We start from the raw sequence: 72,089 nt of genomic DNA, 5'->3' as shown, positions 1-72,089 counted from the left end.
ACATGTGAGAGTGGTAGCTTTGGATACTAGGGACCAGGTGTGACTACTGCCTCAGCACCCCCTATAGCTACACCCCGGTATTGCTTTATTGAGGTGGTTGCGATCCATCATATCCAGCTCTGGTCTCTGGGGTCAATGACGTGATCTTTGAGGGTCCCAGAATCTTTGAGCTTCAGATCTGCTTTGTACCTATTGCTGCCATCAAAGAGTAGAAAGGACTGGAGTGTTGCAATGGGTTAAGCTGCACAGTCTGTAACTTCCCAGGGGGAAGGGGGAGTCGTTGAGCAACCAAAGTTATTACAGCATCTTCCCCCAGAGGACGCCGGTCCCATAGCTGCTCATACATAAACTGTTTACACTGAACCTAAACAAACTGGACTGTTATTCTGCCCCCTGTACATGATAAATCACAAACCACAGCCGGTTACCACAACAAACTGCAGATACACAGGAAGGAAGCAGGCGGCCACACTCTGTATGACATACACGGACTATGGGTATCTGCTACAACTGTCTCATATCTGCTGCCCTATAGGGTCACCCTGCCCATAGAAGGGTTAAATTGTCCAGATTGATTATTGGTCATTTGGTCTGAATGTGCCCAAATCATACCAGAGGTGGCTCCGAACATTACTGTTTGTCTAAGTGACTCATTTATAGTTGCTATCCGTCCCAAATTTTCCCGGATTGTCCCAATTTTATACAAATAGAGTCGTGAAAATTTGTCAAAATACTGGCATGATTCGCACCCATAAAAAACTTTACATCACATTTTGGTGCATATTTTTGACAGAACAGGTAGGAGGTGTTAACTTAGACTAGATGGTCGAACAGCATTAGTGACTGTGATAAATCTGGTGTAGTATAACACCGCATAGACAGTATCATCCAATACCGGATTACAATGCCCAACTCATCTGACTTCTGGCTCATTTTGACCTTGATGCCTTTGCACACAGTGTACGTGTTAGGATACGGCAGTGCTTGTGTTCATATAGGGTGGGAGCTAGAAGAGAGGGAAGAAATTGAGGTGTCTAATCTGAAGTGTGAATTACGAGGTCTGGCAGGGGCATAGGCAGGATTTTCTTGAAGTAGGTTCCCAGGGGGTTACGATATGACAGGAAAAGGGGGAGCCATATTGTGGAGAGGGTTCACGTCCATTTAATGCCTCCCTAGTGGCCCTACAAAGTATAATGCTCTCCTCAGGAACCTCACAGAGTATATTATCTCCTAAGCACCCACACACTAATGCCCCAAGGTCCTGCACTGGACAATGTCCATAGGTCCCACACAGTATAACGCCCACAGGCAGGGGCGTAACTACCATAGAGGCAGCGGAGGCGGCTGCCACAGGGCCCAGGCCATTAGGGGGCCCGGTGACAGCCGCTACCGCTGCATTTTTTTTTTTTTTTTTTTAATTGGCCATTACGGGCCCTATTTACTTGCCGATCCTGGACATAATACTGTGTGCAGGGGCCAATATGGGGACATTATACTGTGTGCAGGGGCCAATATGGGGACATAATACTGTGTGCAGGGGCCACTATGGGGGATAATACTGTTTGCAGGGGCGACTATGGGGGATAATACTGTATGCAGGGGCCACTATGGGACATAATACTGTGTGCAGGGGCCACTATGGGGGATAATACTGTTTGCAGGGGCGACTATGGGGGATAATACTGTATGCAGGGGCCACTATGGGACATAATACTGTGTGCAGGGGCCACTATGGGGGATAATACTGTTTGCAGGGGCGACTATGGGACATAATACTGTGTGCAGGGGCCACTAATGGACATAATACTGTGTGCAGGGCTTACTAAGGGGCATAATAGAGTGTGGAGGAGGGGGGTCGGTCTAGGTCGTCGGTGTCGGTTGGGGGGTCATGTCAAAAGTTTGCCACGGGGCCCCGCCATTCCTAGTTACACCACTGCCCACAGGTCCCACACAGTATAATGCCCCCCAAGTCACACACTGTATAATGTCCCCATGTACCATACTGTACAATACCACCAAGTCCTACATTGTATAATGTCCCCAGGTTCGACACTGTATAATTCCCCCAGATCCCACACAGTATAATCCCCATAGATCCCACACTGTGCAATGCCCTAGTGCCCCCAGGTCCAACACTGTATAATGTCCCCAGGTCCCACACTGTATAATGTCCCAAAGTCCAACACAGTATAATGTCCCCAGGTCCCAGACTGTATAATGTCCCCAGGTCCCAGACTGTATAATGTCCCCAGGTCCCAGACTGTATAATGTCCCCAGGTCCCAGACTGTATAATGTCCCCAGGTCCCAGACTGTATAATGTCCCCAGGTCCCAGACTGTATAATGTCCCCAGGTCCCACACTGCATAATGTCCCCAGGTCCCACACTGTATAATGTCCCCAGGTCCCACACTGTATAATGTCCCCAGGTCCCACACTGTATAATGTCCCCAGGTCCCACACTGTATAATGTCCCCAGGTCCCATACTGTATAATGTCACAAAGTCCAACACTGTATAATGTCCCCAGGTCCCACACTGTATAATGTTCTGATTCTGATTTCCTGACGTCTGGGGTAAATTTGGGTCTAGTCAGAATTAAATGGGTTATCCAAGCTTTATAAAATCACCGGATGGCATCTGAGATCACTTTTGCCCTCCACCCGCCTCTCTCTGTGCTGTCCTCCTTTATAGGACGGACAGTAGACGTTGAATATTCAGAAACGATGTATATTTGGACAACCCATATTCCATGGCAAGCAACACCCAGAGAATCCACGCCCTGCCAAAGCCAAGGTGTCCCTAGAAAAAACTAGAAGAGATGGGGTCTAAAAATTGTTGGTGCCCAAATGGTCCTCCTGCCCCTTATGAGAAGTATTATAAATAATAGGGGAGGGGGCTATTGGGGCCCCGGAGTTCTGAAATGACAACTTTGATACTGACACCTGCAGGATGGGAAAGGCTACTGCACTTAAGGAAAACCAAAAAACAGCTTAAAATCCAATATTTTGTTTAGTATTTTCATGAATGGTTCTATTATGTTTCGGAGAACTGTCCCCCTGTCTGACCCACGATCCGTATTTTGTGGGGTGACGTTCCATTGTGTTTTGCGATCTGGTAAACAGAGAAAATAACAGACTGAACATTCCGGCAGCGCCATGATGTCATCTCACATTTACAATGAGACAAGGGGGTATTGTATCGAGCTTCTCCTATGGGTCACAACGTAGAAAAATGAACGTCTCAGAAATACCGTACGCAACAAACGGGCCGGACGGAAGATTTCTAAAAGAATCGGCAAGAAACCTCCTTAACCCATTATGGAAAAACCAGAATCCTTCAGATTCCAAAACCTATACAGTAGACACCTGTGATCGTTCCCTTGTTATATTGGACATCCTGGTTCATAAAAGCTAGTGAGGTCATCATGACCGTGTGATGATGTCACTATTTGTCAAGTCATTGTCTGGGCTTCAGAAACGTAGAAATATCAGTCAGCCCATTCACGACTTAGTATAGGGGACGACTACAGTATAACAGCCTCTGCAAGGAAAGGAGTAACCCTTTAGCTGCTGGGTTTTAAATGCCTGTAATGATGATCCTAGACTTAAAGGGAGTGTGTCACCTGACCCCAACATATCAACCGAGCACTGCAGATGGATAGGTTAGGGTGACATGAACGAAACAGTGTTTTCCCTTTGCAAATCACTTCCTCCGTTGCTGAGATATGGCTGTTTTCGTCAATAATTTTGGAGCAACAAGGGAGCTGCCATTGCTAAAGAGCTCATTTGCATATTGCCAAAAACAGAGCTATCTCGGCCACAGAAGCAGCGATTCGCAAAGGGAAAACACCATTTCATTCATGTGACACTAACCTATCTATGGGCAAGTTGATATACTGAGCTTTAGTAGTGACACATCCCCTTTAAGAGGGAATACAAGTATCTACAGAAAGATACAAGTGAGGAGATCTGGCTGGACCACTAGTAAATGGGAGCCCTGTCCATCACCGACCCCGCCCACATTCATTCTGCATACCTCCCAACTTTCAAAGGACAGAAAGAGGGACAAAATGTTATGGGCGCCACTACAAATTTAGCTCCACCCACTTCTACATTGACTCCGCCCATTCTCATCCATTTTTCTATGTGCCCCCACAAAGTATAATTTTCCTACAGTCACCCTAACATTATATGCCCGCACATTTTAACGTTCCCTTCCAATTGCCCCACAGTATTAAGTCCCTCTCTACGTGCCCTTGTTTAAACTGGTGGAAACTAGAGGGGGACATTAAACTGGGGCAGCTGGAGGGGGACATTAAACACTGGGGGTTGTTGAAGGCGGGACATTAAACTGGGCGCAACTAGAGGCAGACATGTCCCCCTTCAGCTCCCCCCCCCTCATGGTTTAATGTCCTCCTTCAGTTGCCCCCTGTTTAATGTCCATTTGATCTCCCCTCCATCTGTCCCCAGTCTAATGTTCCCCTTCATCTGCCACCAATTTAATAATTCTCCATCTGCCCCCAGTTTAATGTCCCCCTTCATCTGCCACGTTTAATTGCCCCCTTCATCTGCCACCGGCTTAATGTCCCCCCTTCTTCTGTCCCCAGTTTAATTGCTCTTTCATCTGCCTTCAGTTTGATTCCCCCCTACATCTGCCCCCAGTTCCCCCCACCTTGTTCATACTTTTTGTCTCTTCTCTCCTCTTTACCTTCCACCAGTCTCTTTTTCCTCTTCCTGTGTAATACCGCACTATCGTGTAGTATCCATTATAGCCCCGCCCACACAAGATCACAAGGGTGATGTCATCAAAGGTCCTTTAGCCCACTAGGATTTAGCGTCTACCATTTAGTCTTTAGCTTACCCCGATATAAGAGCCGGTGGATCGAAAAGTCTGTTAACAGCAAAACATTTCAAGGGCATGGTGGGAAAAACTGTAAGCTATCCGGGATGGCGGGACAGCAGTGAAAGGCCGAGATTGTCCCGCCAGATCCGGTACGGTTGGGAGCTATGATTGGGAGCAGGAGAAAGTTCTTACTGATTTCACCCCTTTAAGTGGTGGTCACCCATGCTAGGCAACATGACTCCATGGAACACTCTTATTTTGACATTGGAGAACGATTTGCAACGTTTTAAATAAATTGTTGCAACTTGCCGTTTTTGCGCCACCTGTGACATTTTGTCCATACAAAGGGGCGTGGTAAGGACATGCAGAGGGCGGGGCCAGATTTATTATTGCAAATGCCAGAAAAATGGCGTAAATGATGCTGGAAATCTCCGTCACCTATGACTTGGCGCAGATCCCACTCCCTCCCAGTGGAATGAGCCTTATATAGGAGAAGGTGTGAACGAGGCGCACCCTCCGCCCATGTTAAAATCCCCATTTTCATAGATCTCCCCCTGTGTGTTACTCCTGGGCCTTGATGACATAAGATATACTGCGACATCTGAATTGATGCATAGCGTTCCGAGGACACGTTCTTCATCTGTTCTCCGGGGACTCATTAGCTGGATAATTATATGTCATCTCCTGTCAAAGCAGAGATGAAGGAGGATCGTCCATTGTCTGCTGCCACCACCCAAAATACTAGATTAATCCTCATCCTACAATATCTGGTCCTTATTCCCGTGCTACAGGTTTCTAAATTTATATCAAAATTTACATAGAAAGTCACACATGTCAAACGTGTTGTCACAACCCCGCCCCTATTCATTAGAATCACTGAAATAGCTCAGGTTGTCCCACAGCTTGGACCCGTGTCATGAAGAATCTAACAGCAAGTATCCATTTTCCCTGCAGCAACCCCAGAGGTGAATTGAAGTATTACACAGCTCTGACTTAAATCAATGGACTAATGTACAAAGCATGTCCAGTCCTCCAGTGTGAGGACACAGTTTTACCAAAATTCAGTAAATACCGGCACATACCGTATATGTTCACCAATATTATTAGTACTAGTGCTCGAGAGTCAATACTGGTGGATATACTGGATATATGGTCACAGTTAGTGCTCGATAAGTGGAGTCAGCACTGGTGGATATACTGGATATATGGTCACAGTTATTTATCCCTATGACACAATTATATTGTCGTAATATGAGATTTTTATTTGGTACAAAATTACACTGTTTAGTAATATTTATAAATACTCTATGACGTTATTATGTAGGTTTTGTATGGGACTGCTATTTGTCTCATGGTAGCACCATTACATGGTACAGTTCTTTATACTATATGATAAAATTATGAAGACGTTGTATGGTAGCATTATGAAGGCACAATATGGTAGTATTAAGAAGGCCCTGTATAGTAGTGTTGTGAAGACACTGTATAGTGGGAAGGCATTGTATGGTGGTGTTATAAAGGCATTATATGATGGTATTATGAAGGCCCTGTATGTCAGTATTATGAAGACACTGTATGGCGCTATTATAAAGGCATTGTATGTTGGTATTATGAAAACATCGTATGGCGGTATTATGAAGGCACTGTATGGCGGTATTATGAAGACACTGTATGGTGGTATTATGAAGACACTGTATGGCGGTATTATGAAGACACTGTATGGCGGTATTATGAAAACATTGCATGACAGTATTATGAAGGCACTGCATGGCGGTTTTATGTTGACACTGTATAGCGGTATTATGAAAATATTGCATGACAGTATTATGAAAGCACTGTATGGCGGTATTATGAAGACACTGTATGGCGGTAATATGAAGACACTGTATGACGGTATTATGAAAACATTGCATGACAGTATTATGAAGGCACTGCATGGCGATTTTATGTTGACACTGTATAGCGGTATTATGAAGACACTGTATGACGGTATTATGAAAATATTGCATGACAGTATTATGAAAGCACTGTATGGCGGTATTATGAAAACATTGCATGACAGTATTATGAAGGCACTGCATGGCGGTTTTATATTGACACTGTATAGCTGTATTATGAAGACACTGTATGACGGTATTATGAAAACATTGCATGACAGTATCATGAGGCACTGTATGGCGGTATTATGAAGGCACTGTATGGTGGTATTATGAAGACACGGTATGATGGTATTATGAAAACATTGTATGACAATTGTATTATGAAAGCACTGTATGGTGGTATTTTTAGGGTACGTTTTAGATTTTGAAAGGAGGATCCAGGCAGCCACACGTTTTGTACAGAGGACTCCACGGACCTTGTTTTGCCCCTGTTCCCATTTATGGCCTCCCTGAGGCAGTCTGTCGTTTTGTGGATATTTTAGTGACAAAAGAGTTTTTTTTCTATAATTGTTTATAGAAATAGTATTTGATTATAACAGGGAATGATATTGTAACCTCACTCCTGTTACCCGATATGACAGTCATATAATGTTAGTCATCTACTCAGTAGGGAAGCCGTTCACATAAGGAGTCCCTATAGACACTGGTGCAGATGCCAGACCGCTCACTGAAGAACATCAAGTTTTGATTAAAAAAAGTGCTTGTCCGGAATTTATTTACATTCATAAATAGAATGTCAGGACTACAGTTAAGACTGACACATATTAGGAAAGAGGGGAAAAACTGCAAGGGGATCTTTTAACCAAATGTCAGCATGTGATAGTCCCCCTTGGTGCTGTAATGGCAGCCATTGGTGTTTGTCCCCAATCATGTATTAATCTCGTAGGTTACCCTTAAATGGTCAGACCAAACCCTTCAGATCTGCTGTCATAGATATAGGTCTATTGTTAGGAGTGAAGCTACCACCCTGTCCGAAACACAAGGTCCTGACATGGGTCAGCAATAGGATTTGTATGCGCCTATGTATGAAAAGACAAGGGGTGCAGTAGGTACAAATTTGCCTATGGGTATGGTCTGGGTCGGATTCATTTTAAAGATTTGGTTTGGGGTCCGATTTAAATTTAGAAGTCTGGTCAGGATTCTAAATTAATTTTAGAGATCTGATGTAGGCCTGAATTAATTTAGAAGTGTGGTCGGTGGTCTAAATTAAATTATAGTGGTCTACTCCGGGGGTCTGAATTAATTTTAGGGATCTAGTACGGGATCTAAATTGATTTTAATGATTTAGTTTGAGTTCTAAATTAAATTTTTAGAAGTCCGGTTTGGAGTCTGGATTAATTTAGAAGTGTGGTCTGGGGTCTAAGTTTATTTTAGTATCATCTGGGGTCTGAATTAAATTAAGAGATCTAGTCTGTAGTCTAAATTGAGTTTAGGGCTCTAGTGTCCATCCATGCATTCATTTTAGGGATCTAGTGTAGGTCTGAATGAGTTTGATTTGTTTTGAGATCTGTTCCAGGATCTGAATTCATTTTAAAGGGATCCTATCATTCAGACATTTTTTCTAAGTACCACGTCGGAATAGCCTTAAGAAAGGCTATTCGTCTACTACCTTTCATTGTCTTCTCCGTGCCGCCGCTCGCCTACAATCCCGGTTCTTGTCAGTATGTAAACTAGCTCTCTCGCAGCACTGGGGGCGGGCCCCAGCACTCAGACAGCACTGGGGGTGGCCCCAATGCTGCAAGAGAACTCTCTCCAGCACCGCCTCCATCTTCATCAGGAACAGCCTCTTCATTCTCTTCTTCCGGTGGTGTCTTCTTATTTCTAGGCCTCGAGCAGACTGTGCTTGCCCACAGGCCCCGAGAAAATGGCCGCTTACAATACTAAGCAAGCGGCCATTTTCTCGTGGCCTATGGGCATGCGCAGTCTGCTCTGCCCAAGGCCGGAGCCCTTAGAAGTTCCAAGCCACTGCCGGAACAAGAGGCTGAAGATGATGCTGCTGAAGAAGAGAAGGCGGCGCTGGAGAGAGTTCTCTCGCAGCAATGGGGACGCCCCCAGTGCTGCGAGAGAGCTAATTTACATACCGACAAGAACCGGGATTGTAGGCGAACGGCGGCATGGAGAAGACAACAAAAGGTAGGAGAAGAATAGCCTTTCCGACGTGGTACTTAGAAAAAATGTCATCTGAATGATAGGATCTCTTTAAGGATCCAGTTTGGGAGTCTAAGTTGATTTTAATGATCTAGTTTGGGGTTTCAATTCATTTTTGGAGTTGGGTTTGGGGTCTAAATGAATATTTTTTGAGTCTTGATTAATTTAGAAGTGTAGTCTGGGGTATAAATTGATGTTAGTGATCTCATTTGGAATCTGAATTAATTTTCGAGATCTAGTCTGGGCTCTAAATTGAGTTTAGGGATCTGGTCCAGGCCTAAATAGGTCTAGTCTGGGGTCTAGATTACATTGAAGAGATCTGTTGTAGGGTCCGAATGAATTTTAAGGATCTGCTTTGGGGTCTAAATGAATTTCAACCATGGTTTCTGGGATCTGAATTAATCTTAGGGAACCAGTTTGGGATGTAAATTGCTTTTAGCGATCTACATTGGGGTCTCAATTAATTTTAGAAGTCAGGTCTGGGGTCTAAATTCATTTTTAGAAATTTGGTCTACAGTCATTTAGAAGTGTAGTCTGGGGTATAGATTGAGTTTAAGGATCAGGTCCAGATTTGAATTCATTTTAGAGGTCTGGTCTGGGGTCTGATCCAGTTCTGGTCTGGGGTCTGAATTTATTATAGGGATCTGGTTTGGGGTCTGAATTCATTTTCGAAGTCATATCTGGGGTCTAAATAATTTTTTTTTAGGATTTTCATGAATGAATGAATGAATTAGGGGTATAGTTTTGTGTCTGAACAATGTGGGCTTGTGTTTTTAAGAGTCGGGGGTCTTAATTCATTTTGGGTTTGCTTTGAATTTATTTTGGTCCTTGTCTACATTTTCCATTAGGGTTGAGCCGATCTTGAGATTTTAGGATCGTTTTTAAAATCCGATTTTCGATCATTTTCAAGCCGATCCCGATTGTGAAATTTGCTCGATCACCGATCATGATCTGATCCTTCCCAATCCCCATCGCTCAACCCCATTTTCCATCGAACCTATAGCGGTAAATCTTAATGTACGCGACATCTTTACAGCTCGGATCTTCACCAGATCACAGACCCCAATAGTTAGATCTTTAGTAAGATTAGTCATGCTCTCCTCAGACTCCATATTGCCCCCTATAGACCGCCAAAAGCAATTACATATTGGCTTTTCAGGGAACCTAAATGTCTGCCAGCGACGGTGCGACTACTTCTTTAAGTGATGATTTTTAGTCTTGCTGGCGGACTGTCACTTCCTAGCTCAGCCTTTTAGGATTTGTTGTTTACAACCCCTTTAATTACTATTTTCTTCATTACTTCTTCTGCAGACGGTTTTGCTCAATAACAGTTCCCAGAATTGCCTTCTACAAATATGTTCCTTGTTAAAGTCTGACATCCCTAATGAGCCGGCGGACTGATGGGACACGCTCGTCCAGCTGCCATAATATGCAAAATGTTGTCCCCGTGCCACCCTGAATATTTAGTAGGCCGATCGGGATTAGACAGACGGATTGGTATGAATTTAACTACAATTTTACCATATAAAACTTTCTGTATTTCTATTACCTTAAAGGGGTACTCCACATTGCAAGTCTTGCTCCTGAGGACTCCCACTTGCAAAGGATATGGACGGACCCTCACGAGCAAAGTGACCGAAACTGTAGTAAACACATTGTCCAGACTAAATATACAAGACATTATGTAGGGCCAATCCAAACATAGCAACAAGGGCGTGGCCATTGCTCCAAAAAAGGTAAAAGGCAACGCCTTCATTGCTCCAAAGAACTCATTTACATATTGGGAGTCAAGGGAAACTCACTGCCCATGAATAAGACTCTGTCAATTGGAGGGTCTAATTGCAGGTCACATGACTCCGCTGAGGACCAGAAGGGAGCAAATACCTCGCAAATACAGAATACAGATCACCTTCACCAACATTTACATCATGAATTTTTTTAAAATCTTCCAAAGCCATGTCCGCCTTCACTTAGTATTTCATGGGAAGGCTGAAAGGGGGATATGACTTTGGGAAGGGTGACCATGTATCCTCCTGCGGGACCCTTAGGGACTTGATTTCTCCTCTAAGTCTCATAGCATAGATGCTTTACCTGATGTCTCCTCTTACCTGTCTCAGATACCATTGAAGTCATGAGACCCCCATTCCCCTGATAGATAGGGACGTCAAAGGTAGGACCACCAAAGATCAGACATTTATGATCTATCCAATGGATCCAACATGATTTAAGTTATTACTTTGAACACCTTTAGGATGGAAAGAGTCTATGGGGTGTGTCTATCTCTGAATGAGTCTAAGGTGGCGTTTCTATCCCCAAATGAGTCTATGGGGCGAGTCTAAGGTGGCGTTTCTATCCCCGAATGAGTCTATGGGGCGAGTCTAAGGTGGCGTTTCTATCCCCGAAAGAGTCTATGGGGTGTGATTATCTCTTAATGAGTCTATGGGTGTGTCTAAGGTGGTGTTTCTATCCCCGAATGAGTCTATGGGGTGTGTCTGAGGTGGCATTTCTATCCCCGAATTAGCCTATGGGGTGAGTCTAAGGTGGTTTTCTATCCCCGAATGAGTCTATGGGATGTGCTTATCTCTGAATGAGTCTATGGGGTGTCTAAGATGGCGTTTCTATCCCCGAATGAGTCTATGGGGTGTGTCTAACGTAGCGTTTCTATCTCCGAATGAGTCTATGGGATGTGTCTAAGGTGGTTTTTCTATCCCCGAATGAGTCTATGGGATGTGCTTATTCCCGAATGAGTCTATGGGGTGTGTCTAAGGTGGAGTTTCTATCCCCGAATGAGTCTATGGGTGTGTCTAAGGTGGCATTTCTATCCCCGAATGAGTCTATGGGGTGTGTCTAAGGTGTTTTTTTTTTATCTCCGAATGAGTCTATGGGGCGAGTCTAAGGTGGCATTTCTATCCCCGAATGAGTCTATGGGGTGTGTCTATCTCTGAATGAGTCTAAGGTGGCGTTTCTATCCCCAAATGAGTCTATGGGGTGTGTCTAAGGTGTTTTTTCTATCCCCGAATGAGTCTATGGGGTGTGCTTATCTCTGAATGAGTCTATGGGTGTGTCTAAGGTGGCGTTTCTATCTCTGAATGAATCTATGGGGTGAGTCTAAGGTGGCGTTTCTATCCCCAAATGAGTCTATGGGGTGTGCTTATCCCCGAATGAATCTATGGGGTGTGTCTAAGGTGGCGTTTCTATCCCCGAATAAGTCTATGGGGTGTGCTTATCTCTGAATGATTCTATGGGTGTGTCTAAGGTGGCGTTTCTATCCCCGAGTCTATGGGGCGAGTCTAAGGTGGCGTTTCTATCCCCGAATGAGTCTATGGAGCGAGTCTAAGGTGGCGTTTCTATCCCCGAATGAGTCTATGTGGTGTGCTTATCTCTGATTCAGCCTATGGGGTGTGTCTATCTCTGAGGTTGAGTTTAAGACTTTGATCAATGACGATCCCTTTTGCTCAGCAGGTCCTATCAGAGCCCAGCTATGGGCATTCATCGGAAACAGCTAACTTCCATACGTGAACCTCTAATACATACCGTCATATGGAGCAATATATATTTATTACATAATTCTCCATGATTTATACAAAAACCATATTTGGTGACAGATGTAGGTTAATCCTCCGTGGCGTTTCCTCCATCGGATACAGAACATACCCCCCTCCGCCTACGCCCCATATACTATACTTATAGTGCCCGATATCAAAGCCTTTCGGCTATGTCTCGCTAGGCCCGAGTTGTCACAGCAACGTCATACTTGTCACTTCAAAGGTGGATATTATGGAGGAGCTAGAAAGGGACTTGAGTTAATTAGTAGCGGGGACGAGTATTTGCTAATGTGACTGGCGGCGGCTGACAGGGGAAGCCGTGTTTGAAGTGAGGTTCAGGTAAGACTTGTACTGTACACAGAGGGGAATCCTGGGCCTCCCTGACGTCTATTGACCCCACAGGGACACTTATGGCTAGTTTCCGCACATTTCAGAATGATCCCTTTAAATTCTAGAGTGTATTAAAGGTACAAACTCCAGCTAGAGAAGCACAGATTATTGAACCTACTTATATACCGCCATCATGTTCACATCGCTATACAGATATTATCAACATTGTCCCATATAGGGCACACAACTTAAATCCGCCATCAGTATCTTTAGAGAATATTTGTATAGTATTTGATCTATACTTACAAAGTACAATAATCTGCAGTCACATACTAAAGGATGTTATGCCTAATGCAAGGCCCAAGGGGGTGGAGCAAAGAGCCACTCTCTGTGTCATGCCCCGCCCCTGAGGGACTATGCTAAGGAAATATTGTTCCTGCTCTTATTATACAGTAATACACAAATTGTCATCAGGGTTGGCAGCAAAGTAGAGGGTCTGGGAAGAAGGGAAAATGGGCAATATTTGTGTATAACATGGTAGTATTATGTTGGTACTCTATGGCAGTATTATTTGTGCATAGTATTAGGTTGGTACTGTCTAGGAGTGTTATTTGTGTATTGCATGGCAGTATTTTATAGGTTCTATATGACAGTATTATTTGCGTTTAGTATTATGTTGGTACCCTATGGTAATATTTTATGGGTACTGTATGACAATACTATTTGTGTGTAGTATTATATTGGTACTATATGGGAGTAGCATTTGTGCATTGCATGGCACTATTATGTGGGTAATGGATGACAATAATATTTGTGCATGGTATTATGTTGATTCAGTATGAGTATTATTTGAGCATTGCATGGCAGTGTTTTATTGGTACCATACAGCACTATTCCTTGTGCATAGATTTATGTTGTATAGGAGTATTATTTATTCATTGCATGACAGTATTGTATAGGTACTATATGACAGTATTATTTGTGCATAGTATAATGTTGGTATTATATGGGAGTATTATTTGTGTACTGCATGGCAATATTTTACAGGTACTGTATTTCTACATGTTACTATGTTGGTACTGTTTGGGAGTATTATTTGTGCATAGCATGTCAGTAAGTGGATACTGTCAGACAGTATAATTTGTACATGTTATGCTGATGCTGTATGGTACTATTATTTGTGTATTACTTACTATTATGTTGATACTATATGATAGTATAAGTTGTTCATTGTAGGGTAGTAGTATTATGTGGGTAGCATATGTCAGTATTACAGTATTATTTGTGCAGTGTATCATAAAGGTACTGTATTGAAGCATTATTTGTGCACGCTATGTAAGTATTATGTGGTTGCTATATAGAAGCGCCTAGAACCAGGTAGTTTGAAAGTGATGTAGGTAAGTATTATTTGTGCATTCTATGGTAGTATTATTTGAGTATTGTATGTACTCACTGCTGCCTCCTAGGGTGTCAGGATCACTGGGTAAGTGTCCACTTTTAAGGTCTTGTCCAAGAAGCAGTCTCCAAACTGACTACACAACCTTATCTTATATCTCAATCCTCAGGTTTTACAGCCAATGTGTCAAACTGTATATCAGGTGAATGCTCCTTACTGCCCTTTAACCCCATCAGTACCACAACCAGTGGCGTAACTACCGTGGTAGCAGCAGTAGCAGCTGCCACAGGGCCCGGGCCATTAGGGGGCCCGGTGACAGCCGCTACCGCTGCGGTTTTTTTTCAATAGGCAGTTACGGGCCCCATTCACTTGCCGATCCTGGCTGGGCCGGGATCGGCAAGTGACACCGCGGGCCCCACAAGGGCTATCATTATACTCGGGGGTCTTTGCAGACCCCCGAGTATAATGATCGGCGGACCGGAGAGGTAAGGGAACATAAAAAACTGTTACTTACCTCTCTGCGATCCTGCCAGGCCTCCGTCCTACTGCTGTCTGACGTCTCTGACGTCACATGAACCCGGCATGCTTCCCGGGTCATGTGACGTCCGACGTCATTAACGAAGGACGCGAGAGGAGGACAGCACAGCACAGGAGCCGGGGAACAGGTAAGAAGCAACAGTGTTTTGTTTTTTTTATGTTTTTATTTCCCGGGTCTCCGATTATTATACTCTGGGGTCTGAAAAGACCCCAGAGTATAATAATTGTTTATGGGTGTCCACAGAGGAACATAATACTGTGTACAGGGGACACTATTGGGGTTAATACTGTGTGTGCAGGGGACACTATTGGGGTTAATACTGTGTGCAGGGGCAAGTAAGGGACATAATAGAGTGCGGAGGAGGGGGTCGGTCGAGGTCTTCGGCGTCAGTTGGGATGGGGGGGGGGCCCCATGTCAAAAGTTCGCCACTGGGCCCCGCCATTCCTAGTTACGCCACTGACCACAACCATAGCTCTATGGTATCAGGGGATACTAATCCATATTCAGGATATCTACAGGTCTGGTCCTGGCACACATCATACCGTATCAGCGCACTTGTGAGGAGTCTGTGTTTGGATAAGAAGGTGTAATAAGATCTGATCCTGGAAATCTGAAGGATGATATGGAATTCTAGTAATTCCCTGAGGAGTAGGAGTCTGTACACACTCCTGCATAGCACAGGCTCCACATACAGCCGAAATCTACCAAACCTGTTCAAGATTCTAAGAGAAAAAATGTCATCTTAAAGGGTTATACACACCATAGCTTACGTATAGAAACAGTATAGAAACAGCTCGCTGTAAGTACACTACACACAGCCTGTATTATACAGTACTCCACAGCTATATATAATAGGTTTTATAGCTGAACTCTTCCAGCATTCCCTGCTTGTTCAGTATCTACACAAAGATTATTGAGGTGGTCAACACAGGATAAGTAATGTAATGTATGTACACAGTGACTGTACCAGCAGAATAGTGAGCGCAGCTCTGGAGTATAATACAGGATAAGTAATGTAATGTATGTACACAGTGACTGCACCAGCAGAATAGTGAGCGCAGCTCTGGAGTATAATACAGGATAAGTAATGTAATGTATGTACACAGTGACTGCACCAGCAGAATAGTGACTGCAGCTCTGGAGTATAATACAGGATGTAACTCAGGATCAGTACAGGATAAGTAATGTAATGTATGTACACAGTGACTGTACCAGCAGAATAGTGACTGCAGCTCTGGAGTATAATACAGGATGTAACTCAGGATCAGTACAGGATAAGTAATGTAATGTATGTACACAGTGACTGCACCAGCAGAATAGTGAGCGCAGCTCTGGAGTATAATACAGGATGTAACTCAGGATCAGTACAGGATAAGTAATGTAATATATGTACACAGTGACTGTACCAGCAGAATAGTGAGTGCAGCTCTGGAGTATAATACAGGATGTAACTCAGGATCAGTACAGGATAAGTAATGTAATGTATGTACACAGTGACTACACCAGCAGAATAGTGAGCGCAGCTCTGGAGTATAATACAGGATAAGTAATGTAATGTATGTACACAGTGACTGTACCAGCAGAATAGTGAGCGCAGCTCTGGAGTATAATACAGGATAAGTAATGTAATGTATGTACACAGTGACTGTACCAGCAGAATAGTGAGTGCAGCTCTGGAGTATAATACAGGATGTAACTCAGGATCAGTACAGGATAAGTAATGTAATGTATGTACACAGTGACTGCACCAGCAGAATAGTGAGCGCAGCTCTGGAGTATAATACAGGATAAGTAATGTAATGTATGTACACAGTGACTGTACCAGCAGAATAGTGAGCGCAGCTCTGGAGTATAATACAGGATAAGTAATGTAATGTATGTACACAGTGACTGTACCAGCAGAATAGTGAGTGCAGCTCTGGAATATAATACAGGATGTAACTCAGGATCAGTACAGGATAAGAAATGTAATGTATGTACACAGTGACTGCACCAGCAGAATAGTGAGCGCAGCTCTGGAATATAATACAGGATGTAACTCAGGATAAGTAATGTAATGTATGTACACAGTGACTGCACCAGCAGAATAGTGAGTGCAGCTCTGGAATATAATACAGGATGTAACTCAGGATCAGTACAGGATCAGTAATGTAATGTATGTACACAGTGACTGTACCAGCAGAATAGTGAGCGCAGCTCTGGAGTATAATACAGGATAAGTAATGTAATGTATGTACACAGTGACTGTACCAGCAGAATAGTGAGCGCAGCTCTGGAGTATAATACAGGATAAGTAATGTAATGTATGTACACAGTGACTGCACCAGCAGAATAGTGAGCGCAGCTCTGGAATATAATACAGGATGTAACTCAGGATCAGTACAGGATAAGAAATGTAATGTATGTACACAGTGACTGCACCAGCAGAATAGTGAGTGCAGCTCTGGAATATAATACAGGATGTAACTCAGGATCAGTACAGGATCAGTAATGTAATGTATGTACACAGTGACTGTACCAGCAGAATAGTGAGCGCAGCTCTGGAGTATAATACAGGATGTAACACAGGATCCAGGGCCACTATGGGATATAATACTGTGTTCAGGGGCCACTATGGGGCATAATACTGTGTACAGGGGCCACTATGGGGCATAATACTGTGTGCAGGGGCCACTATGGGGCATAATACTGTGTGCAGGGGCCACTATGGGGCATAATACTGTGTGCAGGGGCCACTATGGGGCATAATACTGTGTACAGGGGCCACTATGGGGGATAATACTGTGTGAAGGGCCACTATGGGGATAATACTGTGTGCAGGGTCCACTATGGGGCATAATACTGTGTGCAGGGGCCACTATGGGGCATAATACTGTGTGCAGAGGCCACTATGGGACATAATACTGTGTGCAGAGGCCACTATGGGGCATAATAGAGCGCGCAGGAATGCGTAGGAGGGGGTCGGTCGAGGTCTTCGGCGTCGGTGTTGGTTGGGGGGGGGGGGCATGTCAAAAGTTCGCCACGGGGCCCCACCATTCCTAGTTACGCCACTGGTACACAGTGACTGTACTAGTAAAATTATAATACAATTGTCTGAAGTCCTAAATCAATGTACCTCAGCTGTAACTCAGCTTTTCTAAGAAAGTGGTCATGTTTTCCTAATCCTGACTGACTCCCAGACACCCCCTGCCCTGCACCTGCGAGTGAAGGATTACAGGGGAGGCTTGATCCCATTATAACTGCTATAAATACTAAAGATATGAGATGAAAGAGTTATCATCAGTGGTCATAGCCATCCATGTAGCACCACAACTCCAGGTATGTCCAGCCCAACACTTGGGAGATTTGATTCCTCCTTGACCACTAAACTGTCTAGAAACACCCCTAAGGAAACTTGATTATGTCTTAAAGGGAAAGTGTCACCTTAAAATAACCTGTTTTTCCAACAGTCACCTCACTTACATCACAAGTAGGATTACAATAGAAGATAACACCTCTATAGATAACACCACGGATCCATCATTACATCTCATCTCCTCCCAACACAGAATGTCTAGAAAACTTTCCCATGGACCTCAATTAGTCGGCTCCGGTCTATTGCTGCCTATGGCCATGACTATGCTGTAAAGCGTATCACTAATTGCTGCAACAATAATGCAACATGTGGAATCCCAGATGCAATGGGTTAACCCTGATACTAAATCATATAATATATGATATCATCTGTCTATAAGAATATCGGGGGGGGGGGGGGGGGGGGTAAGATCGTGATCATGGAGAGATCTGCAATGGATGAGATATACTTAGCCGTGGATGACATTTTACCCTATGTGATGAGTGTTATGACAGGTGGGGTATAAGCTATCTGGGACTTGTAGTCCACCATCCTCACCCGCAGTAGTATTGGGGTCCCCCTCTCCCACTTACCGGTTCAGCAGGGTCAGGCAATGTCTTCAAGACTGTCTAGCACCCTGGGGAAACCGTGCAGGAAACTATATAGCGGACATCTGGTCCAAGAATTCCTAGAAGAGCCCCCCTCCCCAAGTGACAATCCCCGTCTCTGGCTAGAAGATGCAGATTTCCTAGAAAACTAAACTTTCAATTTTGGGTGGAGTTCCCCCAAAATAACAACAATATAAAGTATTATGTAACGGCAATAACAGGACCACAGCTGCCCCAGAACATCTTCAGATCAAATCAGCTGATCACCAAATCGATGACTGTGCAAAGATGTTCTGCAGCAGCTGTGAGCACACAGAGTAACAAACACGCAATGATGTAGAGGGTGACATGAACACAACAAGTGTCTTGGGGCAGCTGCTGCCGCGCTTGGATGTAACACAAGTATCAAGGAAATGGAGGAGAATAACAATAAGCTGCTGAGGCGGACAGAGTGCGAGGGGGGTACAGTACCTGGTACAGTACCTTGTGCGGTAGCGGCGGGTCCAGGCTGAGCCTCCAGGGCTGTCAGATTGGGATAAGCAGAGAGGCTGAATGTTCAGCCAGAAGGAGATCACAAACAGGGTGTGTTTATGAGAAGTGAGACACAAGAGGAGGCGGGAGAAGGCAGCGGCGGATCACAGAGCACCAGATACAGCGTAACACAATCCACAACTTCCTCACAACACCGCTACATACAGCCGTATACAACTAACACACAGCATCACAACACCGCTACATACAGCCATATACAACTAACACACAGCATCACAACACCGCTACATACAGCCGTATACAACTAACACACAGCACACCAGATACAGCGTAACACAATCCACAACTTCCTCACAACACCGCTACATACAGCCGTATACAACTAACACACAGCACACCAGATACAGCGTAACACAATCCACAACTTCCTCACAACACCGCTACATACAGCCGTATACAACTAACACACAGCATCACAACACCGCTACATACAGCTGTATACTGTATACAACTGACACACAGCACACCAGATACAGCGTAACACAATCCACAACTTCCTCAAAGCATCACAACACTTTTACATACAGCTGTATACTGTATACAACTTACACACAACATCACAACACCGCTACATACAGCCGTATACTGTATACAACTAACACACAGCATCACAACACCGCTACATACAGCCGTATACTGTATACAACTAACACACAGCATCACAACACCGCTATATACAGCCGTATACTGTATACAACTAACACACAGCATCACAAGATACAGCGTAACACAATCCACAACTTACTCACAACACCGCTACATATAGCCGTATACTGTATACAAGTACACAAAGTATATCAGATACAGCATAACACAATCCACAAGTTTCTCACAGCATCACTGGGACATTGAGCAGCACACTGTACACAAGTAGCATAGTTTATCACACCACTGCCAGTATTATGCCCTGTGCGCAGGGGCTACTAGGGGGCATAATAATGTGTTCTGGGGCCACTATGGGGGATAATACTGTGTTCTGGAGCCACTAGGGGGCATAATACTGTGTGCAGGGGCCACTATGGAGCGTAATAGTGTGTGCAGGGGCCACTATGGGGTATAATACTGTGTGCAGGGGTCACTACGGGACTAATACTATGTGCAGGAGCCACTATGGGGGGATAAAACTGTGTGCAGTGGCCACTATGGGGTATAAAACTGTGTGCAGGGGTCACTATGGGGCATAATACTGTGTGCAGGGGCCACTATGGGGATAATACTGTGTTCTGGAGCCACTAGGGGGCATAATACTGTGTGCAGGGGCCACTATGGGGGATAATACTGATGTGGGGGCTACTATGGGACATAATACTGTGTGCAGGGGCCACTATGGGGTATAATACTGCGTGCAGGGGCCACTAAGGGGCATAATACTGTGTGCAGGGGTCACTATGGGCCTAATACTATGTGCAGGAGCCACTATGGGGGGATAAAACTGTGTGCAGTGGCCACTATGGGATATAAAACTGTGTGCAGGGGTCACTATGGGGCATAATACTATGTGCAGGGGCCACTATGGGGCATAATACTGTGTGCAGGGGCCACTATGGGGCATAATACTATGTGCAGGAACCACTATGGGGCATAATACTGTGTGCAGGGGCCACTATGGGGCATAATACTATGTGCAGGAACCACTATGGGGCATAATACTGTGCGCAGGGGCCACTATGGGGCATAATACTGTGTGCAGGAGCCACTATGGGGCATAATACTGTGTGCAGGGGCCACTATGGGGCATAATACTATGTGCAGGAGCCACTATGGGGCATAATACTGTGTGCAGGGGCCACTATGGGGTATAATACTGTGTGCAGGGGTCACTATGGGACATTATACTGTGTGCAGGGGCCACTATGGGGCATAATACTGTGTGCAGGGGTCACTATGGGGCATAATACTATGTGCAGGGGCCACTATGGGGCATAATACTGTGTGCAGGGGACACTATGGGGCATAATACTGTGTGCAGGGGCCACTATGGGGCATAATACTGTGTGCAGGGGCCACTATGGGGCATAATACTGTGTGCAGGGGCCACTATGGAGCATAATACTGTGTGCAGGGGCCACTATGGGGCATAATACTATGTGCAGGGGCCACTATGGGGCATAATACTGTGTGCAGGGGCCACTATGGGGCATAATAGTGTGTGCAGGGGACACTATGGGGTATAATACTGTGTGCAGGGTACACTATGGGGCATAATACTATGTGCAGGGGACACTATGGGGTATAATACTGTGTGCAGGGGCCACTATGGGGCATAATACTATGTGCAGGAGCTACTATGGGACATAATACTGTGTGCAGGGGCCACTATGGGGTTTAATACTGTGTGCAGGGGCATAATGGAGATTGCAGGAATGCGGGGGGGGGGGGGGGGGGTGTTAAGTCGGTGTCTTCGGCGGGTGTCGATGGGTGGGGGGCTATGTCATCCGTTCGCCACGGGGCCCCTCCGTTCCTAGTTACGCCACTGCAACTGCCACATTATAATACAGGGTAGCACAATATAAAACTCCTGAACTGTAACACACCATAGCCAGATACAATGTAATATGATTCACAACTTCCTGACACCACAAATCAGATATATACAGCTGTAACACATCACTTAGGTACAATGTAACACAATACAAATGTTTCCAACTGTGACAGATGACAGTAAGCAACAATGTAACAAAATACACAATGTAACAAGATGCGAGATTATTGGCAGCACATTGTCATTTGTATAGAGTGAATAAAACTGAATGGGAGAGGATAGCGCTATATACGGTATACAACCAGGCCTTGTGTAACAATCCACAACGTCCTTACGTCAGTGTACTGTACACAACCACACAGCATCACATCACAGCCTATTCCCTAACTACAGGACATGACAACACTACCATATACAACCAAACATTGCACGATCTCCAAATGCAACAACCCCTCCGTCCATGTCCATTCCCATTGACTGTAATGTAAACAATATGGCGGACCTATCATCCATGATGTTTCTTCACTTCGGTATCCTCTTTCTCCCATCAAAGGGGAATGTGCTCTAGCGCCACCTATTGAAAGACCAATGTCCGGTTTCCTGAGACAAGGCAGCCCAGAATAGGCTACTAGGTTTCAGGAAACCCTGATATTTTGAGTGTCCCGGCCCTTTAAGTCCAGGTTTCCTTCTATACACTGCCTTGATCATACACCTTCGGGGTTCCTCTTTTTCTCTCGCCTCTCGTGTTATGGACTCTCCATAGAGTTACTATGGAAATGCGTCTTTGAACTTCCTTTTTACTGGAGAGATAAAAAGAGAAGACCCGACGTGTTACCGAATGGAGATACGGCAGGCGATGACAATGGCGGCACCTTCTGTATCTGACTCATTTACATAGCATTATAAATGGGGACATGTCGGAGCCCATCTTTTCCAATGTATTGCGGCAGATGAAAGCACGTTACATTGTTTGGCCTAAACTGACCGCAGTAAAATCCGAAACCAGTCGTTCGCAAATCGCTGCAATGAAAACAAGTCGTTTGGGGCCACTGGGTTCCACCATAGACATCCTGTACCGGAGTCAGACCCATGTCCTCTCCTGACATGATTCTTTTGCAAAAAGTCCCCTTTGAAATAACAGTTTTGCAACGTCTCTTCTTAGATCTCTGCATTGGCCTGTTCCTCTGTTATTGCTCCTGGAAATGTATAAATAAATTGGCTGTTACCGGTTGGGAAATATTCTTGTAATCTCCGATGCTGCTAGTATGAGACTGTGTAGGGAAAAAAAACTCCCAAACCCTTTGACACAGAGCCAGTTGTCAAAAAGTTCATTCATGTTCAGGAGGAATAACAGAGGAACAGCAAAACACACTGGGAAGGGAATTTATCAACCCAAAGTTTTCTGGTGTAGATGGTTGTTAAAGGGATCCTATGATTGGATACCTTTTTTTCTGAGTAACACGTAGGAATAGCCTTAAGAAAGGCTATTCTTCTCCTACCTTTAGATGTCTTCTGCACGCCGCCGTTTGGTAGAAATCCTGGTTTTCTTCGGTATGCAAATGAGTTCTCTCGCAGCACTGGGGGCGGTCCTCAGCGCTCAAACAGCACTGGGGGTGTTCCCAATGCTGCAAGAAAACTCTCCAGCGATGCCTCTATCTTCTTCTAGAACGGCCTCTCCCTGTGTCTTCTTCCGTCCTGGGTTTCAATCTTCTAGGTCTAGTGCATGCCCAGGCCACAAGAAAATGACCGCTTACACCAGTTTACTGTGTAAGCGGCCATTTTCTTGTTGGCTTGCCCCATGTGATCGCTTCTTAAGGCTATTCCTACATGTTAATCAATGATGGGATCCCTTTAAAGTGACAGATTTGTTAGAAATGAGAGAAACCAGTTCGGATTCGAACCAGGTTTCCAAAAATTTTGGGCTCGAAAACTAGAGATGAGCGAGTATTATTCGAAACTCCCGTTTCGAATAGCACGCACCCATAGGAATGAATGGAAGCAACTGGCACACAGGGGGTTTAGTGGCCGGCCACCAGCAAAGTCTGCGTGCCGGCCGCTTCCCTTTCATAACTAAAGACGCATCTTTTCAGACAAGCCTATCACAATTCCTAATGCACAAAATTGTCTGAACACTGTATAAGCAATGCCGCCCCTGCTACCTCTTGTGTCACCCCCTCTACCTCATAGACTGTAAGCTCTTTTGAGCAGGGCCCTCAGTCCCATTGTGTGAAATGACGTTCTTTGTTATGTATGTCTGTATCTGAAACCTATAAATTGTACAGCGCTGCGGAATATGTTGGCACTATATAAATAAAATGTATTATTATTATTATTATTATTATTCCTATGGGTGTGTGCTATTCGAAATGAGAGTTTCGAATAGTACTCTCTCATCTCTAGTTTCGAGCCCAAAATTTTTGGAAACCTGGTTCGAATCCGAAACCTGATTCGCTCATCTCTACTTGAAATCAGACGTAAAATTTTGGGGTTTTGTAACCTGTGAACTGGATGTGAAATTGATATACTCTGGGGTCTCTTAGGTCACATAGTATAAACAATGGAGGTCAAGGGAAAGAGTGGCCTCCTGGTGAAGTCTTGCACATCAGGGTCACTGCTGAAGCCTGTGATTGGGTCTCAGCCAGGGGCATAACTTGGGGGTGCAGTGGCACTGGGGCCCAGGAGCATAAGGGGGCCCATAAGCACTGGCATCAGTATTGAGATTGCAGCTTCCATCTGGCCCATAAGCCAAGGAGACCCACAGATTACCCCGACCACACTAAGGTGGAGTAAACTCCTTAGCACCCGTAACCAGCACTATAGGAATAAGGTAGGGGGCCCCGGACAAAAGATAGCACCGGGGCCCACTAGACTTTAGTTACGCCAGTCATATGGGGCGAACCAACAGTGGCAGATACCACTCAGATCGCAGCAGGATTCTGAAAAAGTCACCTGCTTAATCTTCCTGGAGATGCCGCGGCTGACTTAGTCGCGGAGTCTTCGGCCCGAGACCACCCACCGACTAGGCCCATAAATCTACCGCTAAACAGCTGCGGAAAGCCACGATGGAATACCAATGCTCTGCATTCTGCCACAGATAGTCGGCGGCCGGAAGAAGCCTTTCATACGCAAGAATTTGACACTGAATTTGAGGCGGAATCTGCAAATTTTGGCACAAATTATGACAGAATTCTGACGTGTCAAAAGAGGAAGAAGCTCCGGACTGAGGCTGCAGCGACGGGTCCACTTTATGCAGAACTGATGCATTTCGGATGACCGGTAATAGAGTTAATACCGCTGATATTCTCTTCAGTTTGGAGGCCTTCACTTTCCTAAAACTTTTGCTTGGAGTTCCCCTTTGAAGATGTATTAGCAGATTCTTCCTCACGTACAGGGCTTTGAACGCGGCCGCCTCTCCGCACAGCTTTAGGACATTCGCTGGATTTGACAGCGCCAGCTCTTCCTGTGTGGCTCGAAACCTCATTTTCCAGTCACTGCTGCTTTTTGGAATACTCCGTTAGTTTTGGTTGGAAAAAGTCAACTAATATGGTGGGGCGGGACCCCAAAGGTTACACTGCAAATCACCAGGATTCCTCTATTTGTCTCCATATGTATCACTGGTGGTTTAGTGTCTTGTATATGAGTATTATATCCTTGCTGTAATGTAGATGAATGGAGCCAGCCAGGGGCGTAACTATAGGGGGTGTAAGGGTAAAATCACTACCGGGCCTTGGGACCTGGGAGGGCCCGAAGGCTGCTCGAAAATATAAGAAGGTACCAGTAATATAATATGTAGTTGTCAACATAAAAAAAACAACAACCCAAACCCACGTATACTGTATACTCATCTTCCCTCACCTCTTTTGGCACAACTCTCTGGGGGTGTAGTGCAAGTCCCCTCTGTACCTGCATTGGTTGTAAAGGGTTTTTCCGGGCCTTACATATCCATGGCCTATACTTCAGATAGGTCATCTGGACGTGATTGATTGGGGTCTGACAACACTTGGGACCTGTGCCAATCAGCTTTTTGAGGAGCACAAATGATGTCACATTTATTGGTCACACGGTACAGCTGCAGCTCAGTCCCATGCAAATGAATGGGTTGAGCTGCAATATCAAGTCAAGCCACTTCTTTGCAGACCCCCGAGCATAATGATCAGCGGACCGGGAGAGGTAAGGGAACATAACAAACAGTGTTACTTACCTCTCCACGATCCTGCCAGGACTCCGTCATTCGTGTCTGACGTCTCTGACGTCGCATGACCCGGGGCTGCTTCCCGGGTCATGTGACGTCCGACGTCATTAAAGCAGGACAAGAGCGGACAGGACAGCCTAGGAGCCGGGGAACAGGTAAACAACTGAAAAGACCCCAGAGTATAATAATTGTTTATGGGTGTCCACAGTGCAACATAATACTATGTTCAGGGGCCATTATGGGGCATAATACTGTGTGCAGGGGCCACTATGGGGTATAATGCTGTGTGCAGGGGCCACTATGGGGTATAATACTATGTGCAGGGGCCACTATGGGACATAATACTGTGTGCAGGAGCCACTATGGGACATTATACTGTCTGCAGGGGCCACTAAGGGGCATAATACTGTGTGTAGGGGCCACTATGGGACATAATACTGTGTGCTGGGGCCACTATGGGGTATAATACTATGTGCAGGGGACACTATGGGGGATAATACTGTGTGCAGGGGCCACTATGGGGGATAATACTGTGTGCAGGGGCCACTATGGGGGATAATACTGTGTGCAGGGGCCACTATGGGACATAATACTGTGTGCAGGGGCCACTATGGGACATAATACTGTGTGCAGGGGCCACTATGGGACATAATACTGTGTGTAGGGGCCACTATGGGACATAATACTGTGTGCTGGGGCCACTATGGGGTATAATACTATGTGTGCAGGGGCTACTATGGGGGATAATACTGTGTGCGGGAGCCGCTATGGGACATAATACTGTGTGCAGGGGCCACTATGGGGGATAATACTGTGTGCAGGGGCCACTATGGGGGATAATACTGTGTGCAGGGGCCACTATGGGGTATAATACTGTGTGCAGGGGCCACTATGGGGGATAATACTGTGTGCAGGGGCCACTATGGGGGATAATACTGTGTGCAGGGGACACTATGGGGCATAATACTGTGTGCAGGGGACACTATGGGGCATAATACTGTGTGCAGGGGCCACTATGGGACATAATACTGTGTGCAGGGGACACTATGGGGCATAATACTGTGTGCAGGGGCCACTAAGGGGCATAATACTGTGTGCAGGGGACACTATGGGGCATAATACTGTGTGCAGGGGCCACTATGGGACATAATACTGTGTGCAGGGGCCACTATGGGGTATAATACTCTGTGCAGGGGTCACTATGGGGCATAATACTGTGTGCAGGGGACACTATGGGGCATAATACTGTGTACAGGGGCCACTATGGGGTATAATACTGTGTGCAGGGGCCACTAATGGACATAATACTGTGTGCAGGGATTACTAAGGGACATAATAGAGTGCGGAGGAGGGGGTCAGTCGAGGTCTTTGGTGTCGGTTTGGGGGGCGGGTCCCCATGTCAAAAGTTCGCCACGGGGCCCCGCCATTCCTAGTTACGCCACTGGATACCTCTTTAAGTTGGCAGGTCCCAATGCTTAGACGACATGGAACGAGAGGGACTACTGGCCAGATTGTTACATGATCAGCTGGTGGAATTGCCCCTTGAAGCACGTGGAATATGACATGACTATATGACAGTATGAAGAGCTTACACAACTTCTACCCTGAATAAAAAGAGAAGTAACATCAGGTCATTCTGGAAAACCCACCATGTGCTACATCTTGTAAAATGTAGACTGAGACTAGGGCTAAGGCTTTAGACCACAAGACTATGGCACGAGGATGAAACTGAGCCCCCATCATGGGGACAGGTTGTCACTCAGGACCCAGAACCATTGTGGGTTTTGCTACTCACGCCAATACACCAACACCCACCTTGCGTACTAGTACGTTGCGTTGGTTGGAGTCCTGTTGCCAAACCACTGTGGATAACTATAGGAACCAGAACAAAAAAAACACCATCTAAATTTCTTCCAAAGGATGATGAGACTGCTAATGGTGAATTTGTATAAAGTTCAATTTTCCCTGAAAAAAATATTCCAAGTAACCTCTATACAAAGATTTGGACCAATCTTTTATATACACTATACCGTAAATCGAACTTTATATACTATGCATAAAATAAAATTCCCATGGATTTTGCGCACCCTGGACTTTCATTAGATGAGATTTCACAGTCAGGTCACTGACGACAAGTAAGTCTCTCAAGGAGCAAATAAGGGTTTTGGGATCTTAGACTGGCGACAAAAGCTCCATTCACGCATTACTAAGGTGCTTATTTCCATGCCCCTTTGTCGGGACTACGAGAGAGAGGACGAGGTATTGTATGGTGGTGGGCCCCATCCTCCCTCCTTACACTTCATTCATTATAACCAACCCTGGACTCCCTCCAAGGCCAAAGCTGGTGCACGGTGTCAATGCAGGAAGACTTGAACGGCCTTTTCTTTCCAAGGGTATTAGAGTTCAAGCTGAACCATTCCTATAAATCGCAACCCTTCTGCGCTATTTCATTGCATACTTTCCCGTTCCTAGACCTACAAGGGTTAAAAAAAAAAAGAAAAGTTTCTCCAGATCTGGCCAAGGCTTAAGGAATTTCGTCAGTGTTACGGCTTCCTGAGGCCCATACAGTTACTTCATTGTCCCTGCAGTATAATAGGGATGAATTTGTAGCGTAGGGAATTGGTACGGTATACTTGACCCGTGACTGACCATATATAAGGTTATCCCTTCTCCACGAAACATCTGAGGGGCGGCACTACTCACTCTTCTCAAAACTCTGATTCCATTTTATTAGGCTTACTTTAAAAACTAGCCCCAGTACATTATGGGGACCTTAAATGTAACCCCTGGTCAAAACACTGTGCATTTAAGGGACCGGGGAATCCTACAAAGCATTGATTATATATGTGGTCCATCTTCTGTTTTTGCCAAGAACATATTTAGAGGAGTAATGGTCCACCCCGGGCCCATATTGTGGAACCATATATGATATAATGCTAACAGAAAGCCCTGGCGGCATAAAAACAACTCAGCAAGATAAGGATAGTGAAAAATTAGTTTGGCTAAGCTATGGTGGCATCATATGAGGAGTATTTAGACACATACAGGTTAGGGTTCAGCCGATCTTGACTTTTCAGGATCGGTTTTGAAATCCGATTTCCGAACATTTTTCATTCGAACCTGATCTCGATCCCAATTCCGATCCCAATGCAAGTCAATGGGATTTTTTTACTAATCGGAGATCGGATTTTAAAAACAATCCTATTGACTATACAGCATGGAATCTAACCATTGAACGCTTTAATTGTTAGAATCCACACTGTGTAGTGATTTTTTTTAATCACTAAGTAACCAGAGGATTTTTTTTTTAATCCTCTGGCTACTTAGTCTCCCCTGGTGTCCACTTACCTGCAGAGATGGCTGCTCCGGTGCCCGGTGTTCTCGTTCTTCTTCGCCTCGCTGCCCCCTGCCTCCCTGGTTAGGAGAGTGTGGGCGGGTTAGGAGAGTGTGGGCGGGTACTGGGAGGGGAGATGTCACGTCTCCCCCCCCTGTACCCGCCCACACTCTCCTAAGCCACAAGCCCCGCCTTCTTCCTAGCTCTTTAACACTAACCTGCGAAGAAGAACGAGAACACCGGGCACTGAACCAGCGGTCTCTGCAGGTAAGTAGCTACTAGAGATGTTAGCTAGTCTCCCATTAGAATGAATGGACGCAGCCGGCGCGCAGGGGGTTAAGGCGCCAGGTGTGCTAGCTGCTTCTGTTTATTTCTATGGAACTGCAGCGGAGTCTTCACACTGAGTATACACTCCGCTCAGAATGAGTGTAGCGTATACTCAGTGTGAAGGCTAACATTGTTAGCTTTTCTCACAATGCTTGGCCAGTAGCAAAGCATTGTGGGAAATAATCACCGATCTCAATCCCACGATCGCTCAACCCTAATACAGATACTTGTCTATATTTTCTTAAGGCTTAATAGACCCCTTTAAGGTATATTGTACAGAATGCAAATAACAATAGGACTACAAGGGATCCAGGAATAGATCTTCTTGCAGGTATCTAGACTCATCAAAGATAACACTGTCCAGCTAGGATGTCGTGTCCTACAGTTAAGGGATTTCCTTGTTGTATGAGTTCCTGAGGTTCGGAGGGGAATTGTATTGTAGTCTGGTTATTGCTGGTCTGTGAACTATAATAGGATCTATAGCAAAAGGGATTGTGTGCTGTATAGTCATCCTATGACAACCACTGCATTAGCTTCAAATAGTCATGGAAAGGATCCCTAGGGGTGCTAGCGGTGTCACTAGTGAAGCAAGTAATGGACTTTCTTAATAAAAAAAAAAAAAAAAAAACAACAACAACTCATTGACATAGTCACCAGTACAGGGATAATACACACAGTGATGTCACAGTACAGGGATAATACACACAGTGATGTCACAGTACAGGGATAATACACACAGTGATGTCACAGTACAGGATAATACACACAGTGATGTCACAGTACAGGATAATACACACAGTGATGTCACAGTACAGGGATAATACACACAGTGATGTCACAGTACAGGATAATACACACAGTGATGTCACAGTACAGGGATAATACACACAGTGATGTCACAGTACAGGGATAATACACACAGTGATGTCACAGTACAGGATAATACACACAGTGATGTCACAGTACAGAGATAATACACACAGTGATGTCACAGTACAGGGATAATATACACAGTGATGTCAGAGTACAGGGATAATACACACAGTGATGTCACAGTACAGGATAATACACACAGTGATGTCACAGTACAGAATAATACACACAGTGATGTCACAGTACAGGGAATAATACACACAGTGATGTCAGAGTACAGGGATAATACACACAGTGATGTCACAGTACAGGATAATACACACAGTGATGTCACAGTACAGAATAATACACACAGTGATGTCACAGTACAGGGATAATACACACAGTGATGTCAGAGTACAGGGATAATACACACAGTGATGTCACAGTACAGAATAATACACACAGTGATGTCACAGTACAGAGATAATACACACAGTGATGTCACAGTACAGAGATAATACACACAGTGATGTCACAGTACAGAGATAATACACACAGTGATGTCACAGTACAGGGATAATACACACAGTGATGTCACAGTACAGGATAATACACACAGTGATGTCACAGTACAGAGATAATACACACAGTGATGTCACAGTACAGAGATAATACACACAGTGATGTCACAGTACAGGGATAATACACACAGTGATGTCACAGTACAGGGATAATACACACAGTGATGTCAGAGTACAGGGATAATACACACAGTGATGTCACAGTACAGGATAATACACACAGTGATGTCACAGTACAGAATAATACACACAGTGATGTCACAGTACAGAGATAATACACACAGTGATGTCACAGTACAGGGATAATACACACAGTGATGTCAGAGTACAGGGATAATACACACAGTGATGTCACAGTACAGGATAATACACACAGTGATGTCACAGTACAGGGATAATACACACAGTGATGTCAGAGTACAGGATAATACGCACAGTGATGTCACAGTACAGAGATAATACGCACAGTGATGTCACAGTACAGGGATAATACACACAGTGATGTCAGAGTACAGGATAATACACACAGTGATGTCACAGTACAGAGATAATACACACAGTGATGTCACAGTACAGAGATAATACACAGTGATGTCACAGTACAGAGATAATACACACAGTGATGTCACAGTACAGGATAATACACACAGTGATGTCACAGTACAGAGATAATACACACAGTGATGTCACAGTACAGAGATAATACACACAGTGATGTCAGAGTACAGGATAATACACACAGTGATGTCACAGTACAGAGATAATACACACAGTGATGTCACAGTACAGGGATAATACACACAGTGATGTCACAGTACAGGGATAATACACACAGTGATGTCACAGTACAGAGATAATACACACAGTGATGTCACAGTACAGAGATAATACACACAGTGATGTCACAGTACAGGGATAATACACACAGTGATGTCACAGTACAGGGATAATACACACAGTGATGTCAGAGTACAGGATAATACACATAGTGATGTCACAGTACAGAGATAATACACACAGTGATGTCACAGTACAGGGATAATACACACAGTGATGTCACAGTACAGGGATAATACACACAGTGATGTCAGAGTACAGGATAATACACACAGTGATGTCACAGTACATAGATAATACACACAGTGATGTCACAGTACAGAGATAATACACACAGTGATGTCAGAGTACAGGATAATACACACAGTGATGTCACAGTACAGGATAATACACACAGTGATGTCACAGTACAGGATAATACACACAGTGATGTCAGAGTACAGGGATAATACACACAGTGATGTCACAGTACAGGGATAATACACACAGTGATGTCACAGTACAGGGATAATACACACAGTGATGTCACAGTACAGAGATAATACACACAGTGATGTCACAGTACAGAGATAATACACACAGTGATGTCAGAGTACAGGATAATACACACAGTGATGTCACAGTACAGAGATAATACACACAGTGATGTCACAGTACAGGGATAATACACACAGTGATGTCACAGTACAGGGATAATACACACAGTGATGTCACAGTACAGAGATAATACACACAGTGATGTCACAGTACAGAGATAATACACACAGTGATGTCACAGTACAGGGATAATACACACAGTGATGTCACAGTACAGGGATAATACACACAGTGATGTCAGAGTACAGGATAATACACATAGGATGTCACAGTACAGAGATAATACACACAGTGATGTCACAGTACAGGGATAATACACACAGTGATGTCACAGTACAGGGATAATACACACAGTGATGTCAGAGTACAGGATAATACACACAGTGATGTCACAGTACAGAGATAATACACACAGTGATGTCACAGTACAGAGATAATACACACAGTGATGTCAGAGTACAGGATAATACACACAGTGATGTCACAGTACAGGATAATACACACAGTGATGTCACAGTACAGGGATAATACACACAGTGATGTCACAGTACAGGGATAATACACACAGTGATGTCACAGTACAGGATAATACACACAGTGATGTCACAGTACAGGATAATACACACAGTGATGTCAGAGTACAGGGATAATACACACAGTGATGTCACAGTACAGGGATAATACACACAGTGATGTCACAGTACAGGGATAATACACACAGTGATGTCACAGTACAGGGATAATACACACAGTGATGTCACAGTACAGGGATAATACACACAGTGATGTCACAGTACAGGGATAATACACACAGTGATGTCACAGTACAGGGATAATACACACAGTGATGTCACAGTACAGGGATAATACACACAGTGATGTCACAGTACAGGGATAATACACACAGTGATGTCACAGTACAGAGATAATACACACAGTGATGTCACAGTACAGGGATAATACACACAGTGATGTCACAGTACAGGGATAATACACACAGTGATGTCACAGTACAGGGATAATACACACAGTGAAGTCACAGTACAGGGATAATACACAGAGTGATGTCACAGTACAGAGATAATACACACAGTGATGTCAGAGTACAGGGATAATACACACAGTGATGTCACAGTACAGGGATAATACACACAGTGATGTCACAGTACAGGGATAATACACACAGTGATGTCACAGTACAGAGATAATACACACAGTGATGTCAGAGTACAGGATAATACACACAGTGATGTCACAGTACAGAGATAATACACACAGTGATGTCACAGTACAGAGATAATACACACAGTGATGTCAGAGTACAGGGATAATACACACGGTGATGTCACAGTACAGGATAATACACACAGTGATGTCAGAGTACAGGGATAATACACACAGTGATGTCACAGTACAGGGATAATACACACAGTGATGTCACAGTACAGGGATAATACACACAGTGATGTCACAGTACAGGGATAATACACACAGTGATGTCACAGTACAGGGATAATACACACAGTGATGTCACAGTACAGGGATAATACACACAGTGATGTCACAGTACAGGGATAATACACACAGTGATGTCACAGTACAGGGATAATACACACAGTGATGTCACAGTACAGAGATAATACACACAGTGATGTCACAGTACAGGGATAATACACACAGTGATGTCACAGTACAGGGATAATACACACAGTGATGTCACAGTACAGGGATAATACACACAGTGAAGTCACAGTACAGGGATAATACACAGAGTGATGTCACAGTACAGGGATAATACACACAGTGATGTCACAGTACAGAGATAATACACACAGTGATGTCAGAGTACAGGGATAATACACACAGTGATGTCACAGTACAGGGATAATACACACAGTGATGTCACAGTACAGGGATAATACACACAGTGATGTCACAGTACAGAGATAATACACACAGTGATGTCAGAGTACAGGATAATACACACAGTGATGTCACAGTACAGAGATAATACACACAGTGATGTCACAGTACAGAGATAATACACACAGTGATGTCACAGTACAGGGATAATACACACAGTGATGTCACAGTACAGGATAATACACACGGTGATGTCACAGTACAGGATAATACACACGGTGATGTCACAGTACAGGGATAATACACACAGTGATGTCACAGTACAGGATAATACACACGGTGATGTCACAGTACAGAGATAATACACAGTGATGTCACAGTACAGGGATAATACACACAGTGATGTCACAGTACAGGGATAATACACACAGTGATGTCACAGTACAGAGACAATACACACAGTGATGTCACAGTGCAGGATAATACACACAGTGATGTCACAGTGCAGGATAATACACACAGTGATGTCACAGTACAGGATAATACACACAGTGATGTCATATTACTTACAAATAGAATAGGACAATAACAAAGGTGTAACTTGAGACTTCTGGACCTCAATGCAAAATCTGCAATGGTCCCCCATCTACATTTTGCCATTTAGATTAGTATATTTAGGAATATTTTATTTGGCAGAGGGACTTTTAGGGTAAGGTAGTGACTTCTACCACTGCCCCCTCTATAGCTACGGCCCCTGCCACATTCATCGCCCTCCCATAGTTGTTGGCCCCCCAGCAGCCGCCTCGCCCACTACCCCGGTAGTTACACCCATGGTGTAGGATACGAATCCATCCTAAATCTATGTCCCTGGCAGATAAATGTACCAAGGTAATGTCAGTCGCTACCTCATAGAGGCCCTATCTGACGTCAGGTTGTCTTTGTACCACTGTCCCAATGTGACATAAGTGGGATCTATGGGTACCTATGAGCCAGCCTCAGTTGCTATATACCTATATGCTATATATTCTGTTGCTATATACTAGTTTCCCTGTATCTGTATTCCTACCATATAAGACAGCGGACATTTACTATATCAGACACTGATGCGGGAACACCAGGTATAATAAGACGTTTGATGTCTATCTAGACGAGGTAGGATTGGCACGGAGTCCAATGTAGTAATAACCGCGGCCTCCAGACTATAATTCTTCATCTCAATTAATTCTCTGTTGGTGCAATAGGAACGACTGAGGATACAAACAACTAATGGAAACTAGAAGCCTGTGGGAGGCGAGTGTTTATCTGTGTGTGTGCTGCCGCACGTCAATCCAAGACGTAGGCCTCTAACCCTACGGGGATGCCAGGTTTGGTAAATACAGAATTACTCATTTTCTTAAAGACATTATTTAAAGGGCAATTCCAAGCACAAAGGTCAAGTCCGGACATTGGTCAGTGTTGGGACATAATATATTGTAACAGGGGTACTGTGTGAAGCCTAAGATTTTCTAGTTGCGCCCTGGCCCTAAGAATCCGGCAGAATTCAACCCTATTCGGAGGTGGATTTGGCCAATCTTTTTGCAGTTGCGAGTCCTGTTCCGGGTTTTGCTCGGGAGCTTCATGTTACACCTGTGTCTTGTATATAGTAAGAATCTCATGTAATATTCTGCAGACGGGAGTAATACAGCAGCCCTAAATCCGTCTTGGTAGCAGTCCGCCCCGCCCTGCACTAACACAATGATTAGTACCTACACCTACCTAATAACACCTTACTATATTGAGCGCCACATATACCTCTACAAGGAGCGTCTCCAGACCTGTCCGTGAAATCTGCATTTCGTACTTAAGGTGGAGTTCTTCTTCACTCTAGAAATCTTTGAAGTTAATTAATGGAATAGTAAATTAGAAATCGGCATCTTGTGTACTGAGTATTTCCATTAACACAACCTGGATTTTGTCATCCCAGGGTGGAGTGGAGGGTGGGTTATGTATTTTTAGCAAGCGAAAGCATACAAAGATATATATATATATATATATATATATATATATATATATATATACCTGATACTCAAGCACGAGCATTAAAATGTGAATATGGGTAGTGCCGCCCTTGTGTACACTCAGGTCATACATGTTCATAGTTTGCTGTTCAAAAAACTAATGCCACCATACAGTTCACATAATGCAGTCATACTGTGCAAATAAATAATGATACTATACGATACACATAAATAAAACAGTCATACTGTACATATAAGTAATGCCACCATACGATACACATAAATAACAAGTCATACTGTACATATAAATAATGATACTATACGATACACATAAATAAAACAGTCATACTGTACATGTAAATAATGATACTATACGGTACACATAAATAACAGTCATACTGTACATGTAAATAATGCCACCATACGATACATATAAATAACAGTCATACTGTACAAATGACTAATGCCCCTATACGATACATATAAATAACAAGTCATACTGTACAAGTAAATAATGCTACCATACGGTACACATAAATAACAGTCATACTGTACAAATGACTAATGCCCCTATAAGATACATATAAATAACAAGTCATACTGTACATGTAAATAATGCCACCATACGGTACACATAAATAACAGTCATACTGTACAAATGACTAATGCCCCTATACGATACATATAAATAACAAGTCATACTGTACAAGTAAATAATGCCACCATATGGTAAACATAAATGACACAGGCAAGGCAACACGGTGGTGCTGGAGTTCAGGGTTTGCATCTGCTAGGAGAAACATACACATAAATAAGTCATACTGTACAAATAAGTACTACTATACAGTACACATAAATAACACAGTCATCCTATCCTACTAATATTATTATAAATGTGAAAGTTTGTGTGTTTGTATGTTTGTTCCTCAATCACGCAAAAACGGCAGAACGGATTTGAATAGAATTCAGCACATAGATAGATTGTAACCTCGATTAACACATAGGCTACTTTTATCCCGCTAAATGACATGGCTTCATGACTGTTATGAATTTATGTTCACATACTATATTATACTGCTCCTGCAGCAGCCTTATCTCAGACAGGGCTGTTATCTCTCTGTTTCAACACACACTAACCCTCATTGTGTAGACAACATTGCATATTATCTTATCTGCTCCAGTGCTGACAAACATGGGCAAACACCTTTAATCCAAATTGGCAGTTTGCTAATTTTAAACATGCCTGAAAAACAAAATCTAATTTGTCGCAAAAAGCGCAGCTGAGGGGGATCAGTGACGCCAACAGCACACTCATTATATGGCGTCCCAGAGAGCTGTTGAGATGCCAGAACAATCACGGCCACAGCGCGAGGAACAAGTTAAGCGGCAGGCCAGCTTCACAGCTGCCGAAACGCCGGAGTAGGCGGATCATCAACACCAACAACACGCTCATTATATGATGTCCCAGCAAGGTGCTGAGATGCCGGAACAATCCCAGGCACAGTGCAAAAAACAAGTTCAGCGGCAGGCCAGCTTGAGATCTGCCGAAACACCGGAGTTTGCGAATCATCAACGCCAACAACACGCTTATTATATGGCGTTCCAGCGAGCTTCTGAGATGCTGGAACAATCACAGGTAAGGTGTGAGGAACAAGTTCAGCAGCAGGACAGCTTAAGAGCTGCCAAAATGCCGGAGCAGGCAAACCATCGACGGCAGCAATTTGCTAAATATAGGCGGATCATCCACTCCAGCAACCCGCAGATGAAGTCGCGGGCAGAGGCTAGTACTATATAAATAAATAATACTATTGTACATTACACATAAATAACAGTCATACTGTAAAAATAAATAATGCCACCATATGGTACACATAAATCCCTGCTCCACTTGCTATCTTAAAAAGTGACAGGTTATACCACAGTGTGCCAATTTGAGGTGCATATTTGGCCACTTTCTAGGCACATCTGATCAATGTGAGCCCTGGTCCATAAGGATACTTGTCCACTCTGTCCGTACAGATTTTGAACTCATTGCATGTTTCTGTGTATGAATAGACTGCTACCTACGATCCACTTTATGCATACATCTCTACCGTATATAGGGTGAAGGATATTTTGCTATCATCTTGTTTCATCCAGGTATTTCAAATTCCGCAAATTCATCTTTTTTAAGATAAATTATTATGTAAGACAAAACATGGAGATGCCGGGGATTGAACCCAGGGCCTCATACATGCAAAGCATGCGCTCTACCACTGAGCTACATCCCCTATTGGTATGGGTGGCACAGACCCCATTATTGTGTTGGTAATATGATGAGCAGGTATATGGTGTTTATAAATGTAAGTACATAATACAGTGTCCATACAATACCTCAATGTAGTGGATACATAATACCACCAAACTAATGCCATAATAAAGACAACATATATAATACCATAGACTATTCTAATAATACCACCAAACGTCTCATAAATAGCACTTTACTATACAGCAGTGGCAGCCTCTGTAGGACCTGTGATATACTGTGCAACTAACACTGTCATACTGTACAAATAAATAATGCCGCTATACAGTACACATAAATAACACTGTCATACTGTACAAATAAATAATGCCACTATACAGTACACATAAATAACACTGTCATACTGTACAAATAAATAATGCCACTATACAGTACACATAAATAACACTGTCATACTGTACAAATAAATAATGCCACCATACAGTACACATAAATAACACTGTCATACTGTACAAATAAGTAATGCCGCCATACAGTACACATAAATAACACTGTCATACTGTACAAATAAATAATGCCGCCATACAGTACACATAAATAACACTGTCATACTGTACAAATAAGTAATGCCGCCATACAGTACACATAAATAACACTGTCATACTGTACAAATAAATAATGCCGCCATACAGTACACATAAATAACACTGTCATACTGTACAAATAAATAATGCCGCCATACAGTACACATAAATAACACTGTCATACTGTACAAATAAATAATGCCGCCATACAGTACACATAAATAACACTGTCATACTGTACAAATAAATAATGCCACTATACAGTATACATAAATAACATTGTCATTCTGTACATATAAATAATGCCGCTATACAGTACACATATAACACTGTCATACTGTACATATAAATAATGCCGCTAAACAGTACACATAAATAACATTATAGCATGTGGGTGCTACAAGATGGGCTCTATACCATGTGGGGGTTGTCAGCCCAGTTAATGTTTGCCATTGGGCCAAACCGCGGCCTTAGTAATAGACCTAAAATGTACATAGAATTTTTTTCTGCCCTTTTGTATTTGTAGATCCTGGATCTGTATATGTAGATATATCTGAAGACGGATACTGAGTGTGACATCTATAAAATAATGCCGCCATTATAATAGAATAAAAAAGCTGAAAGTAACAGGAGGACATGTAACAAGTAAATCCAATATACAATGTCATGTGTCAGACATCTCTACACAAATCCTCCTGTCACTGAGATGCCGAGCCCTGGTCAACGAGTATCCGTGCCCAATATGTCTGTACAGGAGTTGATCTCATCCTTGTGTGTTTCTGTGTATGAGCAGACTGCCACCTACTGGCCACTTTACGCATATATCTCTAAAGTATATGGCGTGAAGGATGTTTTGATACTCGGTTTATCAGATAATACAGTTTCTTGGATCACATCCAGATATTTCTGCTTTCAGGGTGAGCAAAGTTAACTTTTTTAGTAATTATGTAAAAGTTAATGGAGATGCCGGGGATTGAACCCGGGGCCTCATCCATGCAAAGCATGCGCTCTACCACTGAGCTACATCCCCTTTACTAGCTCTGTGTAAATGCTCCTGTTTCTGAGACTATATACCACCTGTATGGCACTATTGTGTTGGTATTATAATGGGCAGGCATATGGCATTTACACTCAGTGGCCAAAAGTCACGGGCAGGCGGGTCCCTCTGCTGGTTGTGTTGGATATGACGCTCATACAGCGTGACGCGGTGCAGCCTATGTCACTCGTATCGCCAGGATATCTGAGCAGTCTGATGCAGACAGGTATCTCGTGATCATGGCAGCACGTTGCCAGTTAAGTGACTGAACGTGGGATTATAATCGGTGCAAGACCCATGGGGCATAGCATTTTCGAGATTACCCGGGAATTTGGCTTTCCGAGGTCAACAAAGTCTTGGGTGGACCTGCAATATCGCAGAGACGTTTGCAGCTGCGTATACCGGCGCACCAATTGACCACGAGTGTTCGGTGAACAGAGTCACGTCACCCCAGCAGAGTCTTACGGGGCTCTCAACGTGTACTGTGGGTCAAATCGCCGCCGATTTGGACCCCGTTTTCCACCAGAACTGTACGCCGAGAACTGCACCATATAGGATTCAACAGTTGACGCCCAACCCGTGTCCCTTTGCTGACGCCCCAATACAGAACTTGAAGACTGGCATGGACCCGCGACCATCGTCATTGGACCATGGAACAGTGGCGGCGTGTGGCATGGTCTGATGAACCACGGTTCCAGTTGTACAGAGCCGATGGGCGTGTGAGGGTGTGGTGTATGTCCCATGAAGCCATGGATCCTGCATGCCAACAGGAACGTGTCCAGGCGGGAGGAGGCTCTGTCATAGTCTGGGCCGTGTTCACATGGTCACAATTGGGCCCCATTATCTGGGTACAGGGATCAATGACCGGTGCTCGATACGTGCAACAAATAGCAGACCATCTGCACCCCTTTCTGGTGTTGGAGTTCCCTGGTGGGGATGCTATGTGCCAACAAGACAATGCAACATGTCATCGCTCGTTGGTGGCACGGGACTGGCTTAATGAACACACCAGTGACCTCACGACCCTGGATTGGCCTGCCTGCTTGCCCAACCTCAACCCCCTAGAGCATTTATGGGATGGTGTGGATATCAGTATCCGCTCCATGGACCCAGCGCCAACTGCACTGGACCAATTGTGGGCTGCAGTGCAGACTGTGCGGATCAATATCCCTCCTCTTCCAACACCTTGTGGAGTCCAGGCCTCGTTGTCTTGCTGCAGTTATCAGGGCTCGCGGAGGGGCGACCCGCTATTAACGGCGCATCCGGTACCGTCCCATGAATTTTGGTCACTGAGTGTATAAATGTTGTTACTCTTTGGCATCATTATATGTGCACTGCAATATTAAGAAGGAAATAGTTAATAATTCTGCCCTATAGATCAAATATAATTTAACCAAACGGCACCGACATAATACTAACATGCAGTGTCCACATAATAACTGAAAACAGTGGACACATAATACCACCAAAATACCAAAATAATGCCAGAATAAATAGTAATGGCAACTTAAATAACATTGTTATACTGTACAAATAAATAATGCCACCATAAAGTACACATAAATAACACTGTCATACTGTACAAATAAATAATGCCACCATACAGTACACATAAATAACACTGTCATACTGTACAAATAAATAATGCCACCATACAGTACACATAAATAACACTGTCATAACAACTCAATACAGTGGACACATAATACCACCAAAATACCAAAATAAAGCCAGAATAAATAGTACTGGCAACTTAAATAATAGCGTCATACTGTACAAATGATTAATGCCACCATACAGTACACATAAATAATACTGACACTTTAAACGGACTGAGATTTCCAATAATAAATCAAGTGAAATCCGCGCTTACCAGAGGTGTCCTTGGGAATGATCCTTTAATGAAACAACTTCCAAACAGTTCACAACGCATTTCGGGATAGGCACATCCCTTCATCAGGTGTATAGAAGGAAGAGAAAGTTATCACATACCCCTATATAAGGGATCTGTATAGAGTATAGAGTATAGATCCCTTATAGAGGGGTTTGTTATAACTTTATCTTCCTACTATACACCTGATGAAGGGATGTGCCTATCCCGAAACGCGTTGTGAACTGTTTGGCAGTTGTTTCATTAAAGGATCATTCCCAAGGACACCTCTGGTAAGTGCGCACTTGATTTATTACTGGAAATCTCAGTCCGTTTAAAGTTTGGCAGTCCTGCAAATACCTATTATAGGAGGTTTTCACTTTTTGGTTTCTATAGACTTTGAAGAGTGTTGCGATCCTTCACAACCTCTTAAAGTGAGCACATGCTTGTGGTTATGCCAAGTACATAAGGTGCCTGTGTCTTGTGTCTTATAACATAAATAATACTGTCATACTGTACAATTAAATCATGGCACCATACAGTACACATAAATAACACATAGTCATAATCCTACCCTACTAATATTATGGATGTTTGTTCCTCAATCACGCGTAAACAGCCGAACAGATTAGCCTGAAATTTGACACATACATTACTTGGGTCCAGGAGTGAAACATAGGCTACTTACTTTTTGCCTATACTCCAGGGCTACGTGACCGCGACCACAAAATTGCTGTTCCGCCGATACTGAAGGACCTGAAGTGACGTCATCCCAGGTTGTTGTACCGCCACCCGATTGGTTGCCGCTGCTGTGTGGTCGGAGCCATCGGCCCGGTTCGAGGATAAAGAACATGATGGTGCTCGCACTTTTCAGACCACCGAACACGCAGCCGTGCATCGAGACCGTCGCCACCACATGCTCGGTGACTCCACAGCCTTTCAGGGGTAAGAGCTGCAGCCCGGCACAGTCTGGCCCCGTTAAGCAGCTACCACCATACGCCGGCTGACGCTTCGCTGGGGCAGAACTGTGACACTATGCGGCATATCGCTGAAGCCCGGGGCCGCGGACAGTGGTATCGGGGGGCAGGCCGGGGTGACCCCAGGGGGGAGCCGGGGTCACCTGGACGAGAGGAACCGGGGTCGTTCAGGGGCACAGGGCCTGTGGAGAAGGGGGAGGCATGGTGGGGGCGCAGGAGGGGCGTCTGGGGGTGTGTGGCCTGGGTGGGTTCCGTGGGGGGGGGGGCGGCGGGGGTTCTGCATCAAGGGGAGTCCTTGGGGAGAGATATGTACGATGGTTGCTGCGGGAGGAAGGTCCGGGTGGGGGCCCACGGTAGGGGGTGTGAGGGGGGCTGTGAGAGTACGAGGTGGGGGCTGTGGTTGCCGCGGGAGAGGGGGCTGCGGAAAAAGAAAGCGGGGCCACCGCGGGAAAGGGGGTGCCACGGGAGTGGGGGCCGCTGGGGAGTTCCGCCGGTGAGCACACGGCGGATCACAACCAGCAGCAATTGCATTGATGGACGCGGCTCAATGCCAACGCCAACCCGCAGACGAAGTCGTGGGCACATGCTAGTGTACAAATAAATACAGTACACAAAAAATAATACTGTCAAGCTGTACAAATAAATAATAAAACCTTAGAGTACATGTAAATGATACTGTCATACTGTGCAAAATAATAATACCACTATATAGTGCGCTTGGATACTGTGGGGTCTCTTCTCTACTGTGGGGTTGCTGACTCCTGTAATACACCATTGTGCCAGGACTGAGGGGCACTATATGGGCAGTCAGGGCCGACAGCTGTTGCTTTTTTTTTAATATGTTCTCTCAGAATTGGGAGCTCAGGCACTGACCTCTATAGAGGGGATGTAGCTCAGTGGTAGAGCGCATGCTTTGCATGTATGAGGCCCCGGGTTCAATCCCCGGCATCTCCATGTTTTGTATTATACAATATAATATCATTAAAATAGATGAATTAGCTCAACTTCAAAGCAGAAATATCCGGATGTGATCCAAGAAACTGTATTATCTGATAAACCAAGTATCAAAATATCCTCCACACCACATACAGTATTCATAAAGATGTATACATAATGTGGCCAGTAGGTGGCAGTCTGATCATACACAGAAACATGCAGGTATCTCCATGTTATGTGGATCTGTGTATGTAGTTATAGATACAGTATATCAGAAGACGGATACTGAGTGTGACATCTATAAAATAATACCGCCAATATAATAGAATAAAAGAGCTGAAAGTTACAGGAGGAGATGTAACAAGCAAATCCAATATACAATGTCATGTGTCAGACATCTCTACACAAATCCTCCTGTCACTGTAGATCCGAGCCCTGGTCAACAAAGATCCGTGTCCAATACGTCCTTACAGAAGTTGATCTCATCCTTGCGTGTCTCTGTGTATGAGCAGACTGCCACCTACTGGACACTTTATGCATATATCTATAAAGTATATGGCGTGAAGGATATTTTGATACTTGTTTCATCAGATAATACTTTGTCTTGGATCACATCCAGATATTTCTGCTTTGAAGTTGAGCAAATTCATGTTTTTTAGTGATTATGTAACACAAAGCATGGAGATGCCGGGGATTGAACCCGAGGCCTCATACATGCAAAGCATGCGCTCTACCACTGAGCTATATCCCCTACACAAGCTCTGAGAAAATACTCTTTTTTTCTGAGACTACATACCACCTATATGGTATTATCACATTAGTATTATTATGGGCAGGTATATGCCATTTATAAATGTTGTTACTATTTGGCATCATTATGTGTGCACTGCAATATTAAGAAGGAAATAGTTAATAATTCCGACATATAAATAAAATATAATTTAGCCATACAGCGCCGACATAAAACTAACATGCGGTGTCCACATAATAACTGAAAACAGTGGACACATAATACCACCAAAATACCAAAATAATGCCAGAATAAATAGTAATACCAACTTAAATAATAGCGTCATACTGTACAAATGAATAATGCCACCATACAGTACACATAAATGACACTGTCATACTGTACAAATGAATAATGCCACCATACAGTACACATATATAACTGTCATACTGTACAAATAAATAATGCCACCATACAGTACACATATATAACTGTCATACTGTACAAATAAATAATGCCACCATACAGTACACATAAATGACACTGTCATACTGTACAAATAAATAATGCCACCATACAGTACACATAAATAACACTGTCATACTGTATAAATAAATAATGCCACCATACAGTACACATAAATAACACTGTCATACTGTATAAATAAATAATGCCACCATACAGTACACATAAATAACACTGTCATACTGTACAAATAAATAATGCCACCATACAGTACACATAAATAACACTGTCATACTGTATAAATAAATAATGCCACTATACAGTACACATAAATAGCACTGCCATACTGTACAAATGAATAATGCCACCATACAGTACACATAAATAACATTGTCATATTATACAAATAAATAATGAAACCATAGAGTACATATAATTGATACTGTCATACTGTACAAAATAATAATACCACCATATAGTGCACATGGATAATTTTTGCCACTGACAACCTATTATTATACTGTGGAGTCTCTCTTCTGCTTTGTACAGGGGATGTAGTTCAGTGGTAGAGCGCATGCTTTGCATGTATGAGGCCCCGGGTTCAATCCCCAACATCTCCATGTTTTGTCTTACATAATAATTTATCTTAAAAAAAGATGAATTTGCGGAATTTGTTGGCCAGTAGGTGGCAGTCCGCTCATACACAGAAACATCCAGGTATCTCCATGTTATGTGATAAACAACTACAAAAACATCAAAGATCCATAAAACTGACAAATGTGCAGGAATTCACAAGATGTCTGTCCGGACGTAACGCAAAGGACAGATTCAACCCTATCAAAATGTCATCCTGCGTTTATGAATCCCCAGTACAGTCAGTGATGGACACTAGGGGGCAGTACAGTCAGCACAATACACTGCCTGTGGAATAATGAACAGACATTTTTATTTATATAGGGCCCATCATATTCCTCCATATAACATTGACAGCCCTGCTGCCTCCACTTCTGCTTCAGCCCTCCAGGGAGCCCCGTCTGTCCCACATGATGTCAATGTTTTCTATTGGGCCCGGTCTTTGCTAGTTCTGTCCATGGTTACAGACCTAAAATGTAGACAGAATTTTTTTCTGCCCTTTTGTATTTGGAGATGCTGGATCGGTGTATGTAGATATAGATATATCTGAAGACGGATACTGAGTGTGACATCTATAAAATAATACCGCCAATATAATGGAATAAATTAATCGAAAGTTACAGGAGGAGACGTAACAAGGAAATCCAGTATAAAATATCACGTGTCAGACATCTTGCACCGAGCCCTGGTCTACAAGGATCTGGGCCCAATATGTCCATACAGAAGCTGATCTCATCCTTGTGTGTTTCTGTGTATGAGCAGACTGCCACCTACTGGACACTTTATGCCTATATCTCTACAATATAGTGTATGGTGTGAAGGATATTTTGATACTTGGTTTATCAGTTAATACAGTTTCTTGGATCACATCCGGATATTTCTGCTTTGAGCAAATTCATCTTATCTTAGTGATTATTATGTAAGACAAAACATGGAGATGCCGGGGATTGAACCCGGGGCCTCATACATGCAAAGCATGCGCTCTACCACTGAGCTACATCCCCTCACAAAGAGTAAGAAAACGCTCCTGTTTCTGAGACTACATACCACCTATATGGCAGTATTACATTGGTGTTATTATTATTATGGGCAGGTATATGGTATTTATATATGTTGGTACTATTCTGTCTACATTTCAGGTCTGTTATCAGGGGTTGTAACTAGCAAAGACCGGGCCCCATAGTAAACACTGACTGGGCCCCCACAGCACCTACGTGGTATCCTATTAATATTATAAAGATGAACATTTGTGAGTTTCTGTGTTTGGATGTTTGTTCCTCAATCACAGCCAAACGGCTGAATGGATTTTGTTGAAATTTCACACACACATACATATTGCCCAGGAAGAGGTAATAGGCTACTTTAAATGTGGGCCACTCACCCCAAATCGTCACCATGACCCTCTAAAGAACCCTCCGGCTCGGCTGTAGCAGCTGGCAGCGCTATTCTGTCCACACTCCTCCTATTGGTGCATGGCAGGCTGTGGGCGGCCTCTGGAGCTAGGGCTGCAGCACCATAGGTTGGGGGCTGCATGTGGGCGTGCCGATTGAGCAGGGACACAGTGAGGAAGATGGCGCCAGCCCACATGGTCCCAGCGCTGTAGCTATCCCAGACCACCTAAACACTCACATTGTAGACGGCTAAAGAAGAGGCTGCTGCACCCGACACACCACATAACAGGTCATTGCAGCGGGTTGGGGGAGGGGTGTCCCCGGGGAGGATGTCCCCAGGTCGGTGTGTCCCCAGGTCAGTGTCCCCAGGGATCAACCACATTCCCCCTGAACACGTCATCTGTCGGCGCAGCCATGTCCCCTCTCCACGCCGACACCCGGACGAGTCTCCGCGGCCGGCATCAGGTTGATCTGCCAGCTGGAAGCCTTGCGCTGGTTCCACGGCCTGTCAGTCTTTCGCTTCTATTGCAGCCTTGACTGTGTAGCCAGCAATAGAGGCGCCGGTATAATGCAGTGCATTGCATAAAAACGGCGTTTCAATTGCAGTCTACCTGCCATAGGCTGCAATTGAAGTGTTAGCGGCACAAGACCCCTGAGTTATGTTGTCGTAGTTCTAATTGATCAGTTGAAGGGTACGAGCTCGGGAAACATACAGACAGACAGCAGTGTATCATATCCAGAATGTTTGTTTTTAGTATTTATTTGTATGACAGTGTTATTTCGGTGTGCTGTATGTGGGCGCTGTATGGCTACACTTTATCTATATAGCGGTATTATTATTCTATATTTCCACTTTACTAATCACATAATGATATCCAGTAGTATGCACACAATAGGGCTACACGTAGTATATTGTCTCAGGAATTGGAGTATTTTTAGGGGTATCCTATAGGGGATGTAGCTCAGTGGTAGAGGGCATGCTTCGCATGTATGAGGCCCCGGGTTCAATCCCCGGCATCTCCATGTTTTGTCTTACATAACAATCACTAAAAACATGAATTTGTTCAACTTTAAGCAGAAATATCTGGATGTGATCCAAGAAACTGTAATATCTGATAAAGCAAGTATCAAAATATCCTTCACTGTCATGTGCAGTATTCATAAAGACGTATACATAATGTGGCCAGTAGGTGGCAGTCCGCTCATACACAGAAACATCCAGGTATCTCCATGTTATGTGATAAACAACTACAAAATCATCAAAGATCCATAAAACTGATAAATGTGCAGGAATCCACAAGATGTCTGTCTGGACGTAACGCAAAGGACGGATTCAACCCTATCAAAATGTCATCCTGCATTTACGAATCCCCAGTACAGTCAGTGATGGACACTAGGGGGCAGTATAGTCAGCACAATACACTGACTGTGTTATAATGAACAGACATTTTTATTTATATAGCGCCCATCATATTCCTCCATATAACATTGACAGCCCTGCTGCCTCCACTTCTGCTTCAGCCCTCCAGGGGACCCCGTCTGTCCCACATGATGTCATCGCTGATGGTATTCAGTGAGGGGAAGGCGACTGTGGAATCTGTTATAAATTTTGGCTGTTATGGGCGTGAGTAATCCATCAGGTAGTGAATTTTTTTCTGCCCTTTTGTATTTGGAGATGCTGGATCTGTGTATGTAGATATAAATATATCTGAAGACGGATACTGAGTGTGACATCTATAAAATAATACCGCCAATATAATAGAATAAAAGAGCCGAAAGTTACAGGAGGAGAAGTAACAAGGGAATCCAGTATAAAATATCACGTGTCAGACATCTTGCACCGAGCCCTGGTCTACAAGAATCTGTGCCCAATATGTCCATACAGAAGCTGATCTCATCCTTGTGTGTTTCTGTGTATGAGCAGACTGCCACCTACTGGACACTTTATGCTGATATCTCTACAATATAGTGTATGGTGGGAAGGATATTTTGATACTTGTTTTATCAGATATTACAGTTTCTTGGATCACATCCAGATATTTCTGCATTGAGCAAATTCATCTTTTTTTTAATTATGTAAGACAAAGCATGGAGATGCCAGGGATTGAACCCGGGGCCTCATACATGCAAAGCATGCGCTCTACCACTGAGCTACATCCCCTTGTAAATAGTGAGAAAATCACCCTGTTTCTGAGATTACATACCACCTATATGGCAGTATTACATTGGTATTATTATTATTATGGGCAGGTATATGGCACTTATATATGTTGGTACTATTTGGCATCATTATGTGTGCACTGCAATATTAAGAAGGAAATATATAATAATTCTGCCATATAGATCAAATATAATTTGTCCATACAGCACCAACATAATACTAGTGGCCCCTCCACACAGTATAATGCCCCATAGTGGCCCCTGCACACAGTATTATGCCCCTTAGTGGCCCCTGCACACAGTATTATGCCCCATAGTGGCCCCTGCACACAGTATTATCCTCCATAGTGGCCCCTGCACACAGTATTATGTCCCATAGTGGTCCTTGCACACAGTATTATGTCCCATAGTGACCCGTGCACAGAGTATTATACCCCATAGTGGTCCTTGCACACAGTATTATGTCCCATAGTGGCCCCTGCACACAGTATTATGTCCCATAGTGACTCCTGCACACAGTATTATGCCCCATAGTGGCCCTTCCACACAGTATTATGTCCCATAGTGGCCCCTGCACACAGTATTATGCCCCATAGTGGCCCCTGCACAGAGTATTATACCCCATAGTGGCCCCTGCACACAGTATTATGCCCCATAGTGGCCCCTGCACACAGTATTATCCCCCATAGTGGCCTCTGCACACAGTATTATACCCCATAGTGGCCCCTGCACACAGTATTATGTCCCATAGTGGCCCCTGCACACAGTATTATGTCCCATAGTGACTCCTGCACACAGTATTATCCCCCATAGTGACTCCTGCACACAGTATTATGTCCCATAGTGGTCCCTGCACACAGTATTATACCCCATAGTGGCCCCTGCACACATTATTATACCCCATAGTGGCCCCTGCACACAGTATTATACCCCATAGTGGCCCCTGCACACATTATTATACCCCATAGTGGCCCCTGCACACAGTATTATCCCCCATAGTGGCCCCTGCACACAGTATTATGTCCCATAGTGACTCCTGCACACAGTATTATTCCCCATAGTGGCCCCTGCACACAGTATTATCCCCCATAGTGGCCTCTGTACACAGTATTATCTCCCATAGTGGCCCCTGCACACAGTATTATTCCCCATAGTGGCCCCTGCACACAGTATTATTCCCCATAGTGTCCCCTGCACACAGTATTATGTCCCATAGTGGCCCCTGCACACAGTATTATCCCCCATAGTGGTCCCTACACACAGTATTATACCCCATAGTGGCCCCTGCACACAGTATTATGCCCCATAGTGGCCCCTGCACACAGTATTATGTCCCATAGTGGCCCCTGCACACAGTATTATCCCCCATAGTGGCCCCTGCACACAGTATTCTGCCCCATAGTGGCCCCTGCACACAGTATTATGCCCCATAGTGGCCCCTGCACACAGTATTATCCCCCATAGTGGCCCCTGCACACAGTATTATTCCCCATAGTGGCCCCTGCACACAGTATTATTCCCCATAGTGGCCCTTCCACACAGTATAGTATCCCAATGAATTTTTGCCACTCAGGAGCTATTATGGGGTATCTTTTTTGGGGTTCCCTGCACTACAGTTCCATTGTGTCAGGACTGAGGGGCAATATATGGGCAGTCAGGGCCGGTGTCAGTACCCCTGATTGTGGCTACTCCTGGTTGCTTTTTTATTTAATTTTTTTTTTTTTTTTTTTTTTTTGCAATATGGTCTCAGAACTGGGGGAATTTTCATTACACCTATACAGGGGATATAGCTCGGTGGTAGAATGCATGCTTTGCATGTATGAGGCCCTGGGTTCAATCCTCAGCATCGTGTTTTGCAATAAACAACTACGGTACATAAACATTTTTAAAAACTGATAAATGTGCAGGATTTCAGGAAACATCTGCCATATGTAAAGGCTGAATATTACATGTTCATCATTTCAGTCTCCCATGTACATTGCAAACAATTACGCCAACTTCAATGTCTGTCTGGATGTAACACACAGGATGAACAATATCAAAATGTCACTGTGGAGCCGAGCCCTGGTCTACAAGGATCTGAGTGCAATATGTCCTTACAGGAGTTCAGCTCATTCTTGCATGTTTCTGTGTATAAGCAGACTGCCACCTACTGGCTACTTTATGAATATATCTCTACTGTATATGATGATGGGGATAATGTTCGTCCTTAAAGGGGTTGTCCCATCACAAGGATCCTATCTTACTTTATTCAATTCTTTGTGGCCACAGCCCTGACTTAGCTGCTCATGAGTCAAGTGATGTATCTGCTGCTCTCAGGGGGGAGGGAGGAGGGGCTAAGTGCAGGGAGCGAGCCTATGTTTCTAGCTATTCCTGTGTCTACACCACATGACCTAGGTCCTGCTAGCAGATAGGGGAGAGGAGCTGCTTTCATTTCTTCTGTTCTCCCAGTTATCAGGCTAGCTAACTCATTTGTGTTCATGATGGCAGAGACAGGCAGTCTCTGTATGTAACATAGAATGGAGTTGCTGCTGCCTGTACTTCATAGTCCAATATGGGTGGGCGGAGCTACACGGGAATTTGGGGAGGAGCTAAACGGCAGGTTGCATGTGAAACCCCGCCCACCAAATGATGCAAGAAAACAGGAAGAAAGAAGATTTTACAGCAGTAAAGACTGGTGAGTATGTGAGGTGGGAATACCCCTTTAAGGAGAAACCACCTATTAGGTGTGTGGAGACTTGTACAGCCATAGTTGCTCCACTGCAAGGGAACATGGGAGGAATATGCAAATCTGTCTCCCAAGATGTAAATATGGAGACAGTGCCTCTGTTATGCTGCCCTCTATAGGAAGCACCCTGAACATCATGCCTGACTTGAGAAGCCTTTACTGCATAATGTGGGGTTTTTACCAAGTCAATTTCTCAGCTACCTCATCTTGGTAAAAACCCGACATTATGCAGTAAAGGCTTCTCTGGGAAAGTCAGGCATGATGTTCAGGGTGCTTCCTATAGAGGGCAGCATAACAGAGGTACTGTCTCCCTATTTACATCTTGGGAGACAGATTTGCCTAAAGCCGCTTTTTGGAGAAGAATCTGAGGCGGCCTCTGGGTCAAATTCCAGTCCAAAAAACCCCGTGTGAACCTGGTCTAAAGCCTCCCACACAAAAAACGGCATGGATGTAGTTTTTACTGACTTATACATGAAAAATGAATTGACAGGGCTGCAAATGCAGACACATATAGGACAGGTATAGGACACATATAGGACAGGTATAGGACACATATAGGACAGGTATAGGACACATATAGCATCTGATCCATAATTTGCAGCTCATCAATTTTGGCCCAGACACACGTCCGCAAAAACAACGGCCGTGTGTATGAGCTCATTAAAATATAATAGTCCACAATGTTATCCACAATTGTGGATAAAAAGTCTGGTCATACAGCTTAGTAACTCCATGGGGATCATAGTAATAGCAGTTAACCCCATCATGTCCCTCACATTAACCCCTGTGTGATTTACATAAGAGTTACTGATACATGAGACATATGGAGGTAATAATTAAGTATCTTCATCATTGAGGTCCTTTATTAGTACCCTCATATGTCTCACATATTAACCCTTATATGGGGCACACAGGGGTTAATGTGAGGGACATGATGGGCTTAACTGCTATTAATGTGAGGCACATGGATTTACTGAAACTAAATTAATAACCCCAAATGCCTGACATTAATGGGCATGGGAACCCCAGCAGGTACCTGGTGTTTTCTTTTTTTACTTTGCTTGGATTTTCCTCTGCTCTCTCTCCTTGGTGTGCACAGAGCAGCATCCTAAGAGAACTGAAGGGACGCTCCGCTGCTGCAGCTCCTGTCTGCCGTGGCAGTGAGGTATGCCACACGCATGCCAGGGGTTTTCGACCCTCTGATCTGTTTTAAATGATAGAAATGCCGGGGATTGAACCCGGGGCCTCATACATGCAAAGCATGTGCTCTACCACTGAGCTACATCCCCTATTGTAATTTTCAAAGAATGCTCCAATTCCTGAGCAAAAATAGTTTTGGACAGGGTTCGCAGACTCTGAAAATTTCGGACTAAAGGCAAAATTAATATAAATATTTTTTTTAAGCCTAAAGTCCTTGATCTGCTATGTGAATGGGTAAAAGACAGTAGTAGAGCTCCCACCATAGCCGCCCCATGTGTCCCCATCCTTAGGGGGCCTGGTTTTCCCTCTGCTCTGTTTTTTTAAAGAGGCTGTTACCCGCTGGATTACTTAAAGAGGACCTTTCACCATTTTGCACACAGACAGTTCTATATACTGCCGGAAAGCTGACCGTGCACTGAGTTCAGCCCAGATCTGGGCCCGGTGTGAAGAACTTACGGCCCGGTACCGTAGCTCTTCTATGGTCAGAAGGGCGTTTCTGACCATTAGCCAGGAACGTCCTTCTGCCTCGCGGCGCCTATCGCGCTGTGCTGTAAGAGCCGGGAGGAACGCTCCCTCCCTCTTCTCGCAGTACTCGTCCATAGACGAGCATTATCAGGGAGGGAGGGTGGAGTTCCTCCCGGCTCTCACAGCACAGCGCGATTGGCTGTGCTGTGAAGATGGATGTCTCTGGTTAACTGTCAGAAACGCCCTTCTGACCATAGAAGAGCTACGGTACCGGGATCTCTCCCCTGTCTCTTTTAACTGCTCTCTCTGGAACGCCCGCTCAGTGTGTAACAAACTAGAATACATTAATGACTTATTCCTTAGTAAATCCCTCGGCCTGCTCGCCTTTACTGAAACCTGGATCCAGCAGGCAGATGCGGCCTCCCCTGCTGCTCTGTGTCATGGTGGCCTACAATTCGCACACACCTCTAGGCCTGATAATAGGCAGGGTGGTGGGGTAGGATTACTGCTGTCACCGCAGTGCATTTTTCAGTCCATTCCCCCGGTCCCCTCACTCACATTCTCCTCATTTGAAGTCCATGCTATCAGACTTTTCCGGCCACTCTCCTTACGTGTAGCTGTGATCTACCGCCCACCTGGCTCACCCTACCAATTTTTGGACCACTTTGCTTCTTGGCTTCCCCACTTTTTATCCAGTGACATTCCTACCCTCATCATGGGTGACTTTAACATCCCTATTGCCCCCCCTCACTCCTCAGCTGCCTCACAGTTTCTCTCACTAACCTCTTCTCTTGGTCTCTCACAATGTTCTTCTTCCGCCACACATATAGACGGTAACACGATTGATCTAGTCTTCCATCGACTCCTCACAGTCTCTAAATTTTCTAACTCTTCTCTGCCGCTTTCTGACCACAATCTTCTATCTCTCACCATCAGTGCTCTCTCCCCTTCACAAGACGCCCCTACCAATCACACATATAGGAACTTGCGTGCTATTGACACCCAGCACCTCTCAGATACTCTACAGTCCTCCCTGTCCCCCATCTCTTCAATCTCCTGTCCCAATCTGGCCACCAGTCACTATAATGAAACCCTCAAAAATGCATTGGATGAGGTTGCTCCCCCCTCCACTCGTAAAGTCCCACATAGGAGGCAGCAGCCCTGGCACACGCCACAGACACGATTTCTTCAGCGCTGCTCTAGGTGTGCCGAACGTCTCTGGAGAAAATCACGCTCACCTGCAGATTTCCTCCACTTCAAGTTTATGCTTAAAACATATAGCTCTGCCCTTTACCTCGCCAAACAAGACTATTTCACCACCCTCATCTCTTCTCTCTCCAGCAACCCTAAAAGGCTTTTTGAAACCTTTCACTCCTTACTCACACCCAAGGTGCAGATGCCATTCACAGACCTTAGTGCTGATGACCTGGCCATGTATTTCCATGATAAAATTGATAAGATCCGTCAGGAAATTACTGCCCAAGCCCCAGGTGGCATTGACTCCCACACCTACGATAGTACTGATCCCCTCACCAGCCGCACTTTAGACTGTCCATTCTCATCTTTTGAACCTGTCACAGAAGAGGAAGTCTCCCAGCTACTTTCTTCATCTCGCCCCACAACCTGCAGTAGTGACCCCTTCCCCTCACACCTTCTTCAATCTCTGTCCCCTGCTGTCACTACTTACCTTACTAAAATATTTAACCTCTCTCTCTCTTCTGGAATCTTCCCATCCTCCTTCAAGCATGCTGTTATAATCCTGCTACTGAAAAAACCCTCCCTGGACCCATCCTGTGCTGCTAACTATCGACCCGTCTCTAACCTCCCCTTCATCTCTAAACTTTTGGAACGCCTGGTTTATTCTCGGTTAATCCGTTATCTCTCTGCTAACTCTCTGCTTGACCCCTTACAATCTGGTTTCCGCGCTCTGCACTCTACTGAAACAGCTCTCACAAAAGTCTCTAATGATCTACTAAAGGCTAAATCCAATGGTGACTTCTCTCTTCTTATTCTACTGGATCTCTCTGCAGCCTTTGACACTGTTGACCATCATCTCCTCCTCACTATGCTCCGCTCAGTCGGCCTCAATGACACTGCGCTCTCCTGGTTCTCCTCTTATCTCTCAGACCGCACTTTCAGTGTATCATTTGCGGGCTCTGTTTCTTCCCCTCTTTCCCTTGCTGTTGGGGTTCCTCAGGGCTCGGTCCTAGGCCCCCTGCTCTTTTCTCTCTACACAGCCCCCATTGGACAAACCATCGCCAGATTTGGCTTCAGGTACCATCTTTATGCTGATGACACCCAATTATACACATCTTCCCGTGACATCACCCCTGCACTCATACAGAACACCAGTGACTGTCTCTCTGCTGTCTCTAATATCATGTCCTCGCTCTATCTGAAACTAAATCTCTCCAAGACTGAACTACTACTGTTTCCACCATCTAATAGATCTGTCCCTGATATATCCATTGCAGTCTCAGGCCTTACTATAACTCCTAGGCAGCAGGCCCGCTGCCTTGGGGTCATATTTGACGCAGACCTTTCCTTCACCCCTCATATTGAATCACTCGCACGTTCATGTCACCTCCACCTCAAAAACATCTCCAGAATATGTCCTTTCCTTACCAGAGATACACTAAAGACACTTATTGTCTCTCTGATTCATTCTCGCCTTGACTACTGTAACTCCTTACTAATCGGTCTTCCCCTCACTAAACTCTCCCCTCTACAATCTATTCTGAATGCAGCGGCCAGGCTCATCTATCAGGCTAGACGCTACAGCGATGCCTCCGGTCTGTGCCGGTCACTACATTGGCTGCCTATTCATTATAGAATAAAATATAAAGTTATCACTCTCATCCACAAGGCTCTCCATAATGCCGCACCTCCATACATTTCCTCCCTCATCTCTGTCTACCGCCCAACCCGTGCTCTCCGCTCACTCAATGACCTGACACTTACATCCTCTATTATCAGAACCTCCCACGCTCGTATACAAGACTTCTCCCGAGCTGCACCACTTCTCTGGAATGCTCTACCCCGGACAATCAGATTAACTCCCAACTTCTACAGTTTCAAACGCAAACTAAAGACGCATCTTTTCAGACAGGCCGATCACAATTCCTAATGCACAAAATTGTCTGAACACTGTATAAGCAATGCCGCCCCTGCTACCTCTTGTGTCACCCCCTCTACCTCATAGATTGTAAGCTCTTTTGAGCAGGGCCCTCAGTCCCATTGTGTGAAATGACGTTCTTTGTTATGTATGTCTGTATCTGAACCCTATAAATTGTACAGCGCTGCGGAATATGTTGGCACTATATAAATAAAATGTATTATTATATTATTAATGGGGGCAGAGATGGAGGGGACATGAATATGGGGGCAGAGATGGAGGGGACATGAATATGGGGACAGAGATGGAGGGCATGAATCTGGGGGTAGAGATGGGGGACATGAAACAGGACAGAGATGGAGGGGGGGACATGAATCTGGGGGCAGAGATTGGGTGGGAGACATGAAACTGGGGGCAGATGAAGGGTGTATATGAATCTGGGAGAGAGATAGAGGGGGGACATATAATGTACGGGTGACTGTAGGAGGATTATACTGTGTGCGGGGCAGACACTTAAGCTGTATGGGGCCCCAAAATTCCTGATGGCGGCCCTGGATGTAGGGGCGGTAAATGGGGCATTATACCGTATAGCTGAAGACAGATCCTTAGTGTGAAATCTATAAAATAATGCTGTCAATATATGCTTATAGTTCCATATGATGGGACCTTGTTATTTTTACAAAACCCATTTGTTTTAGGAACACATACAGACACCTAAGGTTTGAAATTAGTTTTTTTTTCCTTGTATTTGGATAAACTTGTACAAAACATGGAGATGCCGCGGATTGAACCCGGGGCCTCATACATGCGAAGCATGCGCTCTACCACTGAGCTACATCCCCTATGGGAAACCTCTACAAATACTCCAATTCCTGAGACAATATACTACGTGTAGCCCTATTGTGTTGATACTACTGGATATCATTATGTGATTAGTAAAGTGGAAATATATAATAATAATACCGCTATATAGATATAATGTAGCCATACAGCGCCCACATACAGTACACCGAAATAACACTGTCCTACAAATAAATACTAAAAACATAGAGTGCATATAAATGATACTGTCACACTGTGCAAAACAATAATACCACCATATAGTGCACACGGATAATACTCCCATACTATACACATTAGTAGTGCTACCACGCAGTACACGTAAAAAAAACACTTCCATGTCATTTTTTCAGGGACTATAATATTGATGTTCTGTCCTAAGAAAAGGTCATCAATATACCATGTTGTGGGGTCTGGGACCCTTTTAAAGGTCCTTATAAGGATCTTGAGACCATTTGTAACCCCCTATATGTTCTATGTGCACTATACCCCGTAGGTGCTGTGGGGGCCCAGTCAGTGTTTACTATGGGGCCCGGTCTTTGCTAGTTAGAACCCCTGATAACAGACCTGAAATGTAGACAGAATAGTACCAGCATATATAAGTGCCATATACCTGCCCATAATAATAATAATACCAATGTAATACTGCCATATAGGTGGTCTGTAATCTCAGAAACACAAGTGTATTCTCAGGGAGGGGAAGAAGCTCAGTGGTAGAGCGCATGCTTTGCATGTATGAGGCCCCGGGTTCAATCCCCAGCATCTCCATGTTTTGTCTTACATAATAATCACTAAAAAAAAGATGAATTTGCTCAAAGCAGAAATATCCGGATGTGATCCAAGAAACTGTATTATGTGATAAACCAAGTATCAACATATCCTTCACACTATACACTATGTTGTAGAGATATATGCATAAAGTGTCCAGTAGGTGGCAGTCTGCTCATACACAGAATTATTTTATAGATGTCACACTCAGTATCCGTCTTCAGATATATCTACATACACAGATCCAGCATCACCAAATACAAAAGGGCAGAAAAAAATTCTGTCTACATTTTAGGTCTGCATGGACAGAACTAGCAAAGACTGGGCCCAACAGAAAACATTGACCCCCGTATGGTGTAATGTTCCCTTTAAAGGCCCCCCACATAGTATAAAGCCACATTTACTGTCCCACACACATTATAACATCCTAGTTACTGCCCACACCTTATATTGCCTTTTTACTGGACCGTATACAGTTTTCTGCCTCCTTTACTGACCCCCCATATAGTATATGCCCCATTTACAGGCTCCCATGAAGTAAGGGCCCCCCACAGTGACTTTAGGCTACTACCTGATGGATTACTCCAGCCCATAACAGCCAAAATTTATAACAGATTCCACAGTCGTCTTCCCCTCAGTGAATACCATCAGCGATTACATCATGTGGGACAGACGGGGCCCCCTGGAGGGCTGAAGCAGAAGTGGAGGCAGCAGGGCTGTCAATGTTATATGGAGGAATATGATGGGCCCTATATAAATAAAAATGTTTGTTCATTATACCACAGGCAATGTATTGTGCTGACTATACTGCCCCCTAGTGTCCAGCACTGACTGTACTGGGGATTCGTAAATGCAGGATGACATTTTGATAGTTGAATCCGTCCTTTGTGTTACGTCCAGACAGACATCTTGTGAATTCCGGCACATTTATCAGTTTTATGGATCTTTGATGTTTTTGTAGTTGTTTATCACATAACAAGGAGATACCTGAATGTTTCTGTGTATGAGCGGACTGCCACCTACTGGCCACATTATGTATACGTCTTTAGGAATACTGCACATGACAGTGAAGGATATTTTGATACTTGGTTTATCAGATACTACAGCTTCTTGGATCACATCCAGATATTTCTGCTTAAAGTTGAACAAATTCATGTTTTCAGTGATTGTTATGTAAGACAAAACATGGAGATGCCGGGGATTGAACCCGGGGCCTCATACATGCGAAGCATGCGCTCTACCACTGAGCTACATCCCCTATAGGAAACCTCTATAAATCCTCCAATTGCTGAGACAATATACTACGTGTAGCCCTATTGTGTTAATACAACTGGATATCATTATGTGATTAGTAAAGTGGAAATATATAATAATAATACCGCTATATAGATATAATGTCGCCATACAGCGCCCACATACAGCACACCTAAATAACACTGTCCTACAAATAAATACTAAAAACATAGAGTGCATATAAATGATACTGTCACACTGTGCAAAACAATAATACCACCATATAGTGCACACGGATAATACTCCCATACTATACACATTAGTAGTGCTCCCACGCAGTACACGTAAAAAAACCACTTTTGTGTTTCAACAAGTTGAAGTGCGTACATGGATGTTTTTGTGTTTGAGTTGACTGCCCCCTACTGTCCACCATGCGCTTATGTTTCCACATTATATGATGGTGAACGATACAATCTTTTATTTTTAAGCTTATTTTTTGACAAAATCCAGTTGTTTGAGGATCATCCCGACACCCGAGCTCTGAAATTTGTCATCTTTATTGTAAACTTGTACAAAACATGGAGATGCCGGGGATTGAACCCGGGGCCTCATACATGCGAAGCATGCGCTCTACCACTGAGCTACATCCCCTATAGGAAACCTCTGTAAATCCTCCAATTGCTGAGACAATATACTACGTGTAGCCCTATTGTGCTGATACTACTGGATATCATTATGTGATTAGTAAAGTGGAAATATATAATAATAATACCGCTATATAGATATAATGTAGCCATACAGCGCCCACATACAGTACACCGAAATAACACTGTCCTACAAATAAATACTACAAACATAGAGTGCATATAAATGATACTGTCACACTGTGCAAAACAATAATACCACCATATAGTGCGCACGGATAATACTCCCATACTATACACATTAGTAGTGCTACTACGCAGTACACGTAAAAAAACACTTTCATGTCATTTTTTCAGGGACTATAATATTGATGTTCTGTCCTAATAAAAGGTCATGGATATACAATGTTGTGGGGTCTGAGACCCTTTTAAAGGTCCTTATAAGTATCTTGAGACCCTTTGTAACCCCCTATATGTTCTATATGCAGTATACCCCGTAGGTGCTGTGGGGGCCCAGTCAGTGTTTACTATGGGGCCTGGTCTTTGCTAGTTAGAACCCCTGATAACAGACCTGAAATACAGACAGAATAGTACCAGCATATATAAGTGCCATATACCTGCCCATAATAATAATAATACCAATGTAATACTGCCATATACACTCACCGGCCACTTTATTAGGTACACCATGCTAGTAACGGGTTGGACCCCCTTTTGCCTTCAGAACTGCCTCAATTCTTCGTGGCATAGATACAACAAGGTGCTGGAAGCATTCCTCAGAGATTTTGGTCCATATTGACATGATGGCATCACACAGTTGCCGCAGATTTGTCGGCTGCACATCCATGATGCGAATCTCCCGTTCCACCACATCCCAAAGATGCTCCTCTATTGGATTGAGATCTGGTGACTGTGGAGGCCATTGGAGTACAGTGAACTCATTGTCATGTTCAAGAAACCAGTCTGAGATGATTCCAGCTTTATGACATGGCATTGCATTATCCTGCTGAAAGTAGCCATCAGATGTTGGGGACATTGTGGTCATAAAGGGATGGACATGGTCAGCAACAATACTCAGGTAGGCTTTGGCGTTGCAACGATGCTCAATTGGTACCAAGGGGCCCAAAGAGTGCCAAGAAGATATTCCCCACACCATGACACCACCACCACCAGCCTGAACCGTTACCGATACAAGGCAGGATGGATCCATGCTTTCATGTTGTTGACGCCAAATTCTGACCCTACCATCCGAATGTCGCAGCAGAAATCGAGACTCATCAGACCAGGCAACGTTTTTCCAATCTTCAATTGTCCAATTTCGATGAGCTTGTGCAAATTGTAGCCTCAGTTTCCTGTTCTTAGCTGAAAGGAGTGGCACCCGGTGTGGTCTTCTGCTGCTGTAGCCCATCTGTAGCCTCAAAGTTCGAGATGCGTTCAGAGATGCTCTTCTGGCTACCTTGGTTGTAACGGGTGGCTATTTGAGTCACTGTTGCCTTTCTATCAGCTCGAACCAGTCTGGCCATTCTTCTCTGACCTCTGCCATCAACAACGCATTTCCGCCCACAGAACTGCCGCTCACTGGATGTTTTTTCTTTTTCGGACCATTCTCTGTAAACCCTAGAGATGGTTGTGCGTGAAAATCCCAGTAGATCAGCAGTTTCTGAAATACTCAGACCAGCCCTTCTGGCACCAACAACCATGCCACGTTCAAAGGCACTCAAATCACCTTTCTTCCCCATACTGATGCTCGGTTTGAACTGCAAGAGATTGTCTTGACCATGTCTACATGCCTAAATGCACTGAGTTGCCGCCATGTGATTGGCTGATTAAAAATTAAGTGTTAACGAGCAGTTGGACAGGTGTACCTAATAAAGTGACCGGTGAGTGTATAAATGCCATATACCTGCCCATAATAATAATAATACCAATGTAATACTGCCATATAGGTGGTATGTAGTCTCAGAAACATGAGCATTTTCACACTGTGTATGAGGGGATGTAGCTCAGTGGTAGAGCGCATGCTTTGCATGTATGAGGCCCCGGATTCAATCCCCGGCATCTCCATGTTTTGTCTTACATAATAATCACTAAAAAGAGATAGGAGTGCACCATCTTCCCTATATTTAATGCGGCCCTGTATTCCCTGCTCATATAATACCGCCAGACAGTTCACCTATACCACCTTATCATATCCAGGGGCCCCTCACAGATGTTTTGAGAGAGTTGGAGAATAACAGAGGGGCCTTGAGCCTCCTTGTGCACTTAGGCCCATGTATATCTGCCCTCCCCGCAGCCCCTGGAGCTCTGATCTCCTCATTACACAATATACACATTTACATATATATGCCATATATTGGAGCATTTGTTGGTGCGGTCGTGTATTTGGTGTAACTACTACCTCTGTCTTACTTATCATTATAGGCTCCTAGATCACAAAATATTATTATATACAATAAAAAAAGAAAAACAATTTACACAATCTTTTTTTTTTTTTTTTTTTTTTTTTATTTACATTTTTTTTTTTTAGGAAGAATTTGCCATGGAATAAAGTATATGGCACCATCCGGGTCTGGAGCTGCCGTGTCCTGTAACGGATTGTAGTTCAGGCTGTTCTTTTTCCAGGCTTGGATATTCTTTCTGGATAGAAAAAGATAAAATGTTATTATTTCTATGTTACATGTCACATACATCTGATAGGGCGGAGGGAAAAGATGAAATATAGATGGCTTACCGTCCATAATTTTGGGATGTCTCTGTTCATAGCCCTTCATGGTGAGTTCACAACCAGGGCTGAATACAAGGCAGGATCCTCCCCTGAGGTTATTGTTGGTGCTTCATTGGACGAAGTGCTCACGGCACACGGGGCACAGAGAGTTGGAGTGCAGCCAGATCGAGATGCAACCCTGATGAAAGTTATGAGTACAGGGAAGCTCTGTGACTCGCTCTCCAATCTCATATTCAGTCATGCAGATTACACATGACTGGGCCTCCTCCTGAGATATTACCTCTCTAGTGGGTAAGTTCTGAATCTGCAGAGCTCTCTTGCTGAATCGAGGATACTCTCTTTCCAGCAAAAGAAGATATTGTGCATTTGGTGCAAGTGGTTGAGTTTCCGTCATCCCACCTATGCACAGCAGCCGAAGGAAGCTACTGAATACACGAGTTATAGGGTGGTGGTATACAGGAGATCTGCTTGGAATTGGAACCTCAGGGGGTCTGCGGCTGGGAGGAACCGGATTTGGCCGTTGAAATTCAGTGGTGTCAGCTGTGGATCCACTTGCTGGACGGCTGCTATCACTGCTACTCTCTCCTATTATTCTGGAGGGCTCTGCAGGGGCGGGTCTTAATGGAGAGCGGCTTCTTTCCCTGCTCTCTTCTAGTCCTCTGTGCTGTGGAGGAGCTCTGTCGCGTCTCCCTGTCCTCGCAGTGATAGGATTCCTGCTTCTTTGATGTCCAGTAGAAGGTTCTCCACGATGTCCTAGGGATGACCTCAGTCTATGGACAATTGCTGCCTGACCTGTAAATATATAAAGGTAACACATTTAGCCCATAGGAATGGATCCTGTTATTGCTAAGGGTTTTGAGGAGAAGAGACCCCAGTATAGTTAAGTTCAACAGTAACCTGAATAAAGATATATATCATTCACTGGATGAAGGGACGCCATCAACTAATATTGGACAAACTGGGCCCCATAATCACAAAACAATAAGTCGTCTGAATTTTTTTTTTTATTCCCAATAAATAAATAAAAGAACTCCCAGCAATGTTAAATCCCCAATGCTAAGGGCTAGTTCACACGTAAAAACCGCCTGGCTTATTTTGGTCCCGAAAAAAAACGCTTGCTAATTAGGAAGCGTTGTTTTTTACCTTGAGGCGTTCTTTGGAGCGTTTTCTGGAGCAGTTTCCTCTCCCGTAAAGCGAATAGAGGGGAGGGAAAACTGCTAGCGGAAAAATGAAAGCTAGCAGTCTCCATAGACCACCATTGTATGGAGGCAGGTTTTGAGGTGAAATCTGCTGTCAAAATCTGCCTCATTGCCCCCCGTGTGAACTAGCCCTAACGGTCCCGCTGCTCATAGTGTATAGTAATCATACAGGGAGCAAAACAATAATAATCTAATGGGGATTTATACAGATTATTAGAAGCCTAATCTAATGCCAAACAAAGATCTTTGGGAGATATAATTGCCCAACCTGATAATTGCGGGGATTAATGCATGTCCATAGCATATGCCATTAAGAACAACAGGGAGGCATAGAAGGCACTCTCCCCAGTAAACACTAACCCCAATGGGCTGGTAGTTCCCTAAATTAACTGGAAACACAAGCAACAGCCTCTCCCTGTCATAGACTTGTATGTGCGCTGGCCACCAAGGATTAAAGCCCATAAGTTCCCTCTCCACACAGGTGAGCGCTAGCTTTCCCCCAACCAGGGCCGCGCCTCTGAGGCGAGGTCACGCAGCCGCCTCAGGCAACACTTTCAAAGGGGCAGCAATTTTACCAGTTTATTTTTTTCCTTATTTTTTCTCTTAACCAGCCCAAGACAGGATGCCCTGAAAACAGATCTGAACAGTAATGTCCCAGATGTCACGTGGGGACGTCACGTCTGGGACATTGCCATAAAGTCCTGAAGCCTGTGCTAGGAGTAACAATGGATCCCGGAGAGGTGAGTTACACTATTTATTATGCTTCTTCACCTCCCCTGAGTCTCTGATTATTATACTCCAGGGTCTGAAAAGACCCCAGGGTATAATAATAGCGGCAGTTTCTCTCGGGGTTAGCCTTGTTTGTTCCGCTCTCCGTTCAAAGAGGGTAACCTCTCGCCAGAAATCTATTCAGCAAAAACTCACTTTGCTGATCATATTGATGTATGCTTGAACAGTTACTCTGTATACGGAGGAACTGCCCCCCTTCGGGATGCCCCTTTTAAAGAGGACGTTTCACCGATTTGGGCACAGGCAGTTCTATATACTGCTGGAAAGCTGACAGTGCTTGTCCATAGACAAATATTATCTGGAGGGAGGGGGCGTTCCTCCCAGCTCACCCAGTACAGCGCAATAGGCACTGCTGTGGAGAAGGATGTACCTGAGTGACTGTCAGGAACGCCCTTCTGACTGTAAAGAGCTACGGTACCAGGGCCAATAGTTCTTTACCCGGGGCACAGATTGGGAAAGCCGACAGTGCGCTGAATTCAGATCATTGTCAGCGTTCCAGCAGTATATAGAATTGCCTACGCCCAAATCGGTGAAAGGTCCTCTTTAAGGGTCTGGGGGGTGGCAGTTTCTTTTCTGAACAAGGTAGTGATGGGAGATATGAAGAAACTGGACCGAACACTAGCTAGTAGCGGAAAAAAGAAGCGACATGCCCTATCTGCGGCAGAATCAGCCGTGAATTCCATGGCTTGACCATTTATTCGGGCCTACACAGGAATGGGTTGCCGCGATAGAAAACTGATGCTGCATCGGCATTTCATCGCGGAATGTTCAAATGGAATGTTCCGTGAAAAAGATATGAAGGTCACAGCTCTTAATATAGAAAAAATGATAATAATTTAGAAGTGCACTACTCACGTGTCAGAGCCGTCAGCGTTGTAGCAGGATTCCAAAAGATCGGTGCACGGATAATGGCTCTCTCGGCTAAGCCAAAATGCAGCAACAGGAAAAGACAAAAGGATATATCCAGCACTCGGAATCCGGCCTAATAAAAATAAAACTGAACTTTTATTAAGAAATGGTCATTCTTCCATTAAAAAATTATGATCATACAAGGGACATTAGCTTACCCCTCGTATGATCAAACAATTTTAATGGAAGAATGACCAATTCTTAATAAAAGTTAAGTTTATTTGTATTAGGCCGGATTCCGAGTGCTGGATATATCCTTTTGTCTTTTCCTGTTGCGGAATGTTCCGTGACCTTTTCCTCCGTGTGAACATACCCTTAGAGTGGGGGGTTTAACGTTGTTGGGATTTCTTTTATTGATTTATTGGGAATAACAGTTATGTTTTAGACGGGTTATTGTTTTGTGATTATGGGGCCCAGTTTGTCAAATTGCCTGAATAAAGAACTTCTGTTTTCTATCATGGGCAGGGGTGGAATTCGGAGGAAAGTAAAACCCACCCCAAACGACTAGGAATGGAAAATGTGCTGTTTACCCTGAAACATTGCTCAGCAGAGCCCAGGGATAACTCCTCCCAGGAAATCTCCTCTAGGGTGGGGGGAATATTGTCTCTCTCTTCCTGAACAATTCACTTACCTTGATTCTCCGGTCGGCGCAGCCATGTATCATTGTCAGCTATCAGCTGACGCAGCTCTCGGGCGCTCATGGCTTAGTTACCAAGGCGGATCTGATGAAATATTAGAGAACTAAGTTCTCAGGTGGCTCCGATATTACTGGGCCCTGATCAAAGATCAGTAAGAAGGAATGGAAGTAATCACTAGATATGTAGTACAAACTAGTTCGCTCTTCCAGAACCAAAGTGAAGTGTCAGCAAAAGCATCAACTCAAGAAATGGCTGTGATGTCACAGCGCTCAGGGTTTATATCCCCTCAGGGTTCCGTTATGACATCATCATATGCAAATATGTGCATTATGACATCATCATATGCAAATATGTGCATTATGACATCATTATATGCAAATGTGAACAGAACCTCACATAATAGGTAAGCAGATCCTAGTTTTATGACATCACAGAAGTAAGGTCATGTGACTGTGTGTGTGTGCAAAAAAAAAAATAATAATAATAATAATTTGAATTAAAATCTGGATGTGGCTATTTCTAGGTACCGTACCTATGAACTCCTGGCTATTTTTAGGTACCATCCGTGTACCGTGCCTATAAACTTAAATGAACTGCAGATGTATCATATTTATCCCAGTAAATTTTCACTTTATTAAGACATTTATGTTACAATGGCTAATCTTCCTCGCACTGCGGACATCCATCCACTCTATAACAATCTTCATGTAGTGTGGAACAACAAGAAAAACAAGTTGTCAATTTTTTAGACTTTTTCCCCAAATCAAAGTGGCAAATCAGACATTTCTCCATTTCCTTGCAATTTTTTTGTGTTTTGGTTGTTTCCCTTTTTCTCCTCTTTGTGGATACCTTCAGCCTGAAAAGGCACAACTACCTGCGGACGCGCAGATGAAGATTTGCAGCTTGTAGAAGGTGGTGTATTTCCATCAACTATATCCGGAACATTTGAAGTCTCAGCACCTGCAACATCTTGATGTACAGACTGGTTATATGACAAGCTGGGTTGTAATAACGAAGAACCTCGTCTGGCATTGTTTTGGATAACCTTGATTTCTTCCAAGTAGTTTAGAAAGGTTGAAGTTCCGTGATTAGATAAAATATCCGCCAACTGAGTTAGGGATTGGAACGCCAGATTGTACTTAGCAGTACTACTGAGTGGTTCTTCGTCAATAGACTCTTGTTCTTCCACAGCACAATATAAATCAAATTCTGTGTCTTCAAAACTAGGCTCAATTTGCAAATTTTCCCAGTATTTTTGTGGAAGCAGTTCCTATCATACAAAGGGATTGATTCGGTTTCTCTCATTAAAAGCATGTGTCTGCATGGAACACAATATTGTAGCCGGAAACTGCAGTTACACAAGTTAACAGAACTGTCGTAAGTTTTTGAGTGATCGCCATTGCATGTTTCGATTATGGAATTCTACAAAATTTGCAAATTTGGCTTCATCGTTTGAAAACTCTTTAGAACTTTGCAAAAGAACCGTACACCAACTTCTGTAATTTCCTGCGATGCTGAATCAAGGTGAGTTTGCAATGGCGGATCAATTATTCTAAATGTTTTAAGCGACTGTTGAATCTGTTTATGCTGTAATCAGTTATCTATGAACGTTATTAGTTCTCAAGAAGAAAAAAAGTTACCTGGCGTCCATATATAGAAAACCCTGGAAGGGGGCTGAAAATAGGCAGTTGCAGCTCTTACCCGGACACCAACCAATGAGGTGGTGGAGGTTAATGAACAAGAAAAATAAAACCCGGGATATCTATAGAGCGCTACTGTGTGACAATAAAACAGAAGCCAATTGCATGCAAAAATAAAACCAAATTATTGAGTCTTTATTGATTCCAATTGACAGTAGAAAAATATGCAAAAATGTAGGCTACGCGTTTTGGGCGTCTTCCTCAGGCCACTAAAACAATAGTAGTAAAAAATACACAGATCAGCAGATTGCCAAAACTTAAAAATATTACAAATATAGAAACAGTCTATGGTATGTTCAGAGCAGGAAACAAGTTGTAATGTCACAAACATGTTATATACAAAGTTAAAAACTGAGACAGTAGTCTTATCTTACATTCAGTCAATCAAAGGTTCACATGTAGAGTAAATCTGTAATAAGTTATATCAGAGGATGTTACTCACAGATGTCCTGAACTGTCAGAGCATAGGAATCAGCTAACCTGCGCTCCAGACAGCCAGAACTAAATAGACTACCTGGGCGACGCCTAGGCCTCGTGCATCACAGGGAGCAGGCGTTTACAGGTGGATATGATTACGAGGAGGTGTATACGGGTGTGGAGGTGTATACAAGTGAGGAGGTGCGCCATATACATATACACAAACAGACGCACACATATAAACACATACATATACATACACACACACACACACAAAATCTCACAATTAGCGAATGATTATAAGGAGGTGTATACAGGGGTAAAGGTGTATACAGGTGAGGAGGTGCGCCACATACACATACATATACACATACAGACGCACATATATATACACACATACATACACACACACACAGTGCTGCATATAATGGTGGTCATGTTTTGATAATATTCGTACATATATATTAAAATTGACATTAAAGCATATCGGAAAGACATGGCTATGGTTATGTGAAACAATACTGGATAAATTGGATTTATGAATCAAGCAATTTAACTAAGCTAAAAAATACAAATGTACGCTTATATGAACACACCCATATAAATAGTGGCATATGACAATAATACAAACAAGAAGAAGAGACAAAAATGTATTAATTATAAAGGTAGAAAAGGTTGAGTACCGAGGATTAACCTAATGCCTAAAGCCCAGATAAGGGGATATGGAGGTCTTGTTTCCAGAATAAATGGACTGACAAATGTATGATGCAGGCTTATATACATACATATATAAAAATAATCGTAATTGATGTTAGACTGAGGATTCCACCACATCATTCAGACCGTGTGGATAAAGGGTGTTCAATTTATAGATCCAATAGGATTCACATTGTCTAAGTCTTCGAAAATGGTCCAGGATGGAATCAGGTATATGTTCTATGGGCAGAATTACTGTGTTGCTAAAATTGCAATTGTTCATTACTCTGTAGTGGGCAGATACAGAATGTTTCTGGTACCCTTTATTGATATTAGACCTATGCCTGTTTACCCTACAATGGAATGGTTGGATGGTGCGTCCGATATATTGGAGATTGCACGGGCATTCGAGTAAATAGATGACATATTTGGTGGTACAGTTAAGTATAGTCTGTATCTGAAATGTTTCTTGGGTTATGTTAGATTTGAATGATATTGCTTTATGGTGTATGTTCTTGCAGCATAAACACCGGGTGTGTCCACATTTGTACACTCCTGGTGCTGTTAGGGGAGATGTTATACTCAGAGGTTTAGGGTTGCGGAGCCTGCTGGGGGCAAGAATGTTCCGCAAGGTGGTCGACCTTCTGAAGGTGACCCTGGGATGAGCGGGGAGGGCTCGATTGAGGAATGGGTCACTACGTAACATGTTCCAATGTTTGGATAATATTGCTTTGATCTGTTTGTGGTCAGAATTAAAGGTTGTAATGAAGTTATTGCATACTTCAGAGGGTGTGTTATTTATCAAATGAGAAGTTTTGTCTTCATTTTTATCAGTATGACAGGTAGACTGACTTAGCTGTGAAGCCCTCCGGTAAGCGTTATCCACTAGAGGTTTAGGGTATTTTTTCTCCCTGAATCTATGTTTGAGAATGTTTGCTTGTTGATGGTATGTGGTGTCAATATCTCAGTTTTTTCGCACCCGTTTGAATTGGCTATATGGAATATTGCGCAGCCAAGGGCCATAATGGGCACTGTTGAATTCTAAATAGCTATTAACATCTACTTTTTTAAAATGAGTGGCCGTAGATAGGGTCCCATCTGGAGTGATGGAAATAAGCAAATCAAGGAATTCAATAGTGGTGGTGGAAAACTGATGCGTGAAAGAAAGGCCTAAATTATTGTCATTAAGTGTAGAAATGAATTGATGTGCTGATGATTCATCTCCCTTCCAAATGAAGATAAGATCATCAATATATCTCCTAAATAGGGCTATGTGGGTATGAAAGTAATGTGAATGGTAAATATAGGTCTCCTCAAACAGTCTCATATAGAGGTTTGTGTAGGATGGAGCGAATCGCGTCCCCATGGCGCAGCCCCTGGTTTGTCTATATACCTTATCCTGAAATGAAAAAATATTATGATTCAAAATAAAATCTATACCCGCCAGTATAAACTGTTTATGGTGCGTAGGCATGGATGGATTGGATGATAGAAAATGATCAATAGATCGGAGGCCCTCCTGGTGGGGAATATTGGTATATAATGCTGACACGTCAGCAGTGAGTAATGACCACTGTGTGACTTGGTTATGCTGACTGTTAACTTGGTGAAATTCTCTAATCAATTGTGCGGAGTCTTTTAGATATGATGGTAATTGAATGACTAATGGTTGTAAATGTAAATCTATAAAATGTGTGTATGATTTTGATGATGACGTTATGAGTTCTTTCATGCAAATAGTCACTGTTGGTAAGCTTCGAAACTTTTCCTGAAGATTAGAGATGAGCAAACGCCGTTCGATCGAATAAGTATTCGATCAAATATCATGGCGTTCGATGTATTCTTTCACAATCGAATACCAGGCCGCATACGCAGTAAAAATTCGTATCCCCTCCCACTTTCCCTGGCGTGTTTTTTGCACAAATAACTGTGCAGGGGAGGTGGGACAGGAACTACGACAATGGAGGCAGTGAAAAAAATAGAAAACACCCATTGTGATGTTGTTATAAGTATGTTCTGTATGTTCTGTTCTGCTTACTTATTCTGCTTTGTCTGCCTAGCAACAGTGAGGTAGTAATGGGGGAGGAGCTGAGCTTAGGGGGAGGAGTTGTTAGACAGGGAGCCATGATGGAGCATGGAATAAAGGGTTCTGATCTACAAGAGTAACCATCTCATAGTGGACTTATTCCAGAAGACCTGCATCCTCACTACAACACTACAATTGGCGACGAGGATTAAGAATCATCAGCTAAAGGTATTTCCCTGCTACAGAAAACTGTTTACAAGACTGCAATCCTAGCACCAGCCATGGCCTGCTTACCCTCCTTTGCTGCATTTGATGTGCACCAGCCCCAAGCAAACTTAGCAGCATGCTGGAATAAATGGCTGAAACGCTTTGAGATATTCCTGCAAGCAATGAACATTACTGACAATGCAAGAAAGAAAGCCATGTTATTACACTATGCAGGGGAGCAAGTCTATGATATCTTCACAACTCTGCCCAATACAGGGGAGGACAGTGACTATGATCTATGCAAAGCAGCGCTAACTAAGCATTTCTCTCCATACATAAATGCAGCTTTTGAAATTTTCAAGTTTAGACAGTCAAAACAGTCAGCAACAGAAACCATTGATGAATATCATGTCCGCTTAAGACAACTTGCAGCTTACTGTGAATTTGCTGATATAGACAAGG

General features: G+C 43.8%; 1 protein-coding gene and 13 non-coding genes across 14 annotated transcripts in view; 4 read left to right on the top strand and 10 right to left on the bottom strand.

Annotated features, from left to right (window-relative positions):
- PAQR8 (progestin and adipoQ receptor family member 8) overlaps positions 1-19,263 on the bottom strand; it is a 37,756-nt gene extending 18,493 nt beyond the window's left edge. Inside the window, exon 1 of the mRNA XM_075269314.1 lies at positions 19,165-19,263. The gene's annotated coding sequence lies outside the window, so the exon portion shown is untranslated. The remainder of the gene's footprint in view (positions 1-19,164) is intronic.
- Positions 19,264-38,496: 19,233 nt separating this feature from the next.
- On the bottom strand, positions 38,497-38,568 carry TRNAA-UGC (transfer RNA alanine (anticodon UGC)). The gene has a single exon. It is a non-coding gene; the product is annotated as a tRNA-Ala (tRNA).
- Positions 38,569-40,088: 1,520 nt separating this feature from the next.
- Positions 40,089-40,160, bottom strand: TRNAA-UGC (transfer RNA alanine (anticodon UGC)). Its single transcript has one exon. It is a non-coding gene; the product is annotated as a tRNA-Ala (tRNA).
- Positions 40,161-43,895: 3,735 nt separating this feature from the next.
- TRNAA-UGC (transfer RNA alanine (anticodon UGC)) lies at positions 43,896-43,967 on the top strand. Its single transcript has one exon. It is a non-coding gene; the product is annotated as a tRNA-Ala (tRNA).
- A 661-nt stretch (positions 43,968-44,628) lies between these two features.
- Positions 44,629-44,700, bottom strand: TRNAA-UGC (transfer RNA alanine (anticodon UGC)). The gene has a single exon. It is a non-coding gene; the product is annotated as a tRNA-Ala (tRNA).
- A 992-nt stretch (positions 44,701-45,692) lies between these two features.
- On the top strand, positions 45,693-45,764 carry TRNAA-UGC (transfer RNA alanine (anticodon UGC)). Its single transcript has one exon. It is a non-coding gene; the product is annotated as a tRNA-Ala (tRNA).
- A 945-nt stretch (positions 45,765-46,709) lies between these two features.
- On the bottom strand, positions 46,710-46,781 carry TRNAA-UGC (transfer RNA alanine (anticodon UGC)). Its single transcript has one exon. It is a non-coding gene; the product is annotated as a tRNA-Ala (tRNA).
- Positions 46,782-48,119: 1,338 nt separating this feature from the next.
- TRNAA-CGC (transfer RNA alanine (anticodon CGC)) lies at positions 48,120-48,191 on the top strand. Its single transcript has one exon. It is a non-coding gene; the product is annotated as a tRNA-Ala (tRNA).
- A 1,066-nt stretch (positions 48,192-49,257) lies between these two features.
- TRNAA-UGC (transfer RNA alanine (anticodon UGC)) lies at positions 49,258-49,329 on the bottom strand. Its single transcript has one exon. It is a non-coding gene; the product is annotated as a tRNA-Ala (tRNA).
- Positions 49,330-53,273: 3,944 nt separating this feature from the next.
- On the bottom strand, positions 53,274-53,345 carry TRNAA-UGC (transfer RNA alanine (anticodon UGC)). The gene has a single exon. It is a non-coding gene; the product is annotated as a tRNA-Ala (tRNA).
- A 4,261-nt stretch (positions 53,346-57,606) lies between these two features.
- TRNAA-CGC (transfer RNA alanine (anticodon CGC)) lies at positions 57,607-57,678 on the bottom strand. The gene has a single exon. It is a non-coding gene; the product is annotated as a tRNA-Ala (tRNA).
- A 1,952-nt stretch (positions 57,679-59,630) lies between these two features.
- Positions 59,631-59,702, bottom strand: TRNAA-CGC (transfer RNA alanine (anticodon CGC)). Its single transcript has one exon. It is a non-coding gene; the product is annotated as a tRNA-Ala (tRNA).
- A 554-nt stretch (positions 59,703-60,256) lies between these two features.
- TRNAA-CGC (transfer RNA alanine (anticodon CGC)) lies at positions 60,257-60,328 on the bottom strand. Its single transcript has one exon. It is a non-coding gene; the product is annotated as a tRNA-Ala (tRNA).
- A 1,985-nt stretch (positions 60,329-62,313) lies between these two features.
- TRNAA-UGC (transfer RNA alanine (anticodon UGC)) lies at positions 62,314-62,385 on the top strand. Its single transcript has one exon. It is a non-coding gene; the product is annotated as a tRNA-Ala (tRNA).
- Positions 62,386-72,089: the final 9,704 nt, after the last annotated feature.

This window comes from Leptodactylus fuscus, chromosome 3 (genome assembly GCF_031893055.1).
Source record: "Leptodactylus fuscus isolate aLepFus1 chromosome 3, aLepFus1.hap2, whole genome shotgun sequence".
Lineage (NCBI taxonomy): Eukaryota > Metazoa > Chordata > Amphibia > Anura > Leptodactylidae > Leptodactylus > Leptodactylus fuscus.
This window is presented reverse-complemented; position numbering and strand designations above follow the sequence as displayed.